At 33.6% G+C, this 72089-nt stretch overlaps 2 protein-coding genes and 1 long non-coding RNA gene across 3 annotated transcripts in view; all 3 read right to left on the reverse strand.

Annotated features, from left to right (window-relative positions):
* LOC148761190 (uncharacterized) overlaps positions 1-1019 on the reverse strand; it is a 1838-nt gene extending 819 nt beyond the window's left edge. The window contains exons 1-2 of the long non-coding RNA XR_016028067.1: positions 897-1019; positions 159-244 (exon numbers count right to left, since the gene is read on the reverse strand). This is a non-coding gene — a long non-coding RNA (uncharacterized LOC148761190). The remainder of the gene's footprint in view (positions 1-158; positions 245-896) is intronic.
* Positions 1020-26114: 25095 nt separating this feature from the next.
* Positions 26115-27007, reverse strand: LOC18592669 (uncharacterized). The gene has a single exon (XM_018125533.2). The coding sequence runs from the start codon at positions 26868-26870 to the stop codon at positions 26328-26330; it is 543 nt and encodes a 180-aa protein (XP_017981022.2). The 5' UTR covers positions 26871-27007; the 3' UTR covers positions 26115-26327.
* Positions 27008-27866: 859 nt separating this feature from the next.
* On the reverse strand, positions 27867-37207 carry LOC18592670 (DHHC-type zinc finger family protein). The gene is made up of 5 exons (XM_007019510.3): positions 36806-37207; positions 32180-32365; positions 29797-30102; positions 29448-29681; positions 27867-28722 (listed from the first exon to the last, which is right to left on the reverse strand). The coding sequence occupies exons 1-5, from the start codon at positions 36842-36844 to the stop codon at positions 28219-28221; spliced, it is 1269 nt and encodes a 422-aa protein (XP_007019572.3). The 5' UTR covers positions 36845-37207; the 3' UTR covers positions 27867-28218.
* Between the last annotated feature and the right edge of the window lie 34882 nt (positions 37208-72089).

Here is a 72089-nt window from a genome sequence, read left to right on the forward strand (position 1 = left end):
CAGCCTCCAATTACTCAATTTCATAATCAATACAATATATTTTTATTTATCACATTTATTCCTAAAACATCAAAAATCCCGTTTTCATTTCATAAAATACATAAAGGGCATTTAAAAATAAACTCTAGATAATTTACAATAATAATAAGTTTACTCACCGTTTGTACAAACTAAAAGCTTTCTAAGCACCCCGATCACTACTTGTCGGGTACGACTTCTTTGCCTTTTCCGGAAGGCTCTCCTCCTAGACACATTACAAAAATTTACACAATTCATCACATTGATGCTAAATCACTATATAATTAACTTAAATCCTATACTAATGCATGGTATGAAATGCAATAGCCTAAAACAGCTTAAACGCGGTATTAACCTATTTTTGGTACTTTGCCCGATAAATTGCTAACGCGCTCCATTTTAGCTCTAAATCATCCCATTCTCTCTCCAACATTTCTAACCATTAAATATCAGCCAATAACCTTCTAAAAACAACAAAATCAGCTCACTCCCTTCCTTGGAAAATTCGACCAAAAATGGGACATTAACTCGGTAAATTTTCTACTTTGTTTTTTAATCACGTTTAATCGTTTTTCATCATTTCTCTTCATTTTCCTTAGAATAAAATCAATTCATCATCATTGTACAGCATTGAGCATTCAGCCAAGAGTGGGTATTGTGAAAATTTACTGATTTCTTGCCCAATTTAATTTCTAAACACATTTAACTAACTAAAACTATCAATTTAACTAAAAATCAAAACCTAAAAATTTCAATTTCTCTCTCCTAGAATTTCGTCCAGCCCTTGATATCACTTTTTGATCTCTCTCCTCAAGCATGCTAAATGGAAATAAAGGCATAGGAAAGGTAGAAATCAAGCTAAAATCGAAAAATCTTACCGTTAGACGCTTAAACGGTCGAAAACCGCGAATTTCTCTTTGAATTTTCTTGTTGCTCTTTGGTTTTTCTTTTCTTCTTCCTTTCCTCTCTATTTCCTCTGTTTTTCTTCCTTATGGCCGGCCAGCACTCAAAATTTGGGTTTAAATGGCTGACTTTTCATTAAAATAATATTATTTCATTAAAAAATGCCATGTGTCACTTTCCCATTGGCCCATTTTTAAAATTTCATCCATTTGTTTCCAAATTTTCACCATACACTTGTCTCATATATTCATAGCTTAGATAAAATTCTCAGACTCATCCAAAGTCTCGGTGGAGTAATTTTTGCAATTTACACTTTTGCCCCCGTAAAAGTCAAAAATTACATTTTTGTCCCAAAAATTGAAAAATTGTCCATAGACATATTTTTCACCCCTTATACTCATACCATTCTCCAATTTGTCAAATTTGATCTAAATTCTCTCAAAATCTCAAATTTTGTCCGTGGGTGGCAAAATTACGATTTTGCCCCTACACTCCAAAAATCACCAGAATTAAACTTTTTCACTTCCTATCATTAAATTATACTCCAAATAGTTAATCTTGGTCAAAAATTTCACTCCATGATCAAATTATTATCTTAGGTGGCAAAATGACGATTTTGCCCTTGAATATCAAAATTTCTAATTTTACCCCAAATGAACCCTCAAACTCCGAACAATCATTTTTAGTCATTCATGGACTATAAAATATTAAATTTCATCCTACAATTCCTATTTGAACTAGTTCGAGGTTAAATAAATTTAAGTGTACCGTTAGGTACAATATCAGGTTTCGTTTATTCTTAGGTGCTTTTCTAGCGTAATAACATGTTACTCAATGCATGTATGTCATGACATGTATTTATAGGGTCGAGTTTTACACCATAATCCAACACCAAAATCAGTTTAGTCATTCATGTTCATTTATTGTCATAAGCCATTCAATTCAAAACCAATTCAAAGCCATTCATTTATTTAGCTAGGAATTGATGAATTATGGTGTTGGATTTCGAAACCGGTTATTGAAAAATATAGTTCCTTTAGAAAATGACTTGATTGAAAATGAGAAAATCATAGTAAATGGACTTGGATTTGATTCTTAATGATATATATATGGATTTACAAGATTGTGTAAAACTCGACCCTATAAATACATGTCATAACATACATGCACTGAGTAGCATGTTATTATGCTAGGAAAGTCCCTAAGAATAGACGAAACCCGATATTGTACTTAATGGTACACTTGAATTGATTTAACCTCGAACTAGTTCAAATAGGAATCGTAGGATAAAATTTAACATTTTATAGTCAAGGAATGACTAAAAATGATTGTTTGGAGTTCGAGGGTTCATTTGGGAAAAAATTGAAAATTTTGATGTTTAGAGGTAAAATCGTAATTTTTCCATCCGCGGATAAAATTTGAGATTTTGAGAAAATTTAGACCACATTTGACAAATTGGAGAATGGTATGAGCATAAGGGATGAAAAATATGTCTATGGGTAATTTTTCAGTTTTTGGGGCAAAAATGTAATTTTTAACTTTTACGGGGGTAAAAGTGTAAATTTCAAAAATTACTCCACCAAGACTTTGGATAAGTCTGAGAATTTTATCTAAGCTATGAATATGTGGGACAAGTATATGGTGAAAATTTGGAAACAAATGGATGGCTAAAATTTAAGAAATTAATAAAACAAAAAAAATGAATAAAATAATATTATAATATTTTAAAGGAAAAGTCAGCCATTTAAACCCCATTTTAAGTGATGGCCGGCCATAAGGAAGAACAAGAGAGGAAATAGAGAGGAAAGGAAGAAATAAAGAAAAACCAAAGAGAAACAAGAAAATTCAAAGGGGAATTTACGTTTTTCGCCCGTTTACGCATCTAACGGTAAGATTTTTCGATTTTAGCTTGATTTCTACCTTTCCTATGCCTTTATTTCCATTAAGCATGCTTGAGGAGAGAGATCAAAAAGTGATATGAAGGGCTGGACGAAATTCTAGGGGAGAGATTTTGAAATTTTTAGGTTTTGATTTTTAGTTAAATTGGTAGTTTTAGTTAGTTAAATGTGTATAGAAATTAAATTGGGCAAGAAAGCATGAAATTTTCACAATAACCACCCTTGGCTGAATATGCATTGATGTACAATGATGATGAACTGATTTTTATTCTAAGAGAAATGAAGAAAAAATGGTGAAAAATGGTTAAATGTGATAGAAAAACAAAGTGGAAAATTAACCGAGTTAATGTCCCATTTTTGGCCGAATTTTCCAAGGAAGAGAGTGAGCTGATTTTGGTGATTTTAGAGGAATATTGGCTGATAATTAATGGTTAGAAATGTTGGAGAGAGAATGGGACAATTTAGAGCTAAAATGGAGCGCGTTAGTAATTTATCGGGTAAAGTGCCAAAAATAGGTTAATACTGCGTTTAAGCCGTTTTTTGCTATTGCATTTCATATCATGCATTAGTATAGGATTTAAGTCAAATATATAGTGATTTAGCATTAATGTGATGAATTGAATAAATTTTTGCAATGTGTCTAGGAGGAGAGCCTTCCGGTAAAGGCAAGGAAATCGTATCCGACAAGTAGTTATCGGGGCACCTAGAAAGCTTTTAGTTTGTACAAACGGTGAGTAAACTTATTATTATTGTAAATTATCTAGAGTTTATTTTTAAATGCTCTTTATGTATTTTATGAAATGCAAACGAGATTAAAACGGGATTTTTGATGTTTTACAAATAAATGTGATAAATAAAGATATATTGTGTTGATTATGAAATTGAGTAATTGGAGGCTGCCAATTATTTTGAAATATATATTTTCCTATGAATGGCTTATGAAATATGAGTATATGTGGCTATATTTGATAAATTGCATTGGGAATTTATGTAAGCTGTTTTTACTATGCAGGCTGGGTAAATAAATAAAAGCCACGTTATACTGTCGAAATTTTATTAAAATTAGTGGGTTTAGTCACTGCAGTGATGGGTTTTCGTGGACTGCCTATTAGAGGGGCATGGTAAACCCGGTTATATAGTTACTCCGGTAGTTGAGGCAAGGAGGGTAACTCCCGGGATAGTATTAGAGCTCACTTCACGTCGAACCCCCATGTGAATGTGTAACTCAGCCAACGCCAAGGAACGACTTGTTTTAAAAATAAAAATGTGTTTCACATGTAATGTTATAACAACCTTGGCGGACTCGGTTAGATGCCTCGGCCAAGGTATCCCCGAGGATTAGTTTTGGCTTGAGCCTTGTTTTTAATAAAAGACATAAGCCTTAACAACTGTTTTGGTAAATTACAAATATTTTATGGTTTAAGAAATAAATTGAAAATATTATGAAATGGTTCATAATTTGTTGTTTAAACTTGTCTCCATTTTACTCGCCTTTAGATATTTATGATAATGTCTGTTTACTCATTGGGATTGCAAAATCTCACCCACTTCCTTTCCAAACATTTCAGGTCTGTGGTAGCTTGTAGATACCCTATTTTGTCGAGGATTCCAGTTGACATCTCTACCACACAGACAATAGGTTTCTAGCACCAACACTGGGTGTATTTTGGGCCACTTGTCATTGTAACCATTATTGTACATTATAACTTAGTAAATTTTTGTATGTATGAATTTATTTTACTTACAAATTACAAAAGATTTCTTACACATGTTTCTATAAATATTGTTTTATATAAAAATGCTATATTTTAATCAATATTTTGAATAGTGATATTTGTCTATAAATCCTTTAAAAAAATTTCTTTGGATTTATTTGAGTCGAAAACGACCGGTAATTGTTTTAAATGAAATGTTTAACAACGATTGCTCACAGGAAAGGAAAAAAATTGATATGTAAGCCTTGCGAGGTTCCTGTTGGCATTCTGGGTAATGAGTGTCCATCGGGATGTCGCGGCGATTGTCATGGGCCAGAGAGAGGTTTCGGGTCGTGACAGACTGTGTAGACATTGATTTGTATGTTAGTTCGGAATCGAAATGAATTTCGAAACATGGTGAAGTTAGTCAAAAATCAAGTTCATTGTAATGCTTTGGTGTATTAGATTATTGGAAGTGTAATGAATATATTTGGAGTTGAATCGGATGTTTTGGTTAAATTAATGGTGTGTAGTTCGAATTAGGTCAAATACAAATTCATTCCAATCACAGTTGAACCTACGTAGAACACCGTCTCTAAGTGACTATCTGAACATTTTTCATTCAATTTCATGCATTCATATAGAGTCTGAAATAGTTTTATAACAATTTGACACCAATGTATTGAATTATGTATCGTGTATTATGGATAGGTGCTGAATCCCCCGATAAGGGCAAAGATATCATGCCGGAGGACCGAGAATAGGAGTACTCCTATCACTCCAAATTCCCATTATTGTGAGTAATCAGATGTTCATCTTAATTATCTAAAGTGGTTTATACTTGTTTTAAGATTTTAAAGAATAAGGCACTTAATTTGCAAATTATTATGTTTTACATTTTAAATGTTAGTTAAATGAATGAGATTTATAAATTATTCTGAAACTAAATGTTGATTTTCGAAATAGAGTAAGTGGAGGCTATACATTCGTATTATATATATATATATATATATATACATGATTTGAATTGATGGCTTATGAAATTGTGGTAGCATGAATGGCTAAAATTATGGTTTTGTGAATTATATAAATTGTTTTGTCTTACATTGATAGGTTGGATAATATTATATTAGCCATGTCATGTTGTCGAAATATTTATTGATTTGGTGGGTTATTTGATTAGCTTACTGCAGTGGGCGAGTTTCCATGGACCAGCCTATTAGAGGGGTACGGTAAACCTGTTATATTTTACCTTAGTATGAGAGGCACGGAGGGTATCTCCTAAGGTAAGTTTAGAGTTCACTTCACGCCGAACTACCACGTGAGGGTGAAACTCAACCAACGCCAAGGAACGACTATGTTTTCAAACGTGAAAACATGTTTTATGTGTATATGTCTTTTTAACTGCCTTGGCGAAATCGGTTGGATGCCCGGCGCAAGGCATCATCGAGTACTAATTTTTGGCACGAGCCAAGTTTTTAAGAAAGTCATAAGCCTTGTTGATTATTTTTTGATGAAATGTAATTGATTTATATGGGTTGAAATGAGATTGGATGTTATGAATCATATTGTACTGAGATGTTTTAAATTGTCTCAATTTACTTGGTTTTAGATGATATAGATGAAATTTGCTTACTCACTAGGTTTATAAAAACTCACCCCTTCTTTTCACCTATTTCAGGCTCAAGGCAATCTATAAACCGCTGATTATGTCGAGGGTTTGCTTTTGGATTTGCACCTTTAGAAATCGCAGGTCTATAGTCTTGTTTATTTTGTTATTTTGGGGGCTCACATGTCATTATAGAATATTTTTATATACCTGGTTTAGTGTGCTATTCTATATATGAATTTATTTTGCTTTTATGCTATAAAAATTATTTACGCAGAGTTTTATAAATATTGTTTTATAAAAAAATAGAATATTTTATTTAATATTTTTATTTAATTTGAATAGCTATAATTTCACTTTAAATTGATGAATTAGACAACAAAACTTATTTTTAGACATGAAATGGATGCTTATTACTCGTATATCATATTTTTACCAAGGATTGAAAATTTTGGGTAAAATGACCAAAATACCCCTGTGTAGTAAAAATTACTTTTTGATTGTTTTTGATTTGAAATTAGTCTATATTTCTTTAAAACATGGTATTTAATAACTGTTGCTCACAGAGGAGAAGTAAAACTGATGCAAAAGCCTTGCGAGGCTTCGGTTGGCATTTTGGGTAATGAATGTCAATTGAGACATCGCGGCGGTTGTCACGGGCTCGATGAAAATTTCGGGTCGTGACATAGTACATGGCGTGTAACATTTTTTTTTGAACATGGCATGTGACATATTGTCAACATGTTTTCAAAATTTTTTCAAAATGGCTTGTAACAACATATTTTCAACAAAGCATGTAGCAAAATTTTAGAACAAGGCAAGTAATGTTTAAATTGATTGACATTTTTGTTTCAAAATTTCAGTCATGTGCCAATTGTGTGACTTGTGATAAGACACAATGGTTAGTGGGTCGATAGCATTTATAAGGGTGGTGAGTCACAAATGCAGGGGTTAAGAGTGATTTGTCGTTTGCGGGCATGATGAAGTTGGTTTAAGATGTTGTTGGGGTAAACTCAAAAATTCACAAGATGGAGTTACATGCATTGATCAGTACACATGGAGAGCTATCACGCTCAATTATTAAGGATGAGGAGGATGTTGCATTAATTTTGCTAGAGCAGAGAAATGTTCCGGCAGTGTACGTCACCATTAAGGAATGCGATACAAATATTATGCCACATGAAGAAGATGTACAACATGGTAATCACCTCAATCAAAATAAGATTTACAGTGCTTCACATATACCACAAAATTCGATCTCTAACCCACAACAAATGCAATTGACGTATGCACATGAATTTGTGCAGCCCGATAGACACATGACATTCATAGAACATTTGGCTGCACAATTCCAATTAGCATATGCATCGAACCAATCACTTGCTTCTGTCCAACAAATACAACCATTGGGTGAAACTATAGAGGGTGTAACGCCATTTTCAAATGAGATTGCGACACTTGAAGACAACATTACGATGCTTGAGGATGACACTGCGACGCTCAAGGATAATATTGCATCTAATCAGGAAAATAAGGATTTGTTACCTACTGATGAAGATAGATTTGATGACAATACAGATGACGAGCTTGATGAATGGCATCATGATAGTTTAGACGATGACTGGCTTTATGACAATGACATTCCAAATCACAATAATGTTGAGGGCGAAATAGAACATGTTAGAGGTGTTGATGTAGGAGATATTCAGTGTGATGACCCCATATACAATAACCCCATTGTTGGTGTCTTCCTATTTTTTCCCATATGTTGGCCTATCACCTTGCACGTACATCAGTAACTCAAGTGGAATTTTCATACTCGACCATTCTTCTTCAGTTGGATATACGGTGTAGAGCATATGGATGGTGTCCTATTAAATATATTTACATCAGCTTACATGTCATTGATAACTCTATAATATAGAGTTATTTGAGCTTAATTTTGATAATAATTTGGCTTAGTTTTTGTAGTAATGCATAGAAATTAGTAGATTTTATTTAATAATTTTAAATTAATTATTTTAGGTGAGTCAATCTAATCTCAGTTAATTTTATACTTAATTTGGTGTTAATGTGGTTAAGATAGGTTGTTATTGATTTATTTGTGCTTTTGTAGGTGTTTGAAAGAAGAATTTTACTGAAAGAAGGAGAGCAATTTTGAGGTGCAGACTTGTACTACACATGTTTCAGTATTTTAGCCATAACTTTCTCTACAGAGTTTTAAATGAAGTTATTCTTCAACCATTGGAAAGATAAGAAAAATATCTCCAACTTTCATGTTTACCACTTTGCCTATTTCGGTTTGTAAGATGGTCAAAAATCTTTTCAAATTTGACACACTGCAATAGTCCTAGAGTAATTGCGATTTCTATTAATTACTTGGGTAAGGCTGCGACTTACATAGTCTGATAAGAAAATTCCAGCTGAAATTGACTTCTTTCTTCACCAAATTTGGCCTAACTTCAAAGCTTATAAAAACAACCTTTCGGAGGACTTGAAGGGAAAAGAGGAAGAAAACACCAGATTGAAAGCTGAGAGTCGAGCCATAAAGTCATTGAAGCTGAGAAGATTTTGAAAGATTCAAGAAGACTTGGAAGATCAAGATTATAACTCTTGAGTTTATTCTTTTTGATTATTCTCTTATTTTCTTAGTTTGTTTTTATTGTTTAAACTTTATTCGATGATGATTTGTGACTTGATGGGGAACTAAATTCTTAATCTAACATTATGATTGAACTCAATATGTAATCTGAATTATTTATCTCTCTTTTAGTTATGTTTAATAGATTTAAGTTGTTTATTTTATTCTGTTCTTAATGCTTCTAATTGCCTGATCACCAATTAGATTAAATTGAAAACCTAAGTTAAACCTTGACAAAGGAGATTTAGGTAGACCTTGAATAAAATAGCATATGATCGAATACATTTAGTTGATTAGGTGGTTTGATTTGCATATAAGGTAGACATACACTTATAAGCCATATGTAGCTAGGATTAGAGCACAAACTTAATGAATCTTTCATCAATTTAATTTGCATAGACATATAGTAAATTAATTGGGATAGGTATTTTTATGAGAAACTCGACAGAGACTTATAAATAATTTAGAACTCTAGATTAGCAACTTAATCCATTAAACTAAGCTAAGAGAGAGAGTAAATAATCAGATGAAGTATTGAGGGATATTATAATCTTAGGTCTGATAGTTAAGTGAGTTTTATTTATTATTTAATTTTAATTTTAGTTTATAGTTTTAATTTTTTTTATTTTAATTGTTTGGATAAAATTAGGGTGTTATAATTTTAGTAATTAACAGTAGAAATTAAATAATTCTTCGTGGGAACAATACTCTACTTCATTACTATATTACTTGTTAACGATACATGCACTTGCGTCAGAAATCAACAACAAGTTTTTGGCGCCGTTGCTGGGGAATTGATTTTTAATTCTTCTTGTTAATATTAATACCAAGCATTCCTAATCTTACTTCAAACTTTTCTTTTTAGTTTCAGATACTTTTAATTGAGGTGATGAACTATGTGTGGCCATCTGAACAATTTGTGCCTAAGAACGTTGGCAGTGATTATGCATTGGATGCAATCAATGTTTTAGCCAACCAAGTAGATGTTTTGTCTCATAAAATTAACACTTTGGGTGATAATGCTTTTCAAAGTCCTTTTGTTACATGTGAGTTTTATGGAGATAGGCATTCAAGTGATTGTTGTCCAGCCTATTACGAATCAATGCAATTTTATGAAAGCTTCAATGGGCAATAAAATAAGTCATACTGCAACAATTACAATTCAGGATGGAATCACAAGAATTTTTCATGGAGTAATGATCATGGTCCTACATATTCATCATAGCCTATTTTCCATAATGATTTTCAGTCACAAGTTAGAGCTCCTATGCTAGAGAAAAAGCCTTCAATGGAGGATATGTTCATACAATTCATGACAAAGACAGATGCCTTCATGACAAGGACTGATGCCATCATTCAAAGTCAGGCAGAATCAATCCGAAATCTTGAGATACAAATGGATCAACTAGCTAATGCCATCAATAATAGACTTCAAGATGATGGAGATAAAGTAGATAAAGGAAGTACTTCCAGCAATCAAGTTCAAGATGAAGAAATTAAGCAAGAAGAGAAAATATCTACATCACCACAAGTCAAGCCATATGTGCCTCGCATACTTTTTCTGGATACAGTTGATAATTTACCTAATGAGGTTATAGCAAAAGCACATTATTCAAAAAGAACTAAATTTGAGAAGTTAGATAAGACTCAGCCTATTCCACCACCTTGGGTTAAGCAAGCATCAAATCTTGAGTTAAAGGCATTACAACCTCATCTTAGGAGAAGGCTACTTTCATACCTCAAGCTTTTTCCATGCAAACTCAAACCTCAACCAAAGTCAAGGTAGTGACTATAAAGAAGCGCTTATTGGGAGGCAACCCAAGCACTCTAACTTACTTTCTTTTTATTTTATTTTTATTTTTATTTATTTAATTATTAAATTATTTACACTCTTTTTTATTTATGCAGATTCATGTAAAAAAAATCAAAAAAAAAATTCAAAAAAATTTCAAGAAAAAAACATATTTCACAAAAATTTATCAAAAAAAAATTCATATAAAAAAATTTTATTTCAAAAAACAATTTTCAAAAAAAATTTCAAAAAAAACATGAAAAAATTAAAAAATTAAAAAAAAGTGGTAAGCCATAACTCCCACTATGGGAAACCGCGACCTAGCGAGGTGTAAATAACGTGAGCCGCTGCTCCAAAAAAAAAAAAGAAAAGGGGGCCATTTGAATGTGGCCCATGCCTCCCACGTGGGGTAAGCCACGACCCCCCCTGAAATGGGCTGCCAACCATTACCCACCACCCTTCATTGAGCTACCAACATTGGGCAGCCCACTAACCTAACCCAAATCCTTTTTTTTTTTATTTGGACTACCCATTACATATTTACCTACTACCCACTTACCCACTAACCCATTTACCCACTTACCCACTAACCCATTTACCCATTACCTAACAAAGACTTTTTTTATTTATTTTCTTTTTAGTTATTTTTATTTATTATTTCTCTACATTATTTATTTATTTATTTTTTGTAGTAAAAAAAAATTCCTACAAGTGACAATGAAGATGATAACAATAAGGAGGAGGATTAGAGCTTTTCAAAAATTCATCCAATCATCAGGGGAGTTTTTTTATTTTTTCTTTATTTTTTCTAACATTGAGGACAATGTTTAGTTTAAGTTTGGGAGGGGGGGTGAATTTATTTTTCTGGTAATGAATATCCTGTGAAAGTTTTAGATTTAATTTTATTTGCATACGTAGTTATAAATAATTTAGGATTAGTTGGTAAATGAATTTATTTCTTGTTTGAATTTTAGGAATCTAGAGTAAAGTTGTGCCAATTTTTTTCAATGATTTTTTTTATCCAATGATGATAACTAGTTGTCTTATATTGTTAGTTTTTGGTGAATAAGGTTTTTGTTTGAATTCATGATAAATTTTTTGTTAAGTATCATTGTTAGGATGTGATTTCCACAATTTTGAGCACTATATGTTTTACTTTGAATTATTCCGAATATCTAGAGAAGGTTTATATTGATATGAATTTTAGATTATGTCATGAATTCTAGAATTTACTTGATTTTCTCTTGAGGTGAAATCTTAGGCAATACTTAGTTAGGGAGATGATTTAGGTCATCATTGGACCGTTTGAGCCTAAAAAGCCAACCTTGTTAAATTTTTATCCCTGGTATACCCCTTTTGAACCTAATTTCCCTTTTCTTTGTTTAACTACATAATATTGAGCCTAGCTTTAAAATTAAATTTTCAATTTTACAACCTTCACTCCTAAGCATGTATATTGTTTTAGGAAATATAAATTGAGCTAAATGTTGAAAAAGGTGGAAAGGTGATGTTGATGTGAAAGAAAAAAAAAGAAGAAGTTCAAAATATGAAAAATAACCCCACTACCTACAATAAAAAGAAAATAAGTTTGGGGGTGTAAAATTATGAAATTGAAAAAAAAATGTGTTCAATGAAAAAAAAAGTTCAAATGCGGAAGAAAAGGTGTACTTAGGGAAGAAAAATAAAGCTCTATATATATATAGGTCCTAGAATAATTATGTGCTTAGGATGATTTGAGCCACATTAATATCTTTTATCATATCTTGACCCTAGCCATACATTACAAGCTTTATAAAGTCCTATTGATTCCTAGCTTTGTATTGGTCTACATTAGTGAAGAGAGAGATGAAAAGTAAACCTATGGAAATCTAGTACTAATATGAAATTTGTGTTGGCATAAACTCATCCGGATATCATGATATTTTTGGTAAAAGATTTCACACATACACGAAAATCCATTCGAGAATGTGCTTACATTAGAATTGAAACATGAATTTAAATGATGCCTATATTTTTCCTGAGGTTAATGATTGATAGAGATACTTTTGAGGAAATTTTAAAGGAATCATTGAGTTGGTGCACTTTATCTCTAGTAATAGTAGTAACTATATTTATTTTAGTTTTCATTAACTGAATTTGTTGTCATAAGTTAGGTCCTTTTCTATGTTTTGCTCGAGGACTAGCAAAATCTTAAGTTTGGGGGTGTGATAACTCTATAATATAGAGTTATTTGAGCACAATTTTGATAATAATTTGGCTTAGTTTTAGTAGTAATGCATAAAAATTAGTAAATTTTATTTAATTATTTTAAATTAATTATTTTAGGTGAGTCAATCTAATCTCAATTAATTTTTTGCTTAATTTGGTGTTAATGTGGTTAAGATATTTTGTTATTGATTTATTTGTGCTTTTGTAGGTGTTTGAAAGAAGAATTTTAGTGAAAGAAGGAGAGCAATTTTGAGGTGCAGACTTGCACTGCATATGTTTCGGTATTTTAGCCATAACTTTCTCTGAAAAGCTCCAAATGAAGCTATTCTAAGACTATTAGAAAGCTAAGAGAAAGATCTACAACTTTTATGTTTACCACTTTGCCCAGTTAGGCCTGTAGGATGGTTGAAAATCTTGTCAAAGTTGACATACTGTAGTAGTCCTAGAGCAATTGCGATTTCTATTAATTAATTGGGTAACGCTGCGACTTACATAGTTTGATAAGGAAATCTCAGTTGAAATTGACTTCTTTCTTCACCCAACTTGGCCTAACTTCAAAGCCTATAAAAACAACCTTTCAGAGGACTTGAGGGGAAAAGAGAAAGAAAACACTAGATTATAAGCTGAGAGTCGAGCCACAAAGTCATTGAAGCTAAGAAGATTTTAAAGGATTCAAGAAGACTTGGAAGATCAAGATTATAATTCTTGAGTTTATTCTTTTTGATTATTCTCTTATTTTCTTAGTTTGTTTTTATTGTTTAAACTTTATTCGATGATGATGTGTGACTTGATGGGGAACTAAATTCTTAATCTAAGATTATGATTGAACTCAATATATAGTCTGAATTATTTATCTCTCTTTTAGTTATGTTTGATAGATTTAAGTTGTTTATTTTATTCTGTTCTTAATGCTTCTAATTGTTTGATCACCAATTAGATTAAATTGGAAACCTAAGTTAAACCTTGACGAAGGAGATTTAGGTAGACCTTGAATAAAATAGTGTATGATCGAATACACTTAGTTGATTAGGTAGTTTGTCACAACTCGGTACTCTCTTCGAGCCCTTGACAACCGTCGAGATATCCCAATAGACAAACCTTACCCGAAATGTCAACCGAAACCTCGCAAGGCTCTAGCATCAGTTTTCCGCCTCCTCTGTGAGCAACAGTTACTAAATATCATGTTTTAAAGGAATATAGATGATTTTCGAATCAAAGACAATCAAAAAGTAATTTCTACAGCACAGGGGTATTTTTGTCATTTTACCCAAAAATTTTGAAACCTGCTAAAAATACAATATATGAATGAAAAATATGCATTTCATATAAAAAAATAAATCTAGGTGTCTAAATCATCTTTTTAAAGTGAATTTATAACTAATAGAACTAAATAAAAATATTGAATAAAATATTCTATTTTCATATAAAACAATATTTATAAAATTCTACGCAAACAATTACTGTAGCGTAGTAACAAAATAAATTCATATACATAATAACACACAGCGCAAGGGTATACAAAAATATTTTACAATGCCATGTGAGCCCCAAAATAACAAAAATAAATAAGACTGTAGACCTACGATTTCTAAGGGTGCAAATCCAAAAGCAAACCCTTGACAAAATCGACTGTCTACAGACTGCTTTGAACCTGAAATGGGTGAAAAGAAGGGGTGAGTTTTTATAAACCCAGTGAGTAAGGAAAGTTCATTTATAACATCTAAAACTGAGTAAATTGAGACAATTAAAACATCTCTTCATCAGATGATTCATAACATTAAAACTCATTTCAACCATATAAAACAATTACATTTCATCAAAAATAATCAGTAAGGCTTATGACTCTCTTAAAACTTGGCTCGTGACAAAACTCGTACTCGATGACACCTTACGCCGGGCATCCAACCGAGTCCTCCAAGGTTGTTAAATTAACATATACACATAAAAAATGTTTTTACGTTTAAAAACGTAGTCATTCTTTGGCGTTGGCTGAGTTTCACCCTCACGTGGTGGTTCCATGTGAAGTGAACTCTAAACTACCTTAGGAGATGCCCTCGGTGCCTCTCCTACTAAGGTAAAATATAACGGGATTTACTGTGCCCCTTTAATAGGCTAGTCCACGAAAACCCGCCCACTGTAGTAAGCTAATCACTTACCCCACCAAATCAATAAAAATTTCAGCAGCATGACATGGCTAATATGATATTACCTAGCCTGTCAAGGTAAAACAAAACAATTTATATATTCCACACAGACACAAATCCAGCCGTTCATGCCATCACATTGTCATAAGCCATCAATTCAAACCATATATCAAACACGAGTATATAGTCTCCACTTACTCAATTTCCACAACCAGTATTCGATTTCAAAACAAGTTATAAATCTCATTTCGTTTAACCAACACTTCAATTTTAAAACATAATAATTTACAATTTAAACTCATTATTCTTTAAAACATAAAAACAAGTAGAAACAACTTTAGATAGTTAAGATGAAAGTTTGTTACTCACTATAACTGGAGTACTCTAACTCATAGTCCTCGGGTACGATATATTTACTCTTACCAAAGGGCTCACCACCTATACATAATGCACAACAAGTAATTCGATACACTTGTGTCAAACTGTTATAAGACTATTTTAGGCTCTTTATGAATGTATGAAATTGAATGAGAAGTGTTCGAATAATCACTTAAAGATGGTGTTCTACATAGGTTCAATTGTTGTTGGACTGAAATGGTATTCAACCTAACTCGCACTATACACTATTTAATTAGCCAAAACATCCAATTCAACTCCAAATAGATTCATTGCACTTTCGGTTCTCCAATAAGTCCGTATACCTCATTAGAAATCAATTCTAAGTCCATTTACTATAATTTTCTCATTATCGTTCAAGTCGTTTACTAAAGGAACTATATTTTTCGATAACCGTTTTTGATATCCGACATCACGAATCATCAAATACGAGCTAGTTAACATGAAATATGACAAAATTCATCTTCAAAATATTCCCTATAGAATTCGGCCAATTAGGGTTTGATGAAGAACATGTTATTTTCTTACTTGTTTTTCACACCGAATATCACAAACAACTAAAAATGCCTAGATAACATGAGATCTAGCAAAACCTATCCTAAAAACCTCCCCCCCCCCCCCCCCCCTTGATTCAGCCAGCATGCTTCCATCATGAAAACTTGAGTTTCAACCATAGAAAATGAAAAAGAAAGCATGGGTAAGGTAGATCTTAAGCTAAATCGCGAAATCTTACCTCTGATCCCTTCGTTTTTTGGAAATCCAAAGAATTTCTCTTGAATTTTTCCTCCTTAGAGTTTTTCTATTCTTTCCCTCTTTGTTCTTTGGCTTAGATAGCAATGAGATAGTGAATGGGAGAGTTTTTGTCACGACCTGAAACTCCCATCGAGCCCGTGACAACCACCGCGATGTCCCGATAGACATTCATTACCCGAAATGCCAATCGAAACCTCGCAAGGCTTAACATCAGTTTTCTCGCTTCCCCTGTGAGTATTAGTTACTAAAATCATGTTTTAAAGTGATATGAACCAATTTAAATTCAAAAACAGTCAAAGAGAAGTTTCAACTATACAGGGGTATTTTGGTCATTTTTCCTAAAAATTTTGAAACCAGCTAAAATATAGTATATGAGAGAAATTTACACATTTCATAACCGAAAATAAGTTTAGATATCTAAAACATTCATTTAAAGTGAAATTATAGCTAATGGAATAAAATAAAAATAATGAATAAAATACTTCAATTTTTCATAAAACAATTTTTATAGAACGCTACGTAAATAATTTTTACAGCGTAAAAGTAAAATAAATTCTTACATACAGTAGCACACGCAGCTAGGTATTCAAAACATTTAACAATGACATGTGGGCCCTCGAATGACTAAAAGTAATGAAGGTTGTGAACCTACAGTTTTTGAGGATGCAAGTCCAACTACAGCCCTCAACGAAATGAGCTATCTACCGACTATTTTGAGCCTGAAATGGGTAAAAAGAAGGGTGATGAGATTATATAATCTCAGTGAGTAAACAAATATCATCTAAAATATCTAAAACTGAGTAAATGGAGACAGATAAAATAGATTAGCATAAAAATGATTCATAGCATTTCGAACTTATTTTAATAAGATAAAATAGATTCATTTCACCCAAATAAACAACGAGGCTTATGATTTCCTCAAAAGCTTGGCTCGTGCCAAAATCATTCTCATACTCAATTGTCAGGGATACCTTGGCCTAGGGCTATCCTAACCAAGTCCACCAAGGCTGTTAAAAAGTCATGTACGCATAAATCATGTTTTTATTTTGAAAACATAGCCGTTCCTTGACGTTGGCTGAGTTCACCCTCACATGGTGGTTTGACGTGAAGTGAACTTTAAAATTTTTCCTCAAGAGTTATCCTACGCGCCTCCTCAACTGAGGTAAGAATATACCCGAATTTCATGGCCCTCAAAAAGGCTGGTTCACAGAACCAGCAACTGTAGTGACCAATCTATAACCCACCAATTAAATAAAAATTCAACAGCATGACATGGCAATTTTATCATTATCCAGCCTATCAAGGCAAACAACAGTTTATACATTTTCAACACAAATACCCATCCAGCCATTCATGCCCACATTATCATAAGCCATTCAATTCAAAACATAATTTACATTACAGCAAGTAGTCTCCAATTACTCCATTTTCAAGTCATCATTAAATTTCAAAACAATTTATAAAATCATTTCATTTAAACACATTTTCCATAAAATTACAAAATCGGATAAAAACATACTTTAGATAATTAAGACGATAATAAGGTTACTCACTGTAATAGAAATCAAATTCGGGATACTCTGATTCTTGATCCTCATATACTACCTCTTTACTCTTGCCAGAATGCTCACCACCTAGACATAATGCACAATAAGCAATTTGCTACATTTTTGCTAAACCGTTGTAAAACCAATTCAGGCTCTATACTAATGCATGAAATGGGATGTGAAATACTCAGGTAACTATCTAAATACGGTGTTCAATATAAATTCAATTATGTACCTAAATAAAATGGTATTGGCCTAATTCAATCTATCACCCGATTAATTAGCCAATACGTCTAATTCAACTACAAACAATTCCATTTCTCTCCCAATACTCTAAATCATTAAACACAATTTAAATAACTTGAAATGTGGCAAAATCATCCTCACATTTTCTCTTGAAAAATTCGGCCATGGTGAGTGCACTAACAATATAATTTTTCATGCTTGATTCTCACACCATAAATCATTCATTCCTAATCAAATCACTTGAAATTCAATCAAATTCATCATCAATTTTCCACATGGAATATTCGGTCAATGAAGGTGATGTAAGAACATGAATTTTTCTTGCTTGCTTTTCATATTACACATCACCAAACAACTAAAAACACTAGAATAACATGTTTTCTAACTAAATTCATCATCAAATTCTCTCTCCTAAGATTTGATCAGCACATTATCCTTTCATGATATCTTGTGATTCAACCATGAAAAATGCAAAATAATGCATAGGAAAGGTAGATCACAAGCTAGAATTAAGAAATTTTACCTTTAATGGCTTGATTCCTTGAAAATCAACAATTCCCCTTTGAATTTTTCTCTCAAGAGTTTTTGTTCTTCCTTTTTTTCTCTTTTTCTCTCTTTGGTCGACCAAGATAAATGAGTTGGGAGGGTTATGGGCTGATTTTTAAAGCCAAATAATAAAATAATCCAAGCTTGACACTTGTCACAATGTTATTGGTCCATGTTTAAAAACTTAATAATTAAGCTTTCTTCCACCACCACATAAAATCCTTCAATTATCCATGATATAAAATGCTAATGGCTGAAATACATGGGCATGACAAGTGTTGGGTGGTGTAAAATTATAATTTTACCCCTAGAGTGGCAAAATGACTATTTTACATTTATCCTCGAAAAAATGCCAAAATTAAAATTCTTCACTTCTCAAACTCAAATTATACTCCAAATGATCAATCTTAGTCAAAAATTTCATCCAACACTCACATCTTAACCTCGGGTGGCAAAATGACCATTTTGCCCTAGATCATGAAAATTCCAATTTGACTCCAAATTGATCCTCGAACTCTGAATCACCATTTCAAGTCATTCTGGGGTTTTAAAATTCTCAATTTCATCTGAAAATCTCTATTTGGACTAATTCGAGGCTTAATTCAACTTAATTGTACCATTTGGTACATTGTCGTTCTTTAAAGATTTTCGAGGTACCCAAGTAAGCAAACATGCATTCTTATGTAAGAATGACATAATAAACATATTGTAGAGCTGGGCTTGACAGTTTTTGTTAAGTTTATAAAGGAAATTGTAAAACAATAAAAACTTGACACGTGTCGCCACTTGATTGGTCCATGGTTAAAACTTAACAATTAAGCATTCTCTTACCACCACATATAATACCTTAATTATCCAAGATATAAAAATGATAATAGGTGAAATTCATGGGCTTGACAAGTGTCATGATGGTGTAAAATTTTAAAAATTCCCATTACGTCCTTGTGGACATGTGAAATGACAGTTTTGCCCTTATGCTCAGAATTAAAATTTATTTTTCACTCCTCAAATTCAAATTATGTTCCAACTAGTCAAAATTGGTCAAAAATCTCTTCCAACATTCAAATTTTGCCCTTGGGTGACAAAATGACCATTTTGCCCTTACGTTATAAAAATTACTGATTGGACTCCAAATCAATCTTCGAAGTCCAAATCACCATATTAAGACATTCTAAGATTCAATAACCCTCAAATACATCCTAAAATCTCTATTTGGACTAGTTCGAGGCTTTAATCAACTTAATTGTACCACTAGGTACGATACTGACTTTTAACGATTTTTCGAGGCATCCAAGTATGCAGACATGCTATCAAGTACATGAATGACATGGCAAGTATATTATAAAGCTGGGCTTGACATGGTTTGATTTGCATATAGGGTAGACATACACTTATAAGCCATATGTAGCCAAGATTAGAGCACAAACTTAATGAATTTTTCTTCAATTTAATTTGCATAGATATATAGTAAATTAATTAGGATAGGTATTTTTATGAGAAACTCGACAAAGACTTATAAATAATTTAGGACTCTAGGTTAGAAACTTAATCCATTAAACTAAGTTAAGAGAGAAAGACCATAATCAGATGAAGTATTGAGGGATATTATAATCTTAGGTCAGGTAGTTAAGTGAGTTTTATTTATTATTTAATTTTAATTTTAGTTTATTAGTTTTAATTTTTTTTATTTTAATTGTTTCGATAAAATTAGGGTGTTATAATTTTAGTAATTAACAGTAGGAATTAAACAATTCTTTGTAGGAACGATACTCTACTTCATTACTACATTACTTGTTAACGATACGTGCACTTACGTGAGAAATCAACAACAGTCATGAAGTCCAATACACACACGTAGTTTCATAATTGAAAGCTGCTCAAATAAACTTATGAAGAATATTGTATCAACCATGCATACACGGGTGTTGTACAACTTGTACTTCGACCCTATAAGTCGCTTACACAATACGATGAGGCATGCATCAATTTGTTCACTTGTCATTTCCTCTTCAAGGTCCTTTAATGACATGAAAAACTCAGGCCCTTGATCCCATAAGATCCCAACGTTACACCTGCACATGTAACATACCAAATTTAAAAGGCTGGGTACCCTAAAATTTCAGAACGAATAGTATTTGCAATGCTATTTATGTGCTTGCCACAAACGCTTATCTTTTTTGAATGCTTTGTATGCTTCCACCATCGAGTTCTTGACGTCCCGACAATTCACCAATGGGTCAATGTATGGGCTTACGATGTATTTGCTGGCCATTGTAACCTATGCCCAGTTAGTTGGGTATGAAGTTAACGATTCACAATGCTGGACATCAGACGAATCTAGTGACAACAACCATGATGCGCTGCCTTCATAAGTGCTCTAAGGTACATGGTCTCCTTCAGCAACAACTGATTGAAAGTTCCTATCCCTTCTCATATCATCATTGACAACCGCATCGGCATGAGGCATATGGTCTTTTTCAGCATCAACTGATTAAAGGTTCCCATCTCCTTCCACATTTTCATCAAGACCCTCATCGGTGTGAGTTACATTATCTCCTTCAATACCAACCATGTCATGGTCAATTTCTTGATCGTCAACACCAAGTTCATCATCTTGCCTATCATTAGCATAATCGTGTTGTGAACCATCATGGTGAGAGGAAGGACCACCTTAGAGAAAGAGACAAATGAGAAAATCCGTTAACTTATAATATATGTTAAACCCTAAACCCAAAATTAAAAATAGGCCTAAACTCGTTAAACGTAAACCATCAATATATGAACGAAGCTAAAAGAACGTACTTGTAATTTCATACCGTCTAGAATCTGACCAATAATACGATCCTCCAATGTTTGAATTGCATCCTTCAATGACTGAATGGAACCTTTCAGCTCCAACATGTCCCTTCTATGCTTCCGCATAACCCATCTTAACTGATGAACTGTGATTACACCATCATTGACTTTCCTCATCTTGCTCAACTGCAATAACAGATATTACTGGGTTATTCGATAATCAAATATGGAATTGTTGACCCTAAACCATAAGAACCGTTCTTACCAGTAGATCAGAACCATTGTGTGTCTGAGCACGTTTTATTGATCATTAAGGAGGTGGAAGTTTATGGGTCTGCTCATCAGTGTGGGAAAAATACGGTTCACTCACATTGCCATGGTTGTCCCTTTCCTTCATCAACTCAGGGCATGAGTGCTCGTCGTTTCTAGAAGTAACGATGCACATTTGCTTAACGGGGACCAACGACTTTTTTCTCTTTTAGGTTTCTTCTCTTTATTCTTGCATCGATACCCCATTCTGCTCGATCCTCCATTTGCCTTATTGGCATGGACTGATGTCCCTCAGATAGAGGGACATCAATGTCTACCCAATATTCTGATGTGGCCTCCAAGGTTTCATCTACCCACAATTGCAAAATATGTACATTGCTATTATTTTGATAAATAGTTTACAAATTCACAAGACAAATTAATAGCTGTTGCCTTACTTGCTGAGATGACTTCAACTTCTCATCCACCTTGTAAAAGTCCTTCGGCTTCTGATTGCACTGCCATCTGTACATACGTGGGTAAATGTCATCCTTTGGATCAGAGGGAGCAATTAATTTTTGAAAAATAGGAATTGCCTCCATTGCCTAGAACTACAAGTCAATTGTAACCATTATCATACCGTAAATGATAAACGACTGCCACAATAAATTTTTATGTCAAAAAGAAACTAAAAACTGTTACGTGACAACACTTGTATCACCCACGTAAATCTATAAAGGTTGTAACGTAAACGATTATCCTTCTGCAAGTTTGCAACAGGAACTTCGAACCCTTTCAATAAATACTTCTCAATTAGCCTCCAAACACAGTGACCCTAAGGGAAGACATTCCAAGCATCGATGTCCTCCACTAATGACAAGAGCCAAGGCATCACCCATCTTCCGTAGTCTTGACCAAATAAAATATTATTGATAATCAAGACAAGTGCCATCTTGGTTGCGTCTACTGATTACTGAAACTTGCCTCATCGGAACGTATCAAACAACTCTTGGAGCTTAACACTTTGTTGCCCATTCTAGTATCTCGTATGAATTTTATCGAGAATGACCTTGTACGGTCATATGAATATATAGGGCAATAGGCCAAACTTTAGCTTGGTTATAAGGTAAAACTCATGCTTGGATAAAGGCGCTTTGCTCTTGCCAATGGCAAATCATAACTCAGGGTCTATTGGCTCTATTTTAGTGATTCGACAAACCATGATGTTTTGTATAAAACCAACGCAAAAGTAGCCTTGTCGATAGACGTCCAACAACATACGGAAGCACATACGCTTGATTGCTTCGTACTCTCTTTTCTCTTAGAGCATCTTGTTTATGAAATGCAGTTGCGACCAGTTACAGTGGGTATTAATGGAGACCTTGAAGGTTCACTTCTCCCTCGGCACAACAAGCAAAGTGTCAAGGTTATCATAATCTCTGAACTCCATCTGCAAAACATAGCACCCATACACATGAAAGATAGACAAAATAACAGTTAACCCATAATGTGCAACATGCCATATAGAAGAAATTTATTGACACGTTAAGCAGACCAAGTAAAATGTTATTACACGCTATGTCTATACGTTCTTACACGCCAACTATAATTATTGATTTGTTACACGATATGCCCTACCGACTATGCAGTTTACACACTACACACCATACATGTAATGCTACCCTAAACCCCAAAAACATTTAACCCACTACACGCTAGGTAGAAGAAATTCATTGTTGTTACACGCTAATCAGATCAAGTAAAATGTTGTTACACGCCATGCCTATATGTTCTTACACACCAAATATAATTACTAATTTGTTACACGATATGACATGCCAACTATGTAGCTTACACACTACACGCCATACATGTAATGCTACCCTAAACTCCAAAAACATTTAACCCACTGCATGCTAGATTTGAGAAATTTATTGTTGTTACACGCTATGCAAACCAAGTAAAATGTTGTAACACGCCATGTTTTTGTTCTTACAAGTCAAGTATAATTGCTTTTTTGTTACACACCATTAATAAAATACCCACATTGTTACACGTTAGTGACAATGCCAACTATGTGGTTTACATACCACACGCCACACAAAAGCTATACGCAAAAATAGTTAACCCACTGCACGCCAAATCGAAGAAATTTATTCTAGTTACATACTATGCAGACCCTTTAAAATGTTGGTATAACCCTAAAGCATGTAAGTAAAAATGTTGTAGTTCTCTCCATAATTTTGGCAAAAACCATAAAATCACGAAGAAAACAGTAAAAACATATCACAAGAAAAAAACCCAAACATTTCATAGAGCAAGCCAGCAAAAAAACACAAAACAAAAGAAAATTTTAATAGACGACTGACTGGCCTCTTCACATAGAACCGACATTGTTGCTCTGGTACCCTAAACTTTGCTTAGAATGAAGTCAAACACTCTGGTCCTCTAGTCCCTTTGGGAATGACGAATGAATCAAACTCTCTTACTTAACACAATTGTTTGTGAATGATGAAAATAAAATGCGATGGCGCTTTAAACACTTCAACCAGTAATATGCTTGCCGTGGAATTTCAAATGGTTTCCTTATTTGTTTGCATTTTTTTAATTTAAATTTATGTCGTGTCACATATTCCCTCCATATCGTGTCACATATTCCTTCCGTGTCATCTCACATATTCTCACCATGGCGTGTCACATATTCCCTCCTTGTCATGTCACATATTCCATCCATGGCATTTCACGTATTCCCTCCATGTCGTGTCACATATTCTCACCATGTCGTGTCACATATTCCCTCCATGGCCTGTCACATATTCCCTCCATGTCGTGTCACATATTCTCACCATGTCGTGTCACATATTCCCTCCATGGCCTGTCACATATTCCCTCCATGTAGTCTCACATATTCTCACCATGTCGTGTCACATTTTCCCTCCATTTTGTGTCACATATTCCCTCCATGGCATGTCACATATACTTACCTTGGTGTGTCACATATTCCCTCCATGGCGTCACATAAATTTTCACCTTAGCGTGACACATATTCTCACCATGTCGTCTCACATATTCCCTCCATGGCATGTCACATATTCTCACCCTACCATGTCACATTTTCCCTCCATGTCGTCTCACGTAATCTCACCATGCCATGTCAAATATAGTTTTTACATGCCATGCGTAACAAATGATAGATGGCCTGTTGTAGCATGACCAATTTGTGCTTTGGTTTCACATCTTCCTCCTTTCTATTCACCATAGTAGCAAGGATTTCTGATTTCACATCATTCTCGAAACTTTGAATTCATCATGATCAGTTCTTCTTTTGGTTTAACATGAACCTTCTCGTACTATCTAAAATCCATTTTCAACAGAAAACAGTAATGCACATGTGAGCTACACTTAATCAATAGTAATCCCAGAGAAGCTACACGACATTTACAAAAGAATAAAAGAATAATTATTCAGTTACACGTCATGCTTGTATGTTCTTACTTGCTACACGCCAAGTTTAATGACTTATTTGTTACATGCCATGAACAAAATAACCACATTGTTACACGTTATGCCATGTCCATCTCCTCTCCATATTCTAACAAGATTCGACCTGAATGGTCATGGGGGTTTTTACAACTTCAAACTAAACCCAACTGCCATTGAACAACAAAACACTAAACCACCTTCTCAATCAATATGGCATTCAAATCACTAAACGCACTCAAAAACACTAAAAAAAAAAGACATTCACTCATTGACTTGATGCATAATAATTGTAAACTTGTTCAAACACTTTCATATTACTGACCATGAATTAAAAGATCATTTAATAGACTTGTCGTGTAATATGCACGACATTTATGTTTACTACAATGTTCGAAAAATCAGAAAAACCATCTTCTACAACATAAGAATGTTTTGCACAAGCTTTTCAAAAAAAAAAAAGGATGTTCTGCACAAAATTAAAGGGAACAAATTCTAGGCAGATTTATTTTCATCAGCATGCGCGTGAATGAAAAAACAGGTCAATAAAGAGGTCTCATTAAGGGTATTTTTGTCTCAAAATCTCATCTCTTGATTAAAAACAATTAAAATTATTGAAACGCCTATTTCTAAAAACACTTTATATTTGAGGACTAAAAAAAAAATTTTACCCTCAAATGAATCTATAGTTGATCGCTTTGCACTTTTCAGAAAGAGGGAATCCCAAATACTTTCCAACATCAGGTATGTGGGGGATGCCCATCAGATTGCTAAGATGATCTTTCCTTTCGACAATAGTGTTATGGGGTAAGAAAATGCTTCACTTGTAATAGAAATTGATGGATTGTACTCCAAGACTTGTTTCATTGAGGTGCAGGTCCTTTCAGTAGCCTTGCCCAAGGGAATGAAAACCATCTGCGTAAAACAGATGTAAAGCCTTTCGCCCCCCCTCTAGAGAGTCGCATAGGATCTCAATTAGAGTCTTCACATTCCTCCATAATAGTGAGAGCAAGATATTCCATACAGAGAATAAAACAAATGCGCGGTAAGAGGTGGTCACCTTGTCTAATCCCCATTGGAGGAATGATCCTATAACAACTCTGTTCCCCCATTAATCAGAATAACCATGGAAAAGAAGATATGATGAGATCAATCAAGATATGCAAGATACATAATCGGAATAATCTGGATGCAGCATTCAACTTGCAAACCTTTTAAAAATTAAGCTCATGCAAAATACTCTCTTTCTCAAGATTACAATTTGCAATATAAACCAAAGCAACAACAATAATGACACCCTTTCATTTCTGCTAATTCAAAACAAAACAATAAACCCACACGTTACTCTCTCTTCTTTTTTTTTTTCCTTTATTCTGTTTTTATTTTGGCTGAGTATAGCCTCACCCCTTAGTTCACAAAAGATGTTATTTGAGATCCCATAGAAGAATAATACTGCAAAAATTTATTTCCATCGGAAACTTGGGGGGCTTGAACCTGGGCTGCAGCCAATGCCTTGATACATCTATCAGCTTCAGGGCCAATAACGCTAACATCATAGTTTGCGCTCATAGCATCGTCACTCAGCTCCGCAGATATCATTCCAAATGATCTAATGGCATATCTATAGACATCCTCGCAAGTTTTGAGAGCTTTCAGGCATCCTGGTGAAGATGGCTTCTTAGTCATTCCGGTGATCACATTGAGCGTAGTTTGAGCATTTGATGCTGCCAATTTCATGACAACATCTGTAAGCTGGTTCAGGTTCTTTGCAGCTGCAGCTTGGGGATTGGAAAGAGTTTTCAAGCAGAAATCTCGGTTCAAGATTGAGTCGCCGTTGCATACCTTTTTCGCTAATGCTGGAGAAGCTGCTACCATTGATGGTGAGGGAGAAAGGAGATAGACGGACAAGAAGATTGTTAAAAATGCAATGAAATGATTCTGAGGAGCCATTTTTATTTTTATTTTTTTGTTTTGTTGAAAGGGTTGGTGTTGCTAGGTTTTGCGTGGGATGAATGTTTTGCCTAGGTTTCTCATAGTCGCTTCTTTATACACGGTAGGAGAAAGCCTATCTTGGGAAAAGAAAAATGGAGTTGGAATGACAAACACAATCGTCCGTTTATTTATAGGCTCTTTACTATGAATGGCATGGCATCTTGTTTTTCTGCCACATATATATTTAGCATCTTTTGTTCCCCTTCAAAAGTAGGAATTAACATTGATGGTTAGGAGGATAGGTTGTTGAACTTGCTATTCTCCGTATCAAATATTTTGAGCTGGTTTTCTCCAAGTTGGAGAACAAATTAAACACAATGGAAGGTAGCTACTAGTAACAACCTGATCCAACCTTCTCAGATATTCTCCACTTACCGTTTCGCTGCAAAAGGTGCCTCCCTAGGTTGGAAACATTGGCTTTTGCTAGAGATATGGTGATGAGAAGAGGAGTGTTGTGTTGGAAGGGGATTTGTCGTTGGACAGGACCATTCCGACATAAGAAGTCTGGTACAGAATGTAAAGAAGCCGCTTTGAGTCAATGTCTGTTCACGTTAGAGGTACATGCAAGAGTGTCGCGTTGTGATTTTCCCAGATATGAAAGCAACCTAGATGAACTTTATCTGTCCGAATACAAGAGTGCTCCACTTTCTTGGTAGACTTTACAAATGGGCACTAGTTATGTTGACAACTGACATTTTCCTACTTGAACAAATCATATTTCGTTTTTTACAAAAAAACACACAACTTCAATTCCATCAGTCTTGTTGAATCCAGTCCATTTTATTTAATGGTAGGCCACCATATATTGTAATGACAAAAGAAAATAAACGAGACTCCGAAAATAAAATAAAAGGACTCAAATTGGAACTAATGTAAGTTGAATATAGATCATTGAAAGCCTCCTAAATTCTATAATTGTGTCTGGAGCAGTAAAATAATGTTTTACAACTGAAATAAAAACAAAACTAGGCATTCCACCCAACATTGCATATCATTCAACAATACTAAGAGAAAAGAAAGAATAAAAGGAAGACGCTATTCACTTATCTTCTCAAAACAATTACAGACGCATTCCTATCGACTGCTTTCCAAAAGAGAACTGAAAAAACAAAGTGCTAGAATTCCCAAAACGAAGAAGAAAAGAAATTGGTAATACAAGCTTTCATGCCTAAAAGGGGAGTAAATTTCACTCCCCGTTGGATCATTGTCATTCTCTAATCAATGAAACCTCCCCCTCCATACCAGGAAAACACTATTCAAGAGAATGCACATCACTCTTGCAATGGCAACTATACAAATTACCCCATCATTGGCGAGCTTCTTTTGGAGTGATATAGCTTCTGCTTTCGGTAACTGTGGAATTGGCGAGGACATCAGGCGCAATTTCCCAGCTACCACTTCTTCCCCAACTTGAATGTCTAGTGTCAGATCGAATTGTGGGAGCTCGATGATCAGAACCCAGAACAGAATCAACCTCCAAGGTGGTATGAGGAGGGCCATTGCTTCCTCTACTGCGAATGTCCTCGTCAATTTCCTCAATATTACGCCGCTGGGAGATCTTCAATAGATCTTCACCAATCTCTAGATCATCCTCGACCTTTGATCGTGGATCTCCACCTAGATCTTCTGCTTCTGCTTCCCGAGTACTGGGTAAAGTAGGCCTTGATACCTCCGCTTGAACCAAAGCCCGAAAATTGTTCTTTGAGGGCTTTATCTTTGTGCAAAATACTTCAAGAAAATTACTTGGACAACCCCGATTGTAAACATTGATTCTGTTGTCAGCCCTATATCGAAAATTTTCATAGGTAGTCTGGATGAAATGAAGGTACATTAGTTAACTCCGAAAAAACTCATGAATTAAACAAGAACGGATCTTTGTTCCATACTAAACAAAAACAACACAAACCATGCTCTTCTTCCCCCCCCCCCCCCCTCTCCTCTCCCAATATTTCCCAATGGCAAGACTTGAGGCCTAAAACTTCCTAATATATTTCATTGGTGGATTTTTTCCATCTTTATTTACCAACTCTCACAAGGCACAAATTGGTACATCAAAGTAACAAAGGAAATGGAAGAGTTAATCTAGTGATATCAGAGTTGGAGAATGGGGTAAACACATCACCAAAACAGTAGACTTTTAGTAAAATGACAGCAAAAGCCATCTGTTTTAACATGGAGAACATGTTCGGTTGAGGTCCCACTCACCAGGGTTGAACAGCACATCTAACCACAACTTTTAGGAAAGGGAGTAAACGTCTTAGGAACCATGCTAAGTAAATTTGAGCCCACATAATCCTTTAGCCAACCTGCTACAAAGCACTAATCTTGCAATGTCTCGACAAAATTTGCCTCCCTTCATTGTTTTATTAGTTAACCAAGGGTATGAATCTCACACCTCAAACAAATAAGTTAAGAGGGTGGCAAAATGATATAAGATTTTGGGTTGATTTAATCATACTTAAATCAAGCTCTTTGTAATTTTCAATAATTGAGATCAAGCACAAATCACATACAGCAACCATGAAATTAACTGACCTGGTTTGTTCCTATGAGGTACAAGTGGAACCCAGTGAGCCCGCCTACAAACCAAAGCGAAATGAAACAATATACCATTAGTATGACAGATGGAGGAGATTCCTTCATTGCTTTCCAAACTGTTCCACGGTGATCATCCTTCAAAACCTTGATGTACAATGCTGACATGGAGAACACATAGATGCAGAGAAGAGTTGCCGAAGAAACAAACATAAAGAAGTACCGGTAATTGCGCTGCTCATGCACAAAGGGAGTCAGCGTCCTAACAAAACACTGCTCAAGAGAAACAAAAATAAAGCATCCAGAACAGTATCAATAAACAGGCATATCAGATGGATAAACAACATACTAGTCCAATGCATTGCCCCACCCAAGGGCAATGGTGATCAAAACGCTCCACACAGTTGTTGCAAATGGAACAGTGAGAGCAGCGGGGAGGGCGATAAAGCATGCAGGTGTCGCAATACTTCACCCTCACAGAAATTCCATTAACCATAACTTCCTTGGTTCGAGGGAACTGAAGGCTGGGTGTTTGCCTTCCCCCAATCTCTGCTGAAACAGAAGAATCATAGCGGAACTCCTCCTCTGGTGGATGTGAATTGCGAGGTATGATTCCTGGATCCCGGGCTGATGTGAGGAAAAGAAGAATCAACACCTATCAAAATAAACTGTGCTATTAAAATCAACAGCAACATAGACAACCCAAAAAAATAACAGAATAAAAAAGGTATACAACTTCAAAAATGCATTCACCAAAAAACATAACATGAAGAAATTAGAAGGGGCTATCCTGATATTATTTAGGTCAAATTATGTAAATTGTCCCTCTACTCGACCAAAGTGGTAGATTATCTAGTTCCTATACTTTCAAGATTGTTAATCTCAACCAAATTGTTAACACTGTTACCATTTCTTTGTTAAGTTACCGACATGGCATTCGACTAAGCTGATGCGGCATTGACCAATGATGACATGGCATTAACCAAGCTAATGTGCAATTTAAACAGGCTAGCATGCATTGACCAATGTTGACGTGACTATTGACTGTCAATATGTTAGAATTCCATTTTGCAAATGCCATTTCAGCATTTCTTTTTAGCTTAACAAAGCCTCTTTCATGCTATCAGAAACAAGTGCAGATTTTCTCTTGCTCTCTTCACACTTGCTAGCAAGGGAATCGAATAAAATTCTAGTGCCAACACCAACAGCCAAATCAATAGTGCAGTAACCCCTGATACCTAGCAATCTCACAGAACACATTGAGTGTATCCAATAACCATCCCAATTCCATCTCTGCATTTACTTCATGTCTAACAGTGCAATAACAGATTCGGAAACATGGCTTGAGAAGAACAGGAAAAACAATACATTCCCTACTCCTGATGATTAAAGAAAAGGAAAATCTACTCCTGACCCTACAAATTCTTGCCATTTGATGATTAAAGATTAAACTGAATTAGTTGATAAACATTTAAAAAAAGCAACTTCTCCTATATCTTTCCACCAAAATTTCACATAACCAACCAAAGTTAAAAAGAATAACACTACCATGGTCTTAGTCAAAACCACACAACAACTGAGAATACCACAAAAAAAAAAAAAAGAAAAAGAAAAAGGGTAATGGGGTAAAATGGAGGCTTGGGTTAATATGTTTTTTTGGGGTGGGCGATCTTTTTGGAGGATTTTAGTGCAAGGAAGAAAGAGGGGAAAGGAGAAGGCCACCATCGCCAGTAGTAGTTTGGGACAGCATAGGGTCGAGGAAAAGAGGAGGAAGAAGAGAGGAAGAAAAAGAAAGGAAAAGAGGGAAGGTGAACCAATTAAAAGGAAGGGGAGAGCGTGAGGAAGACAAAATCGAGGTCAGCAGTGACAAAATCTAACAGTCTGTGACTAGATCTAAGGTTTTTTTTTTCAGAAAAAAAAAAAGGGAAAAAAAGAGGGAAAAGAAAGGGTTTTAAGGAAAACTAAACCACCTAAAGGGTAAAGGAGGTTGAGAAGAGGAGGAAAAGCCTTTTTTAGTACCGGCATGCGACGATATGGATGGTGGCCGGATTCTATGTTTAAAGGGAGTGGCTGTTGGTGTAGTGAAAGAAAGAGACGAGAGAAAATGAGGGAAAAAAGGTTTTTATAAATGGTCAATGCCATGTCAGCCTGTTCAAACCACCATGTCAGCCTAGTCAATACCACATCAGCTTAGTCAAATGCCATGCCCTCAACTTAACAAAGTAATGTTAATAGTGTCAACAACTGGACTGAGATTAACAAATCTTGAAATTGCAAGGACTTTATTTATACGAACTATAGTAGAGGAACTAAATCCAGCACTTTGGTAGAGTAAAGGGACTATTTACATACTTGACCTATTATTTAAGTTTTGGGAAGGCCAAACTTCCATGAGAACTGCATGGAAGGGTCCCACTATATGTTCCACCAAAAAATATTTCAAAATTCAGAAATCAGAAACTTTATGAATTGGAACATACAAGTTTGTTTACTTTGAATGAAATTTAATTCCAATAAATGCCTATGAAAATTTCATACAGACAATTTATGACAAAGATAATTGTTAAGAAATTTCAACAATTAGAAATTGGCACTCAGTCTTATCCATAACTTGCAATTCTTAAAGTTCCTACATAACCGTTCAGCAAAGACATCCAGGGTGATCACAACAACAGTAGTTCTAAACCCTAAAGAAAGAATTCAGGCAATAAGTAAGAGGTGAAGAGGCTTACATAGATGGTAAAGACAATTGCTACCACCAGAATTGCATATCCTGCGTTATAAGGAGAAAATGCATGCCGAAGATGCCTTGCAACAAATACACAAAAGATAATAACAGGAACAATGATCAGCAATAAGGTGACAAGCAGAGACCTAGCATCTGGCCCAAACATCAGCCTCCCACCAAGTATAAACTTCTGCAAAATGTCAATAGAAGAGAAATAAGATGCTGAATGAAATTCAAGGCATGATCTATCAGGAGTGGAGAAAGCAAATCATAAAATAAAGAACATCGGATGTGCTATCACATTTCCATATAACATAATGACAAACAATAACAAACTTCCAGTAAGACAACATTCTTTACATTTTTAACATGTTCACTAAAAAGTCCCTAGGCTATCCAATCACTTCTCAGAGACTCAGTCACACCCCACCTCTCACACCCTCACACTAAAACATAAGCAAAGGTAGGGTAACTCAATTGTTGATTTAGAGAAATCATCACTTCTTTACAACTCAATAATGTTACAACTGCATCATGCTGGCTCCCTCCACTTTATACGACAAACAAAAGTAACCATCAGCATCTCCGGGGTTCTCCATATGGAGGAAGCACAAACTGTTGCCTCATGAAAAGTATGTCTACACCCTTCAGGATAAAACTTCAAAAACCCTTAGGCACAGAGAAGTGAATAGTCTCCTTGAACAGATAAAAACAGTTGTAGACACTATATTGAATCACATCAATTATAGTGTTGCCATTCTCTATATTTGTCCAAAAATTGCACCCCATGTATTCAGTTGTGGTCCTAGTTAACCTACACCTATGCATCCTAAAGTCCTCTTCAAAGTTCTAACTTTAAATTAACCTCCATCTTAATTCTCATTTTCTAAAATAATATCATCTGCAAATAGCATGCACAAGAGATAATTTGAATATGCTTGGGAATTTATACATGACTAGCACAAGCGTGAGGATTTAAAGTATAACCCTGTTGTAAATATGTGGTAATAGGAAAACTTAGAATTATTATTTTACCGATTCAACACTTGTAAACTGCTTCCCTCTTCATATCCTCAATAACATCAATATGCATCTAAGAAGAACTTCTTTATTGTAATATACACCACAAGATTAAAACTAATTAACAATCAAAATGGGTAAAAAATTAAGCATTACATCCAAGTTTTTATTTTTGCTTCAAAGTATAAGTTGAATAAATGCTTTAAACTTTTTCAATGTTGCTTACTAATTATAAATTTCATAAATTTCAAAAAGGAAATAACACCAAGAGCAGAGAGATTATACAGTGTGCAAATTCCCTCGAATAATAAATGCCATTTATATAGATCAACAGTTTGCTTCTACAGACCCACACAGGTAGGGCTCTTGAAAGAACCAAAAAAGGCTATAATGAAGAAAAATCCTATAACCTTCAACATGCACTCAGGGCAGTAGCAATCATATAATGGGTTCCTACTTCCCATACTTTATGGTCTTAGCTCTCTCTTATACAACTTTGAACCGGTCCTTTTGTGAACTATAGAAAAGGATTATAGGGCTACCGCAAGCCCTGTGACAATAGTTGAAATCTCCACGCACAAACAATATTAAAAAACTTTTTCAAAAGTTCAAAGCATAATTTCCTTTTGGAATAACATTCTCCTATGAAATAATCTGCTAATTATAAACTACCTCCATCCCATATATAATGTCCTCGTTTGACTTTTTTTGGTCAAAATTTTTCAGCTTTGACTGCATTTTATTTATAATTTATCATTTATTAAAATTTAAAAAAATATACGTTAAAAACTTTGAATAAAGTAGCTGTCAAACGTATATTTATTAAAAATTAATTTTTTAGAATATTTAATATAATGTAGGTCAAACTGAAAAATTTTTACCAAAAAAAGTCAAACCAGGCTAATATATATGGGAAGGATGGAGTATGTTTTTTTATTTAATCATTCATCTTTCGGGTTTGCAGATACCATGATATGATTAGATAAAACTCTCAAAGAATGTAGAAAAGGAAATCTTGCACCAAAAGGACTCTGAAAGGAACCACGTAGAGACTTTCAATCAACTAATAGTAAAAGACAGATCACGATGACTTACAGATATAACAGCAAGTCAAACAGCATCAATGGCTTACAAGGAAATGACCTATAGCTAAAGCTCATAATCCTGCACTAATAATGTATAATGTTTGTATGGCCCATCTTCTGGACAGCTTTACTACTCTAGAAAGCTAAAGCTGGACCAAAAAAAGGTCAGGAAGAAACAGTGTTAGCTTCAGTACTAAAAAAAAGTTTCTAAAATTATCAAAAAAAAAAAGTTTATACAGACCAAAAACTGAAGCTCCAACGATGCTTTTAAAAAATGCTACAATAGAAAGCTGATGGATGTATTTAAACAAAAATTCTGTATTTACAAAACATATATCAACTATTTCAAATAAAATTCATTGTGTTGTGCTTTTTAAAAAACTCTATCTCAGCAACACCTTTTACAACAACTGTAACTGAGCCAAACAAGCTCCTAATGGAATATTCTTTCTACAGCTGGAGAAGAAAGTAAATTAAAGCTCAAAATGAAAGGTTTGGAATTTAATTCTCAACAAATTCAAACTTTGGGAACTATCTGTGCTATATTCTATACACAAATTCCAAACAAAAACATCACTACTTATAAGAAAAAAATTTCTTCCTCCATTTCCACATGAACCAGAAAGCCAGAAAAACACAACAAGCAAACCTCATAGGCTCTTCAGTCCTATCTAAGTGAACATATAATGATAGTAACCCGGCAATCTCCCAATCAAATCAACTGTGAATATAAGAGAACTTATCCTCATTTATCATAACCTAAATCCTAAAATATCTCATAAGCGACTGCACTTAATGCCTTTTCCAACAACCTTGTGCCACCAGTAAGACCCCCACAATGCACTGACTGGAAATCTCGCTTGCATATGAAATAACTGTAACTAGCTTAAATGTGTTTTAGGAAAAAAAAATGAAAAAGAATTACTTTATACTAATCCAATGGCTCAAAAAAGCTTTCAAGCACACATTAACATTTTCTTTTTCTTGCCAATACACCCAGCTCCTTGATCATATAATGATTAGATCTCTTAAATTTTCTAGAAATTCAATATATTGCTTCTATCTTTAGGGCCTTAAAGAACAATTACCACCGTATCAAGTTTCTGAGAGCCATGAGATAAGTGAACCACTCAATAATATTGAATCCAATCTACAATATACTCTCATCATCACATTTACAACATCACTACATAGCATGACCAAGAACATGCTGCAAGAGTTTTTGTGCACTTCTCAAACATGGAAAGCACCAAACATTGGATCATTAACCACTTTGCATAATCCAGTTAGTAATTACATAGAATCCTGCATTGCCAACTCTCCTTCCTAAAATTTGCTTGCAATTTATAATCAGTGTTACTTTCTTCAACTTGCCAATTATTACCCTTTGAAATGCTCCCCATCCCGCCACCAGAAAGTAAAAAACTGATGAATGTCACATCCAAAAAAGCATGAATGCCACAATAATCATATCAACCAATTTTTTTATTGTTATATTCCTTCAAAATCCTTTTCTTTCTTCTCTTTTTTTGGGGGTTGGGTGCCATGGGATTGAAAACTATTACCTGCCAGAAAATAAGGTCATTAATCTCAAACATCTTCAACACAAACTATGACCACATTGTTCATCCTTCAATACAAACAATACTTTGCACTTATTTCTGTGCTAAACAATCCCTTTGATCCAGAGGTTGCCACACTAAAAAAGTAGAAAGAATATCCAGGCAATCAACCAACTCAGCAAAGCAATCGCTTCACTGTCATGGTTTGGAATATCGAAAAGGTAAACTAGAACAGAAGAGAATCCATCCCATTTAATCTTCCACAATTGCAAAGTTTGTAACATTATAATTATAATTATTTCAAAGAGGACATTTCTGTCAAAATATTGGAAGACGAGAATGAGTTAATAATGCCCACAACAATAACACTAGATTTCTTGTAACTGATACAAACATTAAATTTGATATTGCAGAAAAACCCACACATACTAAATAATTAACTAGTATATCAAGCATAGAATCGGCCTACTTTATTTGACATAAAACACTCCAATTCTACCTGAAAATAGTAAGGCTACACTCTGTAACTCTACTCAACGTTCCATATGACTCATTAACTGCCCTTTAAAACGGAAGCTTGTCCTACATTTGGTCATAATAGGAAATTGACAAAGCTTATTTTCCAACAATGCTTGATTAACCATAACCACAATTTGCCTTACTTCACCAATGCATATATAAATCAACAAACAGTACAAAAAAAAAAGCAAAAATGTTCATTATTTATTCCATGTTTTCCCCCAATTTCTCAGTACTATAGCACCAAAATTCACCCAGCAGAGTAAAATCCTAATTAGAACCCCAAATAATTAAAAACCCAAACCAAAAAACCCCATTAAACTAATTAAAACCCAACTCATTTTTCGACAAACCAAACAAATCTAAACAATACCCAGATACCAAAACCGAGCACTTAGATATAAAAACCACGTAAAATTTTTTTTTGAAAAGTGACATACTTACATTACTTCCTTTCCAAACTTCGTAAACGCGCTTTTCCATGAGAGAAATTTCACCGCTCCTCTTTCCCTCTTGTGTGTGCTTTTATTCTACTACGCTGGAACTGAGTTGAAGATTTGAAACTTGTGCGGGAATATCATTTCATTTAAAAAAAATCGTAACACCTCCCTCTGCAAAATCCTTCCCCACCACACTGAAAATCGCACTCAATCGAATGATGATTGATGCGTAAATACCAGAGTTGGACCCGGGGTTTTTGGGTATTTAATATTTAGAGAAAAAAAAAAGGAAATTATTGTACAAAGAAAGTGTGTGTTGGGTGATCTCAGCGATGGCGGTTCGCGTTCTGTCTGTGAGAGAAAAGTGGATTTAGGCCTTCTTCTTTTTCTCTTTTTTTCTTTTTTTATTACACAAGTCTCACGTCACTGTATTATCTTTTTCAAACTCATTAGTGAAGTTGTTTTTTCCCTTTTTTTTTTTTTCTTTTTTCGGGTTTTGGAGAATTGCTCATTTGCCACCAGGTTAACCATGGATTACCTGGTGTCTCCACGTCAGCATCAATTTGTAGGTCTTGGCTGAGGTGGCATAATCAGATTGGTGCTGAAATTGGCAATTAAAACCTGAATCTCCCTTTTGTTTATTAACGGAATAAAAATAAATAATCAAATAATTTAAATGAGATTTACTGCAAAGTTTTCTGGTTAGATTCTCCTCAGATACCCAGTCCTACGAATTTTAACGTGCCTTCCAGAAGCATTTGTTCTCCTAATAAAACCAATTTGAGTGACTCGACCTCTTCCGTATCATAAATCTCATATATCTTAAAATTCAAATTTAAAATTTTTAAATTAAAATCTTAAATTTTAATCGAATATCTACTTGATACACATTCATATTTGAGATATAATCAAATAAATTTTAAAATTTTTAACTGATTTTTGTACTCGTAACACACCATAAAAATGAAAAAAGGGCACAATAATTATCTATAATACAAAATTAAAAAAACTAGTAATAGCTACCAGTTAGATGACTGATAACCATCTCTCACATATTATGTTAATAGGACTTAAATGTTCTTAATAGATTGATGATGACCTTTCCTGCTATCGTATCTTGAGTATAAATATTTTTTATCGTCCATTTGATTTTAATGTTTAATGAGATATAAGACAAAAGAAAAAACTACGGAGGTTATGAAATTTATAGATTTATATTCAAATTTCATCGTACATGAATTTTTTTTTTGTGGAAAGATGTACATGAGTTTAATTTAATGTTATATTAATTTTATTTGATTTGTTTATTAAATGTAAAATTTGAAATAAATTAATTTTTAAGATTTTGTATAACTTATTTGACCACTTGCAGGTGAGTGCAATGGATTCCATTATGCCAAATGGAAAAAGGGCAAAGTGATAAACGTTGACTTGTGTTTAATTAAAGCAATGGTGCAATGCATACGCAATTATTTATATTGGAGTTTTTAATCATGTGCAGTGCACACCATTATTAACCACTTTGAAATTAATGTGTTAGTATATTATGGTTCAAGATCATTGAAACCATAATTGGAAAGGAAAAAAAATACTTAAAGCCCTTTTTTTGAAATTACTAGGTTATGGTGAAAGAATTAAAAAATTTTAATATTTTTTGAAATTATATTTAGGTAAAAATCATCAAAAGAGCTTTCTGGATGCACGTTATAGTAAACATCAAAGAAATAACCAATATTTAGTTTGGTCTTTTTCATGAAAATAGATGATTTTTTTTAACCAAAGCTAAAATTGATATAAAAATAATTGTTCCTTTATATCTTAAATACAATTGTTTTGTTAACATATTGTATTAAATATTCCAATAACATTTTAGACTTATTGAAAAAAAAAACGACAACGCAATTATACATACTAGAAAAGACCCGTGTGCTGCGCTCGGGTAGTATAACTGTGTATATTTATTTATATGGAACCTGTTCTTGATTGTTTTTCAATGGACCATCAATGGCAGAAGGAAACATCGATGAACCGAGCAAATCAGGAAAATAACATTGTTGAACCATGAATGGTATTTATGTACTCACGCACCACATTAATAACACTGACAGATATGTAAACTAATGATAACGGAGTACAATGTTAAGCTGTTAATGTGCATTAAATGTTAGAAATTATATAAAATTTTCGAACTTATAAGAGACTCGAGTTTCATAATCAGTAGAGACCTAAGCTACTAATGTGTGACACTAACAATAACAACATGAACATATACAGCTTCAAAAATGAAGAGTTTATATGTTTCGTTCCAAACAAACAAACAAACAAAAATCAACTCATTTATACTTGTCCAGTTATTTATCTACTCTCCGCAAGTAAAACTCAAATAAACAGAAAAGAGAAGCAGAGAAAACAACTCAGCAACGAAGAAAATTACACAAACTGACCTTTGCAAACACACAAAGCAGCAAAAACACACAGCATCGGTGCACCCTATATTGCCCAACCTGCAGCCCGTTTTAAATGTTAAAGAAGAGCAATGAGCAAACTCATTTAAAGAGATTTTGAATGTTGTTAGTAATAAGTCAAAAAATAGCACAATGGACAATTGAATCCTATTGTTTTCACCTTTTACGAAGCAAGTGGGTACAAATATTAGTGTTGATGGCATTAATATTAGTACAACAATAATCATATTGTATCCTATTGTTTTCACCTTTTAGAATTGATATTATCTAAGATCAACAATGTCAAAAGCTAGCACAATAAATGATATAGCTGTAATAGCAAACCTATTGCCTTAGTACTATTAATGCATATATAAAATAAACCTATTTCAATTAGACCAAAGAGAATATAGGCAGAGATACAAAAAATAAGCTGTAAAGAAGAAACCCAAAAACCGTAACAAAATTAGATTTTGAAATACGAGCTCAAAACTAAAGTTTTTCCAATTTTCATGACCTATAATCCACTATATGCCTCAGTTGATGCTTGTCACCGTTTAATTTTCTGTTTCCCTTCATTTGATTGAAATTTATATATTTAAGGCAAAGGCTAACGGTGTTCATGACCTATAATTGTTCAGGAAAAGCCTAAACTTATGCATGCTAGGTGGATAAACTTGCAGATTACCTTGTAAAAACTTAACCTTCTTTCCTCCTACAACTTTAATGATTTTTTGTATAACTTCATTACCATTAGTGTTAGATGAAGAAGCTTGTAACACAACAACCAAGGGAGGGGTTAATTGATTTTCAATAAAAAATTTCACCTTTCTTTGAAAGGTAGTTAAAGATCAAATCTTCAATAGCACATTTGATTTATAGAATTTATAGAAATAGAATAAAATAACTATTATATGATAATAGAATGAAATGAGAATAGAATAGAATAGTTGTTATGTAATTTGGTAAGATGAATGAAATATAGTAGAAATAATTATTATGACTTATTACAATGTTTTGTTGGTAATAATAACTTTGGAATATGAAAGAAATAAAAAATAAAAAAATAAAAATACCCTTTATTATATATATATATATGATTATTTATTTTTTAAATATTAATATTTTTAAATGTTAATATATTATTATAATTTAATTATTAATATTTTAAAAGACTAATATTTTATTTATAATTTAATATTATTATGATTAAAGTATTAATAATTGTAATTAATTTCTAAATTTAAAATATTAATTTTTATAATATATAATTAAAAATTAAAACTTTTATTATAATAAGATTTTTTTTAAAAACAACAAAAATACCCTTTATATAATTTAGTAAAATTTATACCAAAAGACAAATTTAAGAAAAAATTTTCTTTTTTAATTATTTAATTTTTATTTTCATTAAAATTTAAAAATTTATTATTAAATATTAGTATGATTTTTTATTTTTTCTCTATTTGCATTTTTTATTTTTATTTATACTTTCATTAAAAATTTAATATATTAATAATTTAATAAGGTAAACTTTAATATTTTAAAATATTGATATTTTAATAATAATTTAAACATTATTTTGATTAAATTATTAAAATATTAATAATTTTAAAATATTAATTTTTATAATTTATAAATAAATTTTGAACTTTTTATTTTCAATTTTTTCTTTTTTTTCCTTTTTCCTTTCTTATTTTCCATTGGTCGACCACCGAAAATGTGATCGGTGTAATGAAACATCAATCTAACGCACCATGTGGTCGGATCTGACATTAAGGCGCCAGACTGACGCTTCCCACGGTTGGATCTGGCCATGTAGTGTCAGATCCGGCCATGGGGGTCTAGTCGAGAAGCATCATATCTGATACTTTTTACGGCTAAATCAGGCCATGGATCTTAAATCTGACGACTCTTCAATCGGATCTTGCTAGAAAACACTAGATCAACACTTTTCGACCATATTTGATCATGAAACCACCGTTATATACATGGTACATAGCAACTAGCAGAGAGTCATATCATTAGCCGAAGTAATCTCCTAACTGTCAGCATCACCCACAATAATATCCTGTCGATGGCATCACCCGAAGTAATATCCTTATCAGAGCAAAGGATTGTAACCCAATCCCTGGGAACTCTTGCATGTGAATAGTGGGTGAAGCATGACTCTACCCAGGGGCTTATAGAGGAAAGGGCTACCTAAAGAGGTGGAGCCGCCCCTAGTGACAAACTTGGTATCAAAGCCCTAGGTTTAGTCAAGTCCTAGGAATTCTGGTGTCAGTAAGCGGAGTTATCGGAGTTAGTGTAAAGTCTTGTTTATGATTTGTGACTGCAGCACAAGTCATATATAGGAGGCTATATAAACTCTTATTTTTAGTAACCTACCTTTTTTACTAACGTCATATAAAGGTGATAAATAACGTCGTTGTCCGAGTTTGAGATGCCACTTGAGACACGAGCTGTTGTTGGAAAGATTTTAAAGCAAATGCTCTTAATGAACGGTTACTATAATGACGTATCCCTCTGACTAAGGATGGAGGAAAGTGGAGTTAGACTAATAGGTCCGCAATAACTTACTCATTTGGTGGAGCTATAACTTGAGCCCATGATTGTCAATGGGAAGAAAATCATATAACTATAGATTGTATTTGAGATCGATACAAAGGAGCACGTGTGATAATAGTAATAAGGGGCGTAATTTGACTGGAATGAATAGTGATTATTATAATTCGCTTGAGGGTTATAAATCTAAGCATTAAGGGAGGTGTAAATTGATACTCATGTGCATGGAGGTAAGAGCACCGTGTTAATTAAGTTTGCTCTACCCATATATAAATGGTGTTGGGCTTCCGAAATATTTTATATGCGAATATGTGTTGAATATGTGTACAGCAGCTTAGAGGTAGCTAGTTTTGATTTCAATTAAGTGACTATGAGATCCCAAGAATTGATTTGACCTATTAAATTATAGTTAAAAAATGCATGAATTAGCTCAAGGGTGAAAATCAGTGACTATTATAATTGATGTGTGGTCAAGAAGTAAAAGGCTAGTAAACAAATATGCTCGAAGGATGAGCTTGAATTTTGCTATGCTTAGCATGAAGCCAAAGGATTAAAGGACTAGCTTTGGATTTGGTAGCTTGAAGTTAAATGTTTAGAAATGTCGAATCAAGTCTAAATGCCATACGGAGTTCTATATTTGAGTTTCATATACGAATTGCTTTAAAGGTCAATTTAAAAATTTGTTTGGTTTAACATGCAAACCATAGTGTAAATGATCAGTCTTGAATGTGATCTCCCTAGAGGTAAGGGATTTAGAAAATACCGATTCTTGGATATGCTCTAAGGGGGAGCTTCTGCATCCTAAGTTTAAGAAATTTTGATTTTTATGACCGCAAAGGTGAGATGCAATAATTAAGTAAATTATTCACTTTATAAATGTGATTGGTTAAGGATCGATGAGTAAAGTCAAGATCTTAACATTAAGCGGTATACAATTTGATATTTATGAATTAGGAGTTATTTTGAGACAATTGCTTAAGCAAATTTGCACTAAATGCTATGGTAAAGGAATAGGATTGTTAGTAGTGAAATATGCCTAAGGGACGATTTTGGCATACCACAAAAAGGGTGAAATAAATATGTTGAAATTAATGTTCTGATAGTGTATGTATGATAGAAAGTTAGTTTTACAAATTGTAGTTTTCATGATCATGAAATATGTAAAGGTTATCAATATGTGGACATACCCTTGGAGTTGTAATTTAAGAGTTTGGAGAATTGTTTTGATAAAGTAAATTTCCAACGGCTGCAACGCCACAATGCTGACCTCTCACCGCCATAGCGCTAGGAACACCTTATGTTAGGAAGCAAGAACAAGATGTGAGTGGCATGGAGACGGATTTGCAAGTGGAATTATGGTCATTGGACTTGATGTTAAGCCTTGTTAATTGGAGTTTTAAGGTTTTGGAAGGTATTTATATAATTGAATTGAAAAGTTTCTTTATTACCTTATATAAGGGTATGAAACAAAAAGGGGAGTTTGAAAGTTCTTGAGATAAATTATTGTTGGTCCCGATAATATGTGCTAGAGGGGAGGTGAATAGCACAATTTGTCTCTTAACAATATTGGAAACTAATTTTCAGAACTTAAGAAAATAGAAACAGAGTATAAGATGCACAACAATTTAGAGTGGTTCGTCCAAGACCTACATCCACTACCTTGATTATCTAACCAAGAATTTTCCTAACAAATCCATTAAGATTCGGTGAAATTCATAAGCTTTCACCAAGCTTTACAATGGCTTTTTAAAGCACAGCTAAAACCTTTTACACTAGTTTTTCACGAGCTCAACTAAAACCTAAAGTGGTTTTCCAAGGCTCAACCACAACCTACAGCAATCAAGCTTTCCCAAGCTTGAACAACCGCTTAGAGTGACTTCCTCACTCTAAGAATACAAGAAAAATAGTCAAAGAAAGTACCTATGATCACTTATTGATCTTATTGGTACAAGATTGAGTGCAAAATACAAATGCAAAGAGTAGGCGTTTAAGTGCAGACAAGTGCAGTGAAGATTTTCTGATTTTTTAACTCTCTATAGCTCAAATCTCATTCAAGACATCTAAAAACTTGTTTCTAATTGTTGGAAGACCCTTTTATACTTGGAGAAGCAACTTTGATGGTAGTTTGGCAGTTTTATGTTCGTTGGAAACAGTTGAGGATGAGTTTTAGCCATTAATCTATCTTGTAATGCTCTGGTTTAAATTGCAAACAGAGAGCTCTTAGTCGACTGACTTGGTCGACTAAGTTGGTTCTGTTTCAGGTTGTAGATTCTGGTAGAGAGCAGTTAGTCGACTAACTTGGTCGACTAAGTTGATTCTGTTTCTCAAACTCTTCAGCCCACCATTCCTCCAATTTGAAACTTGGTTAACCAACATTCTTCCTTGTTTCACCAATAAGCTTCCTTCTTGTTAGACAGTTGCATCTTGTTATTTTTATCCTTTTTTTTTCTTTTGATATACTCTTTGAAGAGTTAATTAATTAATTTCATATATTAATTTTCCTACACACTTAAGTAAAGGTATTAGACACAAATAAATGGGAATGTTTTATTATCATCAAAAACTAATGGAGCCAACAATTATCATATGAAGTATTAAAATAAACATTATGCAAATTAAAGACACATCCTAAGATATAAGGGAGACATGAGATTAAGCTTTGTTGAAGGCTAAGGAAAGAGTGAATGAGAAGTAAGATAAATGATGGGAGAAATGTGGATGTTGTTATGACAAACATAAAAAGCTTACGGATAATAGATGCAAATATACTAAATTAATTTTGTATGGTCCAAACTAAGGGTAAGGACACCTTGGGAGATTTGAAAATGATGTCCACTGGGACCAATGAGCTAAAATGCCATTAAACATACATTAAATTGTTAAGGTTATTGTAGTACCTAGTACTTTGAGGTGGTGGCTAATAATGCTTATCGACTGCTAATTAAGGTTGATTACCGAGTAAAAGACGTAATTCAGAAGTGAACTTGTGAAACCTTGACCTCTATAGATAGTAACTAGAAATAGATACGATAAAACAGACTAGGGATAATTTCATCATTTTCTTTAGTGAGCCCCTACAAGTATGCTTTCAAACATTATTAAGGCTTAAGTAGGCCTAAGGCATAAATGAATGGTGAAAATAAAGATAAGATGACGAAGGAAATAAAAATAATGATGATTTCCAAGGTAGGGGTAAAATGGTCATTTTGCATCTCGATTCTAAATTTTTAAGTTTTCACGAACTTGAGAAATTTTAGACCGTTATGGACTTTGTCTTAGTGTCCAAAGAGTAAAAAGTTGAACTGAAGGAAAGAAGAAGACAAAGTCACTTTATGGAGGGCATTTTGGTAAATTATATGAAAAATTGGATAAACTTTAGATATAAATATCTAAAGCTCCAGCAATTTCCAGTAGCTTTCAGCCATTTCTTCTTCCCTTCCCATCTCACGTTTCTTTATCTCCATGGGAGCCTCCCATAAAGCTTCCATAGCTCTATCAAATTAACTTTAATTTACATGCTTTGGTGCACTTTTTCATAGAACCTTTGGTGCTCTTTCACTCTCTCACCTTAAAACCCTCAAAAGTCTTTCTTCAACACTTTCTCTCACTAATTGAAAGTTTTAGAGAGAGAAAGAGAGACTTGCCATAGTAGCTTGAAAACTCTTGAAAAGGAGTTCAACTACAAGTCCACAAGGTGAGAGAAGAGTTAGGGTTGATTTTAGGTGGTTAGAGATGGCTAATAATTAGAATTATGGGTTGTTATATTTTTTATGGTTATATTGTGTATGATAGGTTCCAACGAGGCCTCACATGTCCGTTTGAAGCAATAATCGAAGTTAGAGTTGATTAAAGATTCAACAAATACCGGTGAGTGAACTTGCATTTCAAAATTTCTTTGGGAAATGTAAATGTATTTGGATGAAACCTTTGAATGATTTTATCCAACCTTTCTTTAAAAATGTGTGCCGAGGAACAAGCCATTGATAAAATGTTTTGATGCTATGAAAATGTGAAATGTGTGAAAGGATGAATCCATGTGCTTCTATATTATGTTGATATATATATATATATGAATATATGTTGTGCATTAATGAATAATGTTGTGTGATGATGTGGAAGTGTTCGAGTAGGGAGTGCACACATGATGATGTTGAAGTGTGAGAATAGGGAGTGCACACATGATGATGTTGAAGTGTGCGAGTAGGGAGTGCACACATGATGATGATATTGCATTGAGCTGAGTGTGGCGGGATGGTATGTATGATGATGTATGTATATATATATATGTGTGTGTGTGTTATAGAAAGTTTATTATTATAATATGTGATTGAAATGAATAATGAGAAACATGATTATTGTCAATGTGTTCACTTTGATATGCAATATGGTAGGAATGGATTTTGTGGCATGCGAGAATCCCTTAATTGTCAATTGCCCTGAATCTCGCTATAATGAGAATGCATTCTCGCTACAGTGAGAAACTCTCGAGTGGTGGGGGCACAAACCAGCCTTGTTTTCGTTGCAGCGAAAAAAAATTCTCACTGCAGTGAAAAAGAATTCTCACTGCAGTGAAAATGGATTCTCGTTGCAGCGAAAATGGATTCTTGCTGTAGCGAAAATGGATTCTCGTTGCAGCGAAAATGGATTCTCGCTGCAGCGAGACTCTCGGGTGGTCCCAAAATTCTAGTGCAGTGCTTTCAATTTTACAATGATTTTGACCACCTTACATTTAGAACTGGAAAAAGTGGTAAACATAAAAGTTGTATCCCAGCCTCTTAACTTTCTAATGGGAAAAAATTCATATCAATTGGACTTCTGTAGTAGGAGATATGCTTGAAAAATCAAAACATATGCAAACCAAGAATGTTTCTCGCTGCAGCGAGAAACTTGCTGTCATGCTTGCTATCTTGCTTGATTTTGACATATTTTTCACCCATTTAACTTCAAGGATTGATCATGGGTTTTTGAAACACTATGAGGTTACTAATCAAAGTTTGAAATAAGGGGTTTTTTAGTAAAAAATTAAATCAATTGCATTGTTTTTGAAACAAGTGCATCATGATTTCCAAGTTCTCCTTATCAATTGCTTGTTCCCTTCTTATGTTCACTCACTGAGTTTTATACTCACGTTTTTAAACTTCATGTTTTCAGATTTGGAGGCAGTTGGGACCTAGATTGAGTTGTCCATGTATGCTCGCCTTCTTGGCAGGTACTATGGCATCTCAGTAGCTGTACTTTCACCTACAGTCACTTCGTTGAAGTCAAAGGTCTGTTACCTGTGAACACGCATATGTAATGAAATCCGCTAGCATCCATGTTATAAGTCAAATAGGTATAATTGATTACTGATGCCACTAGGAGTTGGCAGATGGGTGACATTATTTTGACATAATAAAATTGTAAGTATTGGGTCACTATAAAATGTTACTGAAATATTTTAGTAGAGAATTACAATATGTGGTTTTAGAAATGATGGTTGGGAATGATGATCAGGATTGCATAAAAAGGCTTGCTTGGGCTTAGTGGGCTATGCCCATTGAGCCCATGCGCTGGTTATGGCTCAAGATTTAGGCTGTGACAAAAGTGGTATTAGAGCTCTAGATTTAGTCGAGTCTTAGAGATCCTCGTGTTAGTCAGCGAAGTTATCGGAGTTAACGTAAAGTCTTGTTTATGGGTTGTGATTGCAGCACAAGTTATAGACAAGAGGCTATATGAACTTCTATTCCTAGTAATCTACCCTCTTGCTAACATTATGTAAAGGTCACAAGTGATGTCGTTGTTTGGGTTTGAGATGCCACCCTAGACACGAGCTGTTGTTGGAAAGATTTTAAGCAAATGCTCCTAATGAAAGGTTAATGTAATAACAGATTCCTTCGATTAAAGATGGAGGAAATTGGAGCTAGACCAATAGGTCCGTAATGACTTATTCATTTAGTGAAGTTATAACTTGAGCCTATAATTGTCAATAAGAAGAAATTGGATGATATTGGATCATTATTGCAGTCAATATAAAGAAACATATACAGTAATGGTACAAGGGGCGTACTTTGATTGGAATGAATAGTGATGATTGTGATTCACTTGGAGTTTATAAATTTAAGCATTGAGGTAAGAGTAAGCCAATACTTATGTGCACGAAGGTAAGTGCATTAGGTTAATCGCGCTTGATATGCCATATATAAATGGTGTTGGGCTTCCGAAATATTTATATGAGAATATGTGTTGAATATGTGTACAATAGGTTAGAAGGAGCTAGTTTTGAGTCCAATTAAGTGACTGTGAGATCCTAAGGGTTAATTTGAACTATTATGGTTTAAAATTAAAAGTATATGAAATAGCTCAAGGGTGAAAATCAGTGATAATTATAATTAATGGTAGTCATGAAGAAAAAGGCTAGTAAACAAACCTGCTCTAAAAATGAGCTTGAATTTCGCTATGCTTAGCGTGGAGCCAAAAGATTAAAGGACTAGGTGTGGATTTAGCAGTTTGAAGTTAAATGACTTAGAAATGAGGAATTTAGTCTAAGTGTCATATGGAGTTCTATATTGAGATTGATATATGAATTGCTTTAAAGGTCAATTTAAAAATCTGTTAGGTTTAATACGCAACCTATGATGTAAATGATTAGTCTTGAATGTGATTTCTCCAAAGGTAAGGAACTTAGAACATGTGAATTTTCAGATATGCTCTGAGAGAAAGCTTCTGCATCTTAAGTTTAAGAAATTTTGATCTTATGACTGCAAAGGCAAGATACAAAAATTAAGTGAATTGTTTATCTTATGGATGTAATCGGTTAAGAATTGATGAGTAAAGTCAAGATCTCAACACTAAGTGGTGTACAATTTGATATATGTGTATCTAAGAGTAAATTTAGAGATCATTGCTTAATCAATTTGCACTGAATGTTATGGTAAAGGTATGTGAATGCTAGTAGTGAAGTATGCCTAAAGTGAGATATGTTGAGACTAATGTTCCGATCGTAAACTTGTGATAGAAAGCTAGTTTTGCAATCCGTGAAATATATGGAGGTTACCAATATGTAAGCATACACTCGGAGTTGTATATCTTGTGATTCACATTCATCATATGAAAGGAGATATTCCATAGAAGGATTTGGCTTAATTGAGAATGCCCTAACATGTATGAGAAGTGTGTTGCGAAAGGCTGAAAGTCATTAAGATGAATGATGGGTGAAACATAGATGTTGTTATGACGAGCATAAAAAGCTCAAGGATAATCAACGCAATTATATTAAGTTACTTTGGTTTAGTCCGAAATAAGAGTAAGGACATCTTGAAAGATCTTAAAATAATGTTCAATAGGGTTAATGAGCTAAATGTTATCGAATATATATTAAATTGTTAAAGTTATGCGTGGCTTTGAAGATAAGCCTTTGATTGTCTGAGTCCTCAACAAAATTCTATTAAAGTATGTGTTTAAGCATTTTGGAAGTGTATTGGAAAACATAAGAATAATATACTAGTTTGACTTACTATAAGAGGTCGAATTTGGATGGCCATGAGTGGCTTGTGAACAATCAAGCAGTGTAAAGTATGTGCTCATAAAGGGAGCTATGATTGGTAGATAAAGGTGGAACTTTAGAATTTCATTGTCATAGTTATTAGATTATATTTTGTATTATATGATGTAGCATAGAACATCAATGATGAGATTGTGTTCAATACTTTAGGCCTTGAACTGTAAGTTATGGACATGTATCCACCTTGTGAATACCCTGATGAGATAAATTCGAAAGATTTTTCATAATGAGAAAACATTAAGGCTCAAAGAGCAAATGGCTATATAGTCAAGTTGGGCTCGTGACTGATATATCACATAAGTATGAAGATATGATACAAGCATAAGTATACTTGAAAATGCTGGTTTGAGGCAATGATTATCCTACCGTTTTGTGGACCCGATGAGGTTCTGGTCTCGACATAATTGTAGACGTAAGGCATAAATTGTAAAATGTACTTTCCCCACAAGTTCCAATTTATTTTGAGTAATTATCAAGGTAAAGTACCTGATAAGGATAGACAAAGGTTGAATTATGCTTCAAATGTTTAGAGAATGAGGGTTACATGGTTTGATTAAATGATACTACCTTTGGTAAGGGAATAAAAATACGCTACAAAAATTATAGAAATCTACTTAGAAAAGAGATGATGATTCGAGTATTTATATATGAGTAAAGACTTTGGTAATGAGCTATCACTTAGAAGCATGATATTATAATATGAATTTTGGCTAAGAAAAAATGATTTTTAAGACACGTGGTGCTTTGGGGATGGTGCCAATTAGTGGTCGATTCTCGTATGAGAATAGAATATTGGGATCAGCTTTGTGTATTCACCCCAAATGATGAGCATGATCTAACCAACTATAAGAAAAATTGATTCTAAACTTGATTGTTGGTTATTTTGGTTTTACAGATGGCTTATTGTGCTTGATATGCCTAAGGCTACCCGAAGTTAAAATTTTTAGAAAAATATATATGTATGGGTATATATGTTGCATATTGGTACAAAAAAAAAAACTCATATGGAGTTGGTTATAATTTGATTCGATGATAATATTCTATCAATGGTTGTAGCACTAGATAGTGATTAAGATGATTTATCGGTGATTTTGGCAGTGAACAAGTTGGTTATAATGCTGTTAGCTTAAAAGTAAGTGTTTATACTTTTGGTATAAGTTCCTCAATTTTTATTATATCGTGATCAAATTTGGTGTTTTGATACAACCTAAGAGGCTTGGTATATGATCTAGCTTAATTGTAAGCTAGAATTTGTTAGGCTGTTATGAAGTACCCAAATAAAGAAGTATGCCATAGATTTAATTCTCTAAAAGGCTAATGGAATAGAACATATGAGTACTGGTATAGCTTCAATATAAGGTTTTGACTTATGGAGATTTGGGTAAAAATTTATAGCTTATGCGTAAAGGTGTGCATTTGAATTCATGTAATTAAAAGTGTAATATCCACCTTGATTGGCATAGAGCCCATGATTCAAAATGAAGGATTATGGATTTAATTTTCTAGGGAAAAAGGGCTAAAGAAGTTGATTTCGGAAAGGTCTTAGTAAATAATTCCTTAATTTTAAAGTACACTTAAGGAGAGGTAAATGTCAAATTTCATCTTCGGATTGATAAACTAATAAGGTCACAAGATTTAGCATTTGGAGTAAATTTGAAGAATTTCAAGTTAGATATGTTGTATGTGATTGATGATGAACAAATTAGCTACGATATTGGAAATATAGAAACGATTAGTAATTATGAAATGCCCCATACTTTGAAATAGTGATTAATAAAGTTGATCGGATGCAAATTGAGGTCAATTAAAATGTTTAAAAGTGATAAAATATGAAAGAAATAATTTATGATAAAATATTTTGCACGCGAGTAAATAATAATAAAATAATAATATTTTATCGGAGGAGAATTTGAGAGATAAAAGGGTGATTCGGAGGTCAATTGACGTATAATAAGGAACTTTGGCAACCAAGGAGACATGATAAAATTTTTTAAAATATAATATTATTTTATTAATAAAATAATATTAAAATATTAATATTTAGCAGGATGTCGAAATCAGTCATAAAGAAGGATCATATGGTTGATCCAAGTGAGGGAGAAGATGTCAAGCCTGACTCTATAAAATACTTGTCATGACATACATATGGTGGATAGTATGTTTGCATGTTAGGAGAGTCTCGAAAAATCGACAAAAGTCGGTATTGTACCTAGAGGTACAACAAAGTTGATTTAAGCCACGAACTAGATCACATAGAGAATTTAAGATGAAATTAAGAATATTAAAGTCCCAGAATGGTTTAATATGGTGATTTAGAGTTCAAGGATCAATTTGGAGTCAAACCAAAATTTTCACTATCTAGGGGTAAAATGGTAATTTTGCCACTTGAGGATAAAATTGGAATATTGGAAGAAGTTTTTGATCAAGATTGATCACATTTGACTCATTGGAGTATAATTTGAGGTTGATAAGTGAAAAAAAATTGTAATCCCGGTATTTTTGGAGCATAGGAGTAAAATGGTAATTTTGCCACCTCAGGGGTAAAATTTTAATTTTACGCACCCGACACTTGTCCAGAACATGGATTTTATCCAATATTATCATGGATAATTGAAGGAATTTAAGTGGTGGAGAGAGAAAGCTTAATAGTTAAGAAATTAAAAACGGGCCAATGACATGATGCCACGTGTCATGTCATTATTAATTTATTATTGTTCCTTTTTAAAAGGCACAAAAACTAGCCCATCTTCCACCCCATGGTCGGCCAAACCAGCAAGAAGAGAGAGAAAACAAAAACCAAACCCTAGAGAGAGAAAATCAAAGAAAAAATGTGAATTTTCAAGGAAATTAAGTGAAAAAGGTAAGATTTTTTCTATTAAGCTTGAGTTTTCTTATTCCCAAGCATTTCTCCTTATTTTCCATGATTAAATTGCATGTTTTCATGGCTGGTCATATGGGTCTAGAGAGAGAAAATTGTTGGATTGATTTGATTTTGATATATGTTGATGTTTAGTGTTAGTTTAGCATGTTAGCAAACAAAATATGTAGAAAAACATTCATTTTTCCCATTACCTAGCCTTAGCTGAATTTTCAAGTCAATGGTGAGGAAGAATGTGATCTTATTTTAGGTTATTTGATCATGAAATCATGGTTTTTGATATGAAAATTAATGAATTATGGAAAGAAAATCAAGTAGGAAAAATTGTGACAATGATGCACCATTTTGGCCGAATTTTTCCAAGAAGGAATATGAATGTGGCTTTGCTGATTTTTGGGTTATTTGGCTGGACATTGGTGATTTGAAGCATTTAAAAAAGAAATGGGATCAATTGGAGCTAAATTGGATGTGTATTTCAATTTATCGAGTAAAAGACCGAAATAGGTTAATACAGTGTTTAGGCAAAATTTAGACCTTTTGCATTCCATATCATGCATTAGTAGTCTAAATTTGTTTATTTTCAATTTAGTACCAATGTGGTGAATTTCTCGATTTTGTATTGTGTCAAGGTGGTGAGTCCTCCGATAAAGGCAAGGGAATTGCATCCGAGGACCAGTAGTCTGAGTATTTCGAAAATCCCCACTCTAGACATTGTGAGTAACCTTATCATCATTTTAATTATCTAAAGTATGTTTTAACTCGGTTTTGGTGAAATTTATATGAAAATGAGTTAAATGGCTAAGTTTAGGTTTTGCAAACAAAAATGTGTTTAAATGAAAAGATTTTATAAATTGTCTTGAAATGAAATAACGATTTTGAAAATAGAGTAATTAGAGACCACTGGTATGTTGCAAATTTATGATTGGAAATTGATGGCTTATGTTATATTGTTATTGTGTTTGCATGACTGGTTAGGCTGTATTTTATGAATTGTATGAATTATTTTATTTTACCCTTGCAGGCTGGGTAGTATTATATTAGCCCTGTCATGTTGTTAAAATTTTATTGTATGGTGGGTTTAGCTTACTGCAGTAGGCGGGTTTTGTGGACCAGCCTATTAGAGGGGCACAAAATCCAGATATATATATGTACCTCGGTTGGAGAGGCGCGTAGGGTATCTCCTGAGGTATAGTTAGAGTTCACGTCACACCGAACCACCTCATGACGATGAACTCTGCTAACGCCAAGGAATGACTGTATTTTTCAAACTAAAAATATGTTTTACGAGTATACAAAATTTTAACAGCCTTAACGGGCTCAAGTGTACGCCTCTGATCAAGGTGTCATCTAGTATATTTGATGGCATGAGCCAACTGTTTATGAAAGTCATAAGCTCTAATGAGAAATTAAATGAAATACAACCGTTTGCATGGGTTGGAATGAATTTTCAAATTGTTAAATACTTAAAATAATGGGATATTTTAATTGTCTCATTTTACTCGGCTTTAGCTGATTTAAATGGTGTTTGTTTACTCACTAGGATTTTATAATCTCACCACCCTTCTTTCCACCCATTTCAGGATCAGAGTAGTCTGTAGATAGCTGGTTTCATCGGGGATTTCCATTGGATTGCGTTTTCCAAACTGTAAGTTCACAGCTTCTTTAATTCTAATTATTATGGGCCCACTTGATTATTGTAAATTTAATAGTTTATTTTGCTACAATATGATGAATTTATTTTGTTTTTACGTTACAAAAAATATTTACGCATAACTCCAAAATTACTGTTTATAAGAAAATAAAATATTTTATTGAATATCTTGTTTTATCTTCTTATTATATTTAAACAATTATAATTTAATTTAAATAAAGGTTTTAGATGCCTAAACTTATTTTTAATTGTAAATTATGCGATTGGTACTTGTTTACTGAATTTTTAACTGGTTTCAAAATTTTCAGTGGAAAATGACCAAAATGCCCCTGTGAGACAAAATTTTTATTTTATCAGTTTTAAGTTGAAAATAGCTCAAAATCCTTTAGAACATAAAATTTGGCAACGGTTACTCACCGAGGAAAATGAGAAACTGATATTAAGCCTTGCGGGGTTCCGGTTGGCATTCCGGGAGATGAGTGCCCATCGAGGCACCGCGACGGTTGTCACGGGCTTGAGGGGAGTTTCGGGTTGTGACAAATTAAGATGAGACTTGGAAAGGAACCTTAAAGGAAAATTTTGGGCAACTTTAACCTTGAGAAGTTGAGTTATTGATTAAAGGGATTAGTTAAGATCATAGGAGGTATGTGAATGTCATGATTTATTGAAATGCTTCGTGATATAAGTTAAGATGTATCTAGTAAGCACTCGATCATTAAAGTACTGGAGTTTTGTTTATGGGAATATGGTTACTAATAGTTACTAGATTTGAATCATCCATGATGTTAAATATATCTGAAATAAATAAAGCTTGTTTTGATCTTTACATATTATGACATGCTCGAATGGAATTTGTATGGAAGTATGTAAAATAGAATAGACGTTGGTTGATGATTTAGACCCACAGTCAATGGTGGAATAAATGCTTGAATGTTGGAAGGTTTGATAAAAGGTCAAGGTAGAGGAAATGTGGATGGTTAAGTAAACATGTATAATTGATGATTTAAGGATGATTTGATTGATATGTGACCAGAATTAATAGCATATTTGAATTTTCTTCATAACATGAAGAATGGTATCATCTTGATCCAACAAGAGCAGTACACATAATTCTATATCTTATGTTAAGAATGGCCAACGGAAGTGATGTAAAAGAATTTTAGAATTTTGATTGTTCACCCCACGTCGATTCGAATTTGAGGACGAATTCATTATAAGTCGGGGAAATTGTAGTATCTTGTACTTTGAGGTGGTGGCTAATAATGCTTACCGGCTACTAATTGAGGTTGATTATTGAGTAAAAAGGGTAATTCAGAAGTGAACCTGTGAAACCTCGACCTCTATAGACACGTAACTAGAAGTAGATACGATAAAATAGATTAGGGGTAATTTCATCATTTTCTTTAGTGAGCCCCTAAAAGTATGCTTTCAAACATTATTAAGGCTTAAGTAGGCCTAAGGCACAAATGAATGATGAAAATAAGAATAAGATGACGAAGGAAATAGAAATAATGATGATTTCCAAGGTAGGGGTAAAATGGTCATTTTGCATCTCAAGTCTAAATTTTTAAGTTTTCACGAACTTGAGTACTTCTAGACCATTATGGACTTTGTCTCAATGTCCAAAGAGTAAAAAGTTGAACCGAAGGAAAGAAGAAGACAAAGTCACCTTATGGAGGGCATTTTGGTATATTACATGAAAAATTGGATAAACTTTAGACATAAATATCCAAAGCTCCAGCAATTTCCAGCAGCTTCCAACCATTTCTTCTTCTCTTCCTAGCTCATGTTTCTTTATCTCTATGGGAGCCTCCCATAAAGCTTCCATAGCTCTTCAAATTAACTTCAATTTACATGCTTTGGTGCACTTTTTCATAAAACCTTTGGTGCTCTTTCACTCTCTCACCTTAAAACCCTCAAAAGTCTTTCTTCAGCACTTTTTCTTACTAGTTGGAAGTTTTAGAGAGAGAAAGAGAGACTTGCCATAGTAGCTTGAAAACTCTTGAAAAAGAGTTCAACTACAAGTCCACAAGGTGAGAGAAGAGTTAGAGTAGAACTTTAGCAATGAAATTGTGTTCACTGCTTTAGGCATTGAACTGTAAGGTATGGACTTGTATCCACCTTGTGAACACCCTGATGAGATAAATTCAAGAGATTTTCACAATGAGAAAACATTAAAGCCCAAGGAGCAAATAGCTATATAGTCACGTTAGGGCTCGTGACTGATATGTCACATAAGTATAAAGATAAGTTGCAAATACGAGGATGTCTAGAAATGTTGGTTTAAGGCAATGATTATCTTGCCATTATGTAGACCCGATGAGGTTTGACATTTGAAATAACTTTAAGGAATCTAAAGTTAAGTATGTTTGCATGTGACATATGACTAATAAGTTGGTTATGACTCGGGAATTATAAAGATTGGTTAAGTCATGAGGATGCATGCAAGAATATCGTTAATTATTGAAATGCATTGTGGTATAAGTTGAAATTACTTAGAGAGCACTCAATCATGAAAATATTGGAGATTATTTTCAAGAATATAGTTCTATTGGTTACTGGATTTGAATCATTTGCAATGTTGAATATATAGGAAATGGATAAAACATTTTAATCCTTGTGTATTATGAAATGCTTGAATGGGATTTGTATGGAAGTATGTAAAACAAAATAGAGATTGATTGATGATTTAGACCCACAGTCAATGGTGGAATAAATGCTTGAATGTTGAAAAGTTTGATAAAAGGTCAAGGTAGAGGAATCGTGAATGGTTATATAAACATGCATGATTGATAATTTAAGGTTGATTTGATTGCGGTGCAACTAGAATTAATGACATATTTGAATTCTCTTTATAAAATGAAGTATAGTATTAATGTGATTCAAGAAGTGTAGTACACATAATTGTATATACTATGGTATTGTCGAGTTTTCTATAAAGATTGGAAGATGATATAAAGTATAAACCAAGATCCTATGTTCAGAACGGCCAGCGAAAGTGATGTGGCAGAATTTTAAGACTTTGATTATTCACCTTACGTTGATTTGAATTCGAGGACGAATTCATTTTAAGTGGGAGAAACTGCAACGCCCCGTACTTTGATATGTTGATTAATAGAACATGTCGGATATCAATTGAGGATGAATTAATGATATAAAAAGTGATTTGGAAGTGAATCGGGGCATAATAAGATACTTTGAGTGCCAAGGAGACAAGTGAAAAATTTTAAAATAAAATAATATTAAAATATTAATATTTTATTAAGTGTCGAAATTTTCAATGAAAAAGGAATATATGGTCAATCTAAGTGGGGGAGAAGAAGAACGAGAAAATGTCAGAAAAAAATGACGTTATAGGGCTCACGTGTCTTTATTAAATAAAGCTAGCGCAGGTAAGTAAATATTTAAATATTACGGTGTACTGCATTGAAGTATAAAATTGATATTTTATTGATACAAGTGTTCAGGAAGAAAAATGGAAAGAAATTAGAATTAAAAGATTGTGGGAGGATACAATTAAAAAGGATGAAAGCCTTGGAGGGTAAAATGGTAATTTTGACATTTGTTTGGTTGACTCTTCATCCTTATCCCATGGCTGGTTCTTATCTCCAGCCGAAAGATATTTTCTTCTTCTCTTCCATGCTCCTAATGCCATTTTCATGCTCCCACGCCATTTCACCTTACCACCATGCATTTGAAAAGAAAAATGGCTTTGTTTTGCAAGGAAAACTGTACTTTTGGAAAGAAAATTGATGAGATCAATTGGAAGAAAGGAGAAAGGAAAGAAAGAAAGGAGAAAGAAAAAGAGAGAAAGGAAGAAAAAGCTTGGTTTTGGTGATTCAAGTAAGGAAAGGTAAGGATTCTTGTTTTTAGCTTGAGTAATCTTTGAAAATGAGTTAGTGACTAAGAGAAATGTCTCGTGCCAGCAAAGATTGGCTTGATTGGAGAAAAATTGGTGACATACAAGCCAATAAACCCTGTGGGTACATGATGGACTCAAGGTGGAAAAGGAAAGCGATAAGCTTAACACTATGTTTAAAGCCTACAGTTAGTTGGATATTGTGAGGAATTATGGTTGTTGAAAAGATCTATTTGCATAAGCTAGTTGAAAATTGTTAAGTTTGTATGGCATGCTGTTTGAAAGAAATGAAAAAGGAATATTGTGGATGGAGGATTAAGAAACAAAGTATTGAAAGTTAGATAGATAATGATGCATGTAAACTTGGAAATAATTGAGTGAAAGTGAGAATGATTGTTGCTGCCATATATGTGGGTTATGTGTGAAAATATAAGACGAATTTGAATGAAAATGGCTGGAAAAGGTTGATATGGCTGCTAGAGTCATAAATAAGTTACCGATAATTATAATTTAAAGAATTACGCAAGCAAAGGATAAAGGCAACTTTGGTAAAAATGTGTCAAGATGTATATGAATATGCAATGTTAAGTGAGGAAAAGTGGTGATTCTAGCATAGTATGAGTTATTAACATGATAGTAATGTTTGAATAAGGAAGAAAATGGGAATGATAAACACTAAGATTATTCGATTTGGTTTATTGCCAAGAAGTGTGCAAGTGAAAAAAAAAAAAAGACATCATGGTGATCAACTAAAGGAGAAAACACACCCGAATAAGTGGCAAAGTGATATCTCGCCATTGTAAGGTGAGTAGAGGGTGCCTATTTCAAAAATTTCCATAGCTATATAATGTTATACTTTTTATAAATGTTGTCGGATTTCGTTAAATGCAATTGTGGAAAGCATGAGCTGTTAGCCTCGATAGGTGATTTCTAAATGGATTTATAATGATTTATACACTGTTATTGTAGAAAGCATGGGCTGGTAGGACTCGTAGTAAATTGTGGATGCAAGTTGTTTTGAAAATTGTTTTGGATATATCTATAGATGAGCTATATACGTAAAGTGTTTTAGAAATCGGAAACAAGTCGTTTTATATTGTTTTGCATTCAAAATTTGTGCCTTGTATTTTTGTGTGATATGCATAGTTTAAATGAAATAGTTAAATGATTTAAAATGCAAGATTTGAGCATCGATTTTAGTCCGATCTTTGTATAAGAGAATACAACATGCTTTTTTATGTGAAAAGTAATTTGAAGGGTTATTGAACCTTGGTTTCAAATGGTTTTAAGCGAAAGACTTGGAAACTTTAATGTGATTTTTGAAAATGGTTTGGACAAACCAAGTGCGTCGAGAGTAGGCCGACTGTCACTTCGGTTAATTGTGACTCTTGTGCACAAGTGAGCTCTAAATAGAGAACATTTGTGTCACCAACGGGCGGTTAGGCGTGGCGAGGGCACGACCTATGATATGTATACATGGTTAGGTCACAAGTGATCCAGTAGAGTAAGACTCCCGGATGTGCGCTGTAACGATCGCTTGATTCTCCGATGTCGGTCAATATCGTGGAGACTATCATGGCTATAGGAATCCGGTGGAGTAAGACTCCCAGATTGTTATTATGTGGAACTGGGTCCATGTGTTGATATTATATTTTCCTACTTGAGAGCCTTGTGAGTTTTTCAACACATACTCTTTGGCATGGTGGAAGGTTCAGATTTTCTCTGTAGCTCCCCTAGTTTAAATAAAAGCTTTCCGTGCTTACTCGACAATCATGAGTTGGTTTATGTGGCTATACACTTTGACTTCTTTACATTCTTTACATTTTGGGAGTGTGCATACCTTTATATCGTATTTCATATTTTGATGGCAAATGATATTTTTGGTAATTGAAACTCTTACGGTTACACTTATTTTCGGCATTATTTTGCCAAAGAAAGCATTGTATTATGATTTTACGATATTATTTTTACAAGGCACAAATACCCTTATTGTGATTAGTTTATAAGATTAGCATTTCATACTCTGATTTTATCATTCAAATGATTTGCTTATTGCTTGTTTCCCATCTACTCCCTGCTCACAGAGTCGATGATCACTGAGTTTGTGAGACTCACTCCCTCATTTTCCCTTTTGCAGATAGTGATCGGCCTAGCGTGAAATCATTGACACTTATTGTAGTACCTCATATTTTGATAGGTAGCTAATAAAGTCTAGGATGCCAATTGAGGTTGATTACTGAGTTAAAAGGGTAATTCAGAAGTGAACCCATGAAATCTCGATCTCCATAGATACATAACTAAAAGTAGACATGATAATGCGGATCAGGGGTAATTTCATAATTTCTCTTAATGAGCTCCTACGAGTGGGCTTTCTTTTATGCTATTAAGGTCTAAAAAGGCCTAAGGAATGAATAAATGATGTGTAATGATGAAAACACGAAGAAAACTAGAAGTGATAATAATTTTCACAACAGGGGCAAAATTATCATTTTACACCTCAAGTCAAAATTTTAAGTTTTCGTAAACTCGAGTAGTTTAGATCATTATGGACCTCGTCCCAATGTCAAAAGAATACAAAGATTGCACAAAGGATTGGAGAAGAACAAGTTAACTTGCTAAAGGGCATATTCGTAATTTCTAAGGGAATTGGATAAGTTTGAGCTATAAATATCGTTTTCTTCTAGCAACTTTTTCATTCTCCAGCAGCTTCTTCTCCTTATTCTTCTTCCATCTCACGTTGCTTCCATCCTCCATGGAAGCTTGCTTTACAACTTCCATAACTTTCTCTCTCTAGCTCCAAACTTCATGCTTTTGCCCACTCTTTCATACGGTTTTTCATGCTCTTCCACTTTTACACCTTAAAACCCTCAAAAAAGTCTTTGTTCAGTATTTTCTCTCACTAGCTGAAAGTTTTAGAGAGAGAAAAAGAGACTTGCCATAGTAGCTTGGAAGCTTTTGTAAAGGAATTCAACTACAAAAAAAAACCACCAAGGTGAGAAATGAGTTAGAATTTGATTTTAAGGTGTTAAAGATAACTAGAAATTTGATTTATGGGCAGTTATATTTTTTATAGTTATATTGTGGGTGATAGGTTCAAACAAGGCCTCACATGTTCGTTTGAAGTAATAATCGAAGTTAGAGTCGATTAGAGGTTCAACAATCCCGGTGAGTGAACTTACATTTGAAAATTTGTTTTGGGAATGTGAATCTATTTGCACAAACATTGATTGATTTTATTCAACTTTTCTTAAAAATGTGTGCCTTGGGAACAAGCCTTTGATAAATTGTCTTTATGTTATGACATGTGACTGTTATGGATTCATGCACTACTACATTATGTTGATATATATATATATGTTGTGCATTGATGAATAATGTTGTGTAGTGATATTGACCTGGCTATGTACGAGTAGAAGTGTTCATACGTCGATGATGACCCAACTATGTGCGAGTGGGAGTGTGCATAAGCCGATGATGACCCGGCTATGTGCGAGTAGGAGTGTGCATAATCCGTGCTAACCCAGCCATGTGCTAGTGGGAAGTGCATATGTGCTGCTGATGATGAGAGGGTGTGCATGATGATGAGTATATATATATATATATATACATATATAGTTTTGTGTGTTATAGAAAGTTTATGAGTATGGTATATGGTCTTGTACATGTGAATCTTGCATGTTGAACTTTGGAAATTTTGAGCACTTTATGTTGAAATTGGCATGATGAATCTTGAGAATGTCCCTTTTTCTTGCAAATTGAGTTTATTGCAGCACCAAATGGATTTTTAGTGCAAATGAGGCCCTTTTTTTCACTTAAGTGCCCTGCTTCTCCTGCAGTGAGAAAGCATTCTAGCTACAACGAGAAACATTCTGTTTTGGCAGTCAGAAACTCGTTACAGCGAAAATAAATCCCGCTGCAGCGAGAAACTCTCGGGGTTTTGATGTAGTGCCTTCAATTTGATGAAGATTTTGGCCCCTTTTCCGTTCGAACTGGGAAAAGTGATAAAAATCAAAGTTGTAGCCTTTCCTCTTACTGTTCTAATGGTCTAAAAATTAAGTCAATTGGACTTCTGTAGCGAGATATATCTTAGAAAAACTAAAACATATGCAAACTGACATTGTTTCTCACTACAGCGAGAAACTTTCTATTTTGGCCGCCCAATCTCGCTGCAGCGAGAATAAACTTCACTGCAGTGAGAAACTTGGTGCCATGCTTGCTACCTTGCTTGATTTTGACCTACTTTTTACTCATTTAAGTTCATGGATTGATCATGGGTTTGTGAAACACTATGAGGTCATTAATCAAGGTTTGAAATGAGGGGTTTTTAGTAAGAAATTAAATCAAGTGCATTGTTTTTGAAACAAGTGCATCATGATTTCCAAATTCTTCCTATCAATTGCTTGTTCCCTTCTGATGTTCACTCATTGAGTTTTATACTCACATTTTTAAATTTCATGTTTTCAGATTCGAAGGCAGTTGGGACCTAGATTGAGTCTCACACATATGCTCGCCTTCTTGGTAGGTACTATGGCATCTCAGTAGCGGTGCCTTCACTTAAAGTCACTCCGCCGATAGTTGAGAGTCTTTTATCTATGTACATGTATATGGAATGTAAACTACTAGGAGCCATGTTATAAATGAAGTATGTATATGTTGGATTGATGATGATACCTTATGAGATGGCAATGAATGACAATTCTTTGAGATAATACAAATATGAATATTCGATTGCTATAAATTATTACTAAAACATTCATCATTGAGAACTAAAATATGTGGTTTTAGAAATGATGGTTGGGATTAATGATCGGGATTGCATAAATAGGCTTGCTTCGGCTTAATGGGCTATGCCCATTGGGCCTATGCTCTGGTCATGGCCCGGTATTTGGGCCGTGACACTTATGGTCCACTACAGATAGGTAAAGGCATCTCGTAGCATTTCATTCCAAGTCACTTCGCTGCTAGAGGTCGAGTCGTAGCACTTTGTTTATTTAATTGTAAATGGATAATGGCCTTGGTATAAGTATTTAATTTGAGATTTTAGACTTCATGGTATATACTTATGAGTATATGTTTTAAAGATTGAATTGATTATTGTAATTATGGTTCAAGTTATGATACGAAAGTATATGGTTTGAGCATTAATATGGATTGGTGAACGAGTATAGTGCATTATCGAGAATCTCTAATAAAGCATGCTTAGGTCTGATGGGCTATGCCTATTAGGCCCATGTGCCGATCATGGCTCAGGATTTGGGCTGTAACAATCTTGTCAGTGGCATCACGGCACTACAAGTGGGAATCATAGGTGAGACTAAACCACAACCCCTTGTTTACCATTATCCCTGTAAGCACATACATAGTAACAGAGTAACGGGATCCACTCAACCTCAAGTTAAATCAACATTCAGAGTTCATTCCTCGGACGAAACATAATTCCACAATGAAACCATCATGTCTCTATTCTTCCATATGTCCACAACATACTAACAATTACATTTACTAAGCTTCATTTGCCAATAAGCTCATCAAAATTCTAAGTGCCTCAAATAATCATGGCTCACTGGCTACATATACATCAACAATCTCATTTTTATTTAATCACGGCCTAATAGCTGTATATACATGAATAATATCACATCAAATCATGCATCAATATTTTGGCAACAAATAGTCAATCTAATTCCACATCGTAATATCACCATCACACTAATTTAGTCGCAACATATCCAGTAGCCATTAAAATCATACATCACCTAGATGTGTAACAGCTCATGCTTCCCAATGGCAATCACAAGCAAACACATATACTAACATGTACATTAACAATATACTAGCCCAGGCACACCTATCTAGTCAATCACATTCACATATATACATACATAGTTTTCTAGCCTAAGCTTGTTCAACTAGGCCTACCTTCATAATATAGTGCCAGTGCAGCTCATTTTCCATGCGTTATGCATCACATGCATTTAATTAACCCACTCACAATGACAAATTCGAGGTGATCCATAGCTAAGCTTCAATCTTTAGCCTTTGATCATGTTTTAGTTGATAAACGTGCCCAAATGACTAATATTCCCTTAAGCATATCAAAACATCACAAAACTAATTAAATCCTAGCTTTTGAAAAATGCCAACTTCTAAAAATAAACAAATCCTTAGTAATTCAATATATAAGCTCAAATCCTTCAACAATGAGCTAACTTATACTTGAGAGGCTAGTTTGTACAATTATTTACCCCAATCCTTAGTCAACTCAAGAAGGCTAATTCCTTTAAAGTTGGATCAAATTAAATCTAAGTTATTAATTTATTAAATTGAAAATCAATTGATAAAATGCTTAATCTTACCTCTAGAAGTGTTTCCCAAGCTCTAATCCACTCCAAATAACTTCAAGTGCTTCAAAAATCAATAAGAGGTTATGGTTTTTGAAATCTAAAGAGAGAAAGTGAAAATCACAAACCAAACTTTTTGGGAGTGAAAACTCCTACTTTTAACACTCAAAATTCTTGATTTATCATTGGATTTTACTGGGTTTAAAAGATGTGAGAGTTGAAAGAAAACGGGTGGAGAATAAAGGTGAAGGAAGAAAATAAAAGAAAATCGTGTTTTGGGGTTTTTAAGCCTGTTTTAATCTAATCTGGCAGATTAAAATCGACTATAGTGGACTTGTAGTTGATCCTAGACTAGTAGAATACGCCCTATTTTCTTTCACAAGATCGATTATAGAGGGCTTATAGTAGATCCTAGACTAGTATGTCTAGTTTATATTCAATTTTTCTTCACAGGATTTACTTTGGAAGCCTTGTAGCTGATCCTGGACCAACATACTCAACTTTTCAAGTCCAAATTTGTAAAAACAACTCTCTACAAAGCTTAAACTCATTTTAAACTTCTTTTGCAACCTCAACTCATTAAAAAATTCAAATCCACAAATAGCATATCATCAATTATCATATGAAATACAAATCAAAACCTTAAACCATGAAATTGATTCAATATTCTCATATTTCTTTAAGGCATAATATACTCAATAAACCATTCTTAATTGACTTAATTTACATACAAAATTGGGAATGTTTCACCAAACAACAGAATAAAAAAAGCATAAGAATAGAGAGGAAGAGGGAATAACTTAGCTATTCCCTATACCAAACATGTTATAAGTACTAAACTAGAAGAATAGTAATTATAAATCGCAAAAAAAAGTAAATGTAGCAAGTAAAGTTGTAAGAGAAGAGAGAATAAACTCAACCATGATTTTTATAGAGGTTCAACCTCATAATGCTTACATCTTGTCCCTTGACATCACAAGGAGTTCGAATCCACTAAGAACGTTACCTTTCTCAATTAGGTTTAGGTATAACCTTTACAACCAAGTGCTTTTTCAAGATCAAGCATAACCTATCAACAAGTCAATGTCTTTTCAAGGTTAAACCACAACTTATGTCCTTTTCCAATAAAGGTATAACCAAGCTTATTTTTTCAAGGCTCAAGTATAACCTATGTACCTTTTCAAGGACGTATAACCTATCAACAGTGGATTACAAGGGTTGATGCCTCTAGGTAGGCTGATCAACAGATTTGGAGTAAAAAAGAATGAATTAAATCAAGGAATTTAAGCTTAACAGCTGATGTTTTATTTTGAGAGGAATTTGTAGAGTGAGAAATGTGTGAACTTGAGAATGGAATCTTTTCTCTCCTCTTGGAATGAAGATCTTCACTCTTTCTTTCTTGGTTTGCTCCTTATGTTTGAAATGAAGCTTTTAGAGGTATTTATAGCTTCTCTTAAATTCTATTTGTTATAAAGAAAAGAGGATTCAAAATTCAAAACGTTGGGTCACCTTGGTCACAACTGTCAATCTTCAAGAATCGATTAGTGCCTTTCTGAGAAGTTGATTCTTTTGTACCTTGGAGCATTCTGTTTCCAAAGAATCGATTATTCTACTCTTCACAAGTTGATTCTTCTCACTTTAGCTTTGAGCCTATTATTCTTTATTTTTAGGAATCGATCATTGCTCTATTGAATAATCTATTCTTCTTGTCCTGCTTCAAGTCTAGAACATTTTGCTTTATAGGAATCAATCACTCTCTTCTTTAGAAGTTGATTTTTTGTGACCTTTGTGTCAAGCCCTACTCTATAATATACTTGCCATGTCATTCATGTATTTGACAACATGCTTGCATACTTGAATATCTTGAAAAAATCGTCAAAAGTTGGTAATGTACCTAGTGGTACAACTAAGTTGATTTAAGCCTCAAACTAGTTCAAATAAAATTTTAAGATGCAATTGAGAGTTATTGAATCTTAGAATGACTTAATATGGTGATTCAGAGTTCGGGGATTGATTTGGAGTTAAATTAGAATTTTCATAATGTAAGGGTAAAATGGTCATTTTTCCACCCGAGGGCAAATTTGGGATGGTGGATGAAATTTTGAACAAGTTTGACTATTTGGAACATAATTTGAGCTTGAGAAGTGAAAAATTTTAATTCCGATAATTTTTCAAACATAAGGGCAAAAAGGTCATTTCACGTGTCCACAAGGACATAATTATAATTTTTGGAATTTACACCACCTTGACACTTGTCAAACCCATGAAATTTATTTTATACTTTGGATAATTGAGGGATTTTATGTGGTGGAGAAGAAATGCTTAATTAATAAGTTTTATGTATGGACCAATCACATGGTGACAAGTGTCAAGCTTTAATATTATTATATTTTCCTTAATAAATACAACTAAAACTCTCCCATCTCATTTCTCTTGGCCGGCCAAGGCAAGAACAAAAGGGAAAAAGCATAGAACAAACCCTAGAGAAGAAAATCAAGAGAAAATTTATTAGATTTCAAGGAATTAAGCAAGTAAAGGTAAAATTTCTTAATTCTAGCTTGTGATCTACCTTTCCTATGCATTCTTTTTCAATTACCATGGTTAAAATTCAAGATCTCATGAACGATTCATAGTTGACCGAATTTAGGGAGAGAAGATTTGATGATTTATTTGGTTAGATTTCAAGGTATCTTAGTGTTTTTAGTTGTTTGGTGATGTTTAGCATGAAAAACAAGCAAGAAATTTCATGCCCTTCACCCACACTCCTTGGCTGAAATTTTCAAGAGAGAAATTGGATAATGGACTTTGATGAATTTCATGCTATTTAGGTGTTTTTAGTTGTTTTATGATGTAAGGTGTAAAAATCAAGGATGAAAATTACATGTTCTACACTAAACCTTCAATGGCCGAATTTTACAAGAAAGATATTGATGATGGATTTTTGTGATATTACATATTATTTAACTTGTAATTGATGACTTGGAGTGTTGGAAGTGGAATCAAGTTAATTGGAGTTGAATTGGATGTATTGGCCAATTAATCGGTGTATAGATCGAATTAGGCCAATACCATTTTATTTCGATACATAATTGAAGCTACGTAGAACACCATATTTAGATAATAATCCGAACATTTCGCATCCCATTTCATGCATTCATATGGAGCCTAAATTAGTTTTATAATGGTTTAGTACAAATATAGTAAATTGCTTGTTGTGCATTATGTTTAGGTGGTGAAACTTTCGATAAGAGTAAGGAGATTGTACCCAAAGATCGGGACTAGGAGTACTTCGACTCCCGATATTATGAGTAACCTTATTATTGTCTTAGTTATCTAAAGTAGTTTTTATTCGTTTTTTGTGATTTTATAAAAAAATGAGTTTAAATGGTAAATCCTTATGTTTTATAAGTAAAATGTGATTAAATGAAATGAGTTTTATAAATCATTTTAAAATTGAATAATGATTTTAGAAATTGAGTAATTGGAGACTGATTGATTGTGTTGTAAATTTATGGTTTGAATTGAATGACTTATAGTGATATTTGCATGAATGGCTGAATTGGAAATTGTGTTGAAATTGTATGAACTGTTTGTTTTGCCTTAACAGGCTGAGAAGTAATATAATTGCCATGTTATGCTGTCGAAACTTTTATTGATTTGGTGGGATATTGATTAGTCACTGCAGTGGTGGGTTTTCATGGACTAGCTATTAGAGAGGGGCACGGTAAACCCGATTATATTTTACTTAGGTACGAGAGGCGCGGAGGGTATCTTCTAAGGTAAAGCTTTAGAGTTCACTACACACTAAACCACCACGTGAGGGTGAACTCAGCCAACGTCAATAAACGGCTATGCTTTTAAATGTAAAAATGTGTTTTATGCGTATATGAACTTTTCTTTTACAGTCTTGGTAGACTCAGTTGAATGCCCCGACCAAGGTATCCTTGAGAATGAGTTTTGGCACGAGCCAAATTTTTAAGAAATTCATAAGCCATGTTGACTATTTGAGTGAAATGGAATTATTTTATTTAGTTGAAATGAGTTTGAAACGTTATGAATCATAGTACGATGAACTATTTTAAGTTGTCTCCATTTACTCGACTTTAGATATTTTAGATGATGTTTGTTTACTCACTGAGTTTATATAAACTCACCACCTTCCTTTCCACTCATTCCAGGATCAGGACAGTCTGTAAAAAGCTGATTACGTCGAGGGTTATTATTGAACTTGCCTCCTCAGAAATTGTAGGTCCACAACCTTTGTTACCTTTGGTCATTCGGGGGCTCACACGTCATTGTAAATTAAATTATATACTTTGGTTATCTGTGTTACTATATGTATGGATTTATTTTGCTTTTATGCTGCAAAAATTATTTACGCAGAGTTCTATAAATATTATTTTATAAGAAAATGGAATATTTCATTTAATATTTTTATTTTATTCTATTAGCTACAATTTCACCCTAAATAAATGTTTTAGACATAAAAACTTGTTTTTAGTTATGAAATGTGTATTTTTCCCTATATATTATATTTTTAACAGGTTTCAAAATTGTTAAAAAATGACCAAAATGCCCTTGTGAGACAGAAAATATTTTTTTATTATTTTTTTGATTTGAAAATAGCTTATAATCTTTTAAAATATGATATTTAGTAATTATTGCTCACAAGGGAGGTGCGAAAACTGATATTAAGCTTTGCGAGGTTTCAGTTGGCATTCAAGGTAATGAATATCTATCGGGACATCGCGGCGGTTGTCACGGGCTCGAGGAGAGTACTGGGTCGTGACACTTTGAGTGCCACTTTGAAATTTCAAGATCAAGTTTTTCTCGTTTAGAGTTTCCTTTCTAGCTTCTTCAACAAGTTTTTTTTTCTCATTTGGTTTCTTCAACAAGTTTCTAATCTTTTTTTATTTTGCCTTAAGGAATTGATCATTAGAGACTTGAGAAGTGAATTCTTTCTATTCAATGCTTCTTCTTTATACTTATGCCTTCACAACAATCAACCTTTGTTTCTTGACAGATTGATTCTTTCAGTCTAGTAGCTTTCTGTTTCCTGAGAATTGATGGTTTCCTCTTTGATAAGTTGATTCCCTCTTGTTACAAAGAAGAAATATAACTTTCTATTTTTTTTCGAGGAATCATTACCTCACTTGCAAAAGTCAATTCTTTCCTACTGGAACTTGGTTTTAAAGAATTCAACTGATTTTGTCTTTTACAAATAGCTTTAAAACATTTAGAGGAATAATTCTTCATTTCAAAGCATTTCTTTTTGGTTCCAAAACATATTGAATTTTGTCATTTCAAAACATAAAGTCAATTTCAAAGATAACAATCTCCATTTTTTTGATATGACAAAATCCATAGTTAAATTTGCTAAAAGTTCCCCTGAATTTGTGATTGCCTTTCAAAATATTTACAAGAACTTTTAAAAGCACAATCTAGCATCGTTTACAAGAAATCACAACAAATTTACTCATCCTTTTCCCTTTTTTTGTTATATATATATAAAAAAAGTGAAAACAAAGCATACAATTTCAAAGCTTAAGAAAGCATAAGATCATTAGTAGCACCATGAGACAAACAAGGAATATACCAACGAGTAAGAGATTGAGAGGCAAAATAGGAAATTCTTCATTAAGTAGTTAAAGCCAATATAAAATATCATAGTAGACGTACAAACTATCAATTTACAACAGACATTGATGCACATGATGTATGAATACAAATGTAATGCTCAACACTTTTGGGAAATGATGGCTTAGATTTTAGTGAAGAGGGTAATGATTTTATTTTTGGTGATGGAGGTGGTGAAGTTTTAAATTACGTATTTATCTCTACCTGATCTATAGAAAGTTATAATTCATTTCTTGCAAGTTATTCCATCCTTTTTGGAAGCTTGATTATTTCTTCATTAATGTTTTCAAGAGAGTGACTGCAATGATAGAACATGTTCTCAAAATCATGAATATATTTTGGCACTATCTCTTCAAGTTTTTGATTAATTTCATTAAGCTTTGCTAAAGCATTTTTTCTTGTTTGTGCAGCTTATCACCCAATATCTAATATGCATCGTTGTCAACTGTACTTGGTGGAACTAAAGACTCTAGAATTGATGCATGAGATGTAACATTTTGCAACTCCTTTGTTGTTCTTTCTTTATCAGTTGAGGGCCCATGTTGCTTAATCTCCTTTATCCATTAGTTGCTAGTAGCATCATTCTCAATTTTCATCCTACCAAATGATGCTTTGTCAAGATTTTTAGCTTTATCCTATATCATAGACTTATTGATAACTCCATAACATAGAGTTATTTTATCACATTTTGAGCATTGAAATTGGCTAAATCTTTGAGATTAAATTAAGATATTTTATTTTTAGTTTTGTTTCTTAGCTTAGTTTTAATTATTTTAAGTCGTTTGATTTTAGTTGATTTTGGTTAGGTTTTATGTTAATTATTTTTACTTTCTTTTGTAAGTAACTTAGTTGTATGTTTTTGAAGGTGCACAATAAAAAAAAAACTTTAAATGGTGAAGAAAAATGCAATATGAGCCAAATTCCAGCAAGTTCAATGTTGTGGCTTTGGAAAGTTAACACCATAGCGCCAGTAGTGTGCACAGCTTAAACTAGAGAGGTCCACGCTGTAACGTTGGAGAAGTTGAGGTTGCAGTGCTAGCGTGATATTTTATTACGAGAAATAACAACTCTGATGCATGGAAAAGAGGGAAAATGAAAGAGATAGTTAGCCTTGGAAAAGTCATAGTCAACTACATTAGTCCAAACTTGCAAAAATCACACTTTCGGGAATTGGATCAAGCAGAGGAAGGTTATACTCGACCATGAAACCCTAATTTGAGAAATTTGAAGAACAAAATTGACTTTAAGAGTGTTGTAGTTGACCCTCAAGTTTCAACAATGGTTAAATTTGATTCAAACTTGTGTCTAATGGCTCCAAACTTTAGACCAATTATACAAAGCCACCCTTGAATCATTTAGAAGTAAGAGAAGACCTGAGATAAAGTTTCAAACTTGAAAGAGACCTTTAAAATCTTATCTTCATTCTCTAGCTTCATTTTAGTTTTCCACCGAGTTCAAAAAAGTTCTACACTTGTTTCATTTGAGTTGATATTTCTTCTTTTACACACTCAAGCTAAAACATCTAGCACCCAACCTTTGTAGAGGCATTTTTATTATATTTTGTACTCCTCTTGTAAAGATTCTAGCTTAGCCTTGAAAAGTTATTTATGGGTTTATGGTTGAGCCCATGAAAAACCATTGTTGAAGGGTTTTGCTTGATCTTGTAAAAAAGCTTTGTAACGGTTTTGCATGATCTAATGAAAAAGCTAGTGCAAATGTTGTCGCTTAATTCCATTAAAAAGTAAAAACCCCTTTGTGGCTTATGTAAGGGTTATCGCTTGATCTCGTTAAAAAAGTGAGAATCCCTTTATGGATTGTGTAAGGGTTATCACTTGATATCATGAAAAAGCCATTGTGAGGGTTACCACTTCATCCCATCAAAAAGCAAAAATCCTTTTTAGTGGATTGGAAATTCCTTGATTGCCAAGGGAGTGGATGCAGGCACTTGAAAAGCTGAACCACTAGAAATCTTGTGTCTTGCTTTTAATTTTTCTACATTGTGATTTATTTCTTGCATTTAGCTTAGGAAAATATTTTACCTTGATTTATTATTTATGCTTTGTTTGCATTTGACTTAGAAAAATATTTTACCTTGACTTATTATTTGTTTCTTTCAATTCATTATTAAAAACTTGCTTAAGAAAATCACACACTTTATTTTTGACATAAAAAGAAATTTTTTTTACAAAAATCTTGATTTTTACATTTAGTTTTCAAAAGTATTTTTAAATTCCAATTCACCCCCTCTTGGTATATTGCTTATTGAGACTTCTACACTAATAGTAATGATCTTGAAATGTAATCCATGAATTAAATTTAGAATTAGATAAATTCAAATTACTTAAAGTTATCATTGATCATATCAATCATTGT

The sequence above is a fragment of the Theobroma cacao genome, chromosome 8 (assembly GCF_053813885.1).
Source record: "Theobroma cacao isolate CCN51 chromosome 8, ASM5381388v1, whole genome shotgun sequence".
NCBI lineage: Eukaryota > Viridiplantae > Streptophyta > Magnoliopsida > Malvales > Malvaceae > Theobroma > Theobroma cacao.

What these genes read in the sequence shown, in the direction of transcription:
- LOC18592669 (XM_018125533.2), bottom strand. Translation starts at nt 26,870, where the DNA reads ATGGCTCCTCAGAATCATTTCATTGCATTTTTAACAATCTTCTTGTCC.
- LOC18592670 (XM_007019510.3), bottom strand. Translation starts at nt 36,844, where the DNA reads ATGGAAAAGCGCGTTTACGAAGTTTGGAAAGGAAGTAAT. An exon ending in AAGTTTGGAAAGGAAGTAAT is followed by an intron (nt 32,366 to 36,805) that starts GTAAGTATGTCA and finishes GACATTTTGCAG; the next exon opens with AAGTTTATACTTGGTGGGAG. An exon ending in TGGGGCAATGCATTGGACTA is followed by an intron (nt 29,682 to 29,796) that starts GTATGTTGTTTA and finishes GTGCATGAGCAG; the next exon opens with CGCAATTACCGGTACTTCTT.